Below are 72,089 nucleotides of genomic sequence, written 5' to 3'. Positions count from 1 at the left end.
GAAGTTGTAAAGCTGCATGAAACCACTATTCTGTTTACTGGGAGAAGTTAAAAATGATTGATTAGGGACAGCTTGTGCATTGATTTTTCCATGCACTAAGTGTGCAATAAATTAAGGATTTTGCCATTCTAATGAATAAATATCACCACTTGCAGACCAAAACATATACCCTGACAAAATGGTTATGCAACGAATCCCTGCCTGTTTTTTTTTGATGAATGATGAATTAATTTCTTGCATTTTTCCCCCCCAAAGAGTGCTGGTAAATCAATAACGTTCTTGCAACTTTTCTTCCACTCTAAGCATCAGTCTCCACTGCCACTGCGATCCATGACCGCCTTTCCAGAAAATCTGAATAACGGAACTCATTCATGATCATCATCATCATTGTTGATTAATAATTATAATTGCTTCATGTACGTATCTGTGGTTGTTCATGATTAACATGTTCTAGAAGAGAAGATGAATACTAAGATATACTGTCATACAAGTACAATAGGAGTTTACTCAATTTAAAGTTGTTGGCCTTATAGACACAGAATATAAAATATTCCCCATTTGAGTGAAATGAAAGTCAGTGGAAGGCATAACTGAAAGAGTTGAGAGTTAAGTGAAGGGGTGTATGGGGTTGACAATGGTCAAATTTTGAAACAGATGACCACCGAGAAGAAGCACTTCTTTTTTGTTCAGACCCAACTGTGGTAACATGCCACATAGACTCATTTAAAGCTTGGAAAGAAATAAAGAAAAAATGTATTTTTTAACTGCAAGAAAATAAAAACATTCCAGTTTCTACCCCATGTAATGGACTTCCACAAAGACAAGTGATTCAAAATTATGCAGAATTCCCAAAGTGCATATTTGTCAAATTGCCTGTATAGGGTCTGAGAGCTCTGTCTATATAAGCACTGTTTCTAGCCTTCATGACCTCCATAAAGCCCTCATTTGTTAAGCCCCACATATAACCAGAAATTGGTGCACAGTAAAATGCATTTTGTTCATCCATCTGTTCTTCTGTCCTCTTTGACATTTCCTGCACAATTTGCTGCCTTCTCCTACTCTTCCTTTTGCAGAGTCCTTATTTATATTTTCATTCATGAGAAATGCTGAGAGAATATTGCTCAGTTCTCCCCATGGCTCAATCATGTTTTCTGAAATGAAGGGGTGTAGTGTACTGGAGGATTTAAAGTGATTTAAGTCTGTGTGATCGAAGTGATGTACTAATTATTCTTTTAAAGGTTTTTAAAAGCATATGAAGAACAATGGATCAAACAAAAATTGTATCTAGGATAAGGTACTGCGGTGACTCAATATAAGCAAGTCTTCAGGACCTAATGATATTTGAAAATTCAGTAAAGTAAAGGGTAGCAACCATTGATTGGATATTGTTAATATATTGTAGTGTTCATCAAAAAAAGGATGAAAACACTAAACCAAGTAATTATAGACCAGTAAGTCTTACTTCTATTATGTGTAAATGTATAGAAATAGTACAGAAATTAACTAAAGAATCCTCTGTATAAAATTCTACAAGATTAAGTCCACATGGATTTAGAAAAGATTAACTTTGAGTAATCATAATTAATCAAATTGGTGGTAGTCAGGCAAAGTAGTGTATAAACCATGACCATACATACATAATACTAATGCGCAGTGCAGGATATATTCCTATGTGTAATTCAGAGTTTGTTTTTCCTAATGACTTTCAGTAAACAAATGATATAGCTACAGTAGGACGATGAGTATCCCCAAGCTGTGATTGACAGACCTCACAGAAATGACAAAAGGAGCCGTTTGCTGAAAAAAAAAAAGAAATTTTGTTCTAGGCACTGTACTTGGCTGTGCAGGCTTCTGACCCGCAACCATCATTAAACACAAATTAGCATCTAAATGAAACTTGCAACGAATCCCGTTTTAAGTGTGGGGAGTGTTTTCCATAATTAGGGAGCTGCTCTTAGAAGGAGACGCTTTTCTTGTGCCTTTGGAAGGGGATTTTACTTTCTGCATCCCTCTAAAAAACAGCTTGCGATGCTTGAGAACGAGCTGGGGGCGGGGTGGAGAACTCAAGAAGGTGGCTCACGAAGAGTATCGTTGTACTTGACAGCCATTCTCCATCACTTACACAGCTGCTTCGTTTAATGCGAGATACAGGATTCACAAAATCATAATGTATCATTTTGCCATTTGGTTGAAGCGCAGGTTTTTGTTTTCTTTGGTGACAATTTATAGCACGAAGGGGTGCCTGGTATCGGATTTGCGAGTACTGTGGTCTTTCAGTTTCTGTTCCTTTGAATGAGAAGGTATTTTGTAATTGGCAGCTTCAGAGATGAACTGACTTTTTACAGTTGTCAGACTTGTTATCTTTTTGACACCAGGAGAGGATTTTTATCCAGTTAATCCCATGGACCAGTTAAAGAACTGGGCTTAATGGGGGCAAAAAAACTCCATAGATGTTCTTTCAGGAACTGAGATTGACGTTCCTGAAATAAACCGTCCTAAAATAACCCAATCTATTATCCAAGACAAAGACAACTTCGAAAAGATTCGCTTTTCGAGGGCTTTAGAAAAAACGGAAGGAAACTGATGGAATCAACCAAGCCTTCTCCGCTTGTAGGCTCGCTGCAAAAAACAGAATTTGCCGACAAAATGGAAATGAAATGGTAATATGGACTAACACAGATTACCTTTCAAGAAGCCCCTTGATGAGGATCTTGGCTCAGAAAGCTAAGGACAGTCGGAAGAGTGTTACTGCCAAAATGGATCAGGTTAGAATTTTCTTCTGATCTCATATGCTTAAGGACACCAGGCATGACTTTGGAGCTTTAACGTAATGTGGAAAATGTTAGACCAGACCTGTATCCTGCATCAGCTTGCTGTGCTCTGAATTTGCTAAAAAGACGATGCCGTTACATTAAACCAGAAGAATTAGCCAGAGAGCCAGTGATAGAAAATAACCATTTCATGACTTAAAAACAAATTAAGCTGTAACTCTTAGATTTTTTGTTACAAAAATCAGTTCTGACCCTGTGTAGTTCTTAAGACATTACACAGTGCAATTTGTAATTCAATTGTTTCATTTGACCAATTATAGAGCATGGTTATAAAGTTTTTCATATATGAAGTTATATTGGAAATCCAAATTCTAATCCAAGATATGTACAGTAATATAGCTGTCATAACTGTTTCATTACTTTATGCATTTATACATTCAAATTGTTTCACAGTCTCTGGAGCATGTCAGGAGAAATTGAATGAATTTGCAGAGTTGCTCTGCATAGATCCTCTGCGGGGCAGTTTTGCTCAGAACACCCATCATTCTGGTGTTCCCACATGCAAGAAAACACATGGACCCTGATCAGGTGACAGGGGTGACCAATCCACCATGGATTTTGCAGAACTATCAAGTTTCTCATAGGACTCTGTTGGTGCACTGCAGACCTTAAAGGGAAGGTGTATTTGCATATCAGCATTCACACTATACGATGCATCAAATAGCAGTTAAAACTTTATTTATATACCTTTCATAATGACACTTTAAGTCATAAAGTGAGTTTCTCACTGTCAAGACACAAAATTCTTTAAATACACCAATTTATGTAAATGATGCTCTGTGGTATTAACCCAATGACATTTATAGCTTCACATCAGTTGTTTAGTTTCCTACCTTTTAAAGGCTTAAAAGTCAAATAGTTTTCATTTTACGTTATATAATTGTGAATGTACTGGAGTAATTGAACAAGATCCACAGAGTAAAACTTTTCTTCAAAGTTAATTGCTGTTTAACTTAATTAATCATATGTAACAAAGCAATAATTGCTAAACGTTGGATAATTTAATAGCATTGGACATGTAATTAAAAGAAGAATACCTAATGTCTAATTTCTGCTTAATTGGTTACTACAGTAGGTGATTAACAGGCTTTCGGGCAGTGGAGAAAATTGACTTTAAATTCATTGTAGGCAAACACTAAGCAGCTCTTTAAAGTAATTTGTATTCCATCTGTCTTCTTCAGTGAGGGAGAAAAAGAAGTTATTCAGTCCAATACAATATTTCAGATGTGCAAAATGGCACCAAAGTAGTTTTTAAGCCAAGGAATATTTCTCAAATTGCCTCTATAATCTACAACTATTGGGGATGCAACCCATATTGTGATGTCATTTCAAATTTTTGCCAAAAAGATATAATTAACTAATTAATGGGAAGATTGCACCACAAGAAGTATAAGAAAATCTTCCAAAGAGAGAATTGGTTTTATAAAACACTGAAAACCAATAGTCCTGTTTGTGACTTTTCTCAATTGTCTTGTACAATATGTTGTATGGTTGCTGATCAAAATTCTTATTTTGAAAATTGTTTTGCTCCCACTGTTTTGATCAGCACTAAAGGCCTATGTACTCGCCACTTGAAAAGAAACTAGGAGATTTTGTAGTGTTGCTCATTTTAAAAAAATATTAGTTGCAAACAACAGGAGAATGGTAGTAAACGGGAGAATAATTGCATTATTCTTCAGAACCATTACAAATGGCTCTGTGGGGCGATGCAGTGGCTCTGCAGCTCAGGATCTGCGCCTGTGGCTGGAAGGTTGCAGGTTCAAATCCTGAGGCTGGCAGAGGAATCCTACTCCATTGGGCCCCTGAGCAAGGCCCTTAACCCCAACTGCTCCAGGGGCACCATATAAATGGCTGACGCTGCGCTCTGACCCCAAGCTTCTCTCCCTGTCTGTGTGTCTCATGGAAGTAAGAAAAAAGACAAATTCCTAATACAAGGAATTGTATAGGGCCAATAAAGTGATCTCTCTCTCTCTCTCTCTCTCTCTCTTAATGAGAAGAGGCCATTCAGACCATGTAGTCCATTGTGGTAGTTAGTGGCTTGTAGACCAAAGCTCTCATCCAGTCATGTCATGAAAGATGCCAGAATATCAGATTCAACAGAACGGCTCCGGATAAAGAAGTGCCTCCTGGTGTTCGTTTTAAATCCACTTCCACAAAGCCCTTTGGTTCATATTTCACTGTTGATTCTGAAGAAGTCCACTGGGTTGCCTTTGAGGATTTTGACTACTTGTATCAGCTCCCCTGTAATGTGGTGACTAGAAATTGTAATGTAATTCTATGTGAAGCCTTATGAGTGCATCTTTCAATTTTAAAATAGCATCTCAAGGTCATTGCTTTTAAATATATATATGTCCTTGCTTTTTTTCCCCTTTTTTTAATTGCTCCTCCAATCTGTCTAGAAGATGTAAATGATCTGTCAAGTTGAACCCCTAAGTCCTCTTCATAAATAGTCCCTTCTGGCTCTGTGCTTTGTGCTTTGTGTTGATTGTTTGTCTTACCTAAAAAAAGCCCGATGTCTTGGAGTTTCACACATTTTTTAATCAGGCAGAAACTGCTCGGACACTTAATAATGATGAGTAATTTCACTCTTCTAGAAACGCAGGCAACTTTGTTGTTGGAGATGGGGCTGGACGCCAGTCCTGCAGGGCCAGAACGTTTCTATATTTTCTTCATTCTTCTAGAACGCTTAAGCTCATTATTTGCTTAGGTGCACAAACTGAAGCCTTTCCTTGCTCTTAAGAAGCTGGGCATTTAAATAAACCTATGAACCTTCTGGACAGCAGCCATTGAAGACGGGTTTGGGGTTCCTCTGCATTAGAGCAACGGATCGATTAGACAGTACCCTCTGCTGGTTACAAGATATCATGCAGACGAATTGGTCTGGCGTGCTTGTTAGCAGCTGGTTGCTTGCAAGTTCAAGGCCTGGGTGTAGAATTATTTGATCTTTCCTGGAACTTGAAGACCACACACCACCCCTCCTGTATCTGGCATGTGATTGGCCAGTTATTGTGACACAACAAAGGCTTTCCTGATCAGTGTTTTGTCGGGACAGCCTGTTCGACCCATGCCACATGAAAGTAAGAACAAGGCAGTAGGTAAATATGAGTAAAAAATATATCTATTGCAGCTGTTTGTGCTGTAGGCTGTTGGACTGTTTGCTGTGATGAAACAAAACAGAAGTGCCGGATGTTTATAAAGCTGTAGTGCTGTTCAGCAACTGTATCATGAAAACTGTGAAGTGCTGAAATTTGGCGCACAAAGCTCATTTAGAAGATGACATGGAAAATGATAATGTCTGGAGGGCTCTAGCATCAGTGGTGAAGCCATTGCTACCGTAATATTTTTAATCCATTACAGACATTTTCCCAAATAACCTGATGCACTGTAAATAAGCATTCCTAAACCTTACCCTAAAACGCTACAGCCTCTGCTTTGACAAACGTTATGACTTATTATGAATATACTGTATACTGTGTGGACTGTGGGGAAGCAGTAGGAAAGGCAAACAACATGTTAAGATCTATAAAATTAGAAAATGTAAAGAAAAAATGATATTTTTCTTGAGCTCTTACTAATACTGTATATACTTTTTAACACCATATGACGAATAAAGATATCCCTTTCTTTGGAATCAGTCCAGAGAAGAGCAGTCACATACATCCCAGGGCTTACAGGAATCTCCTACACTGACTAAAAGATAAATTTTTTGGTCTTGAATGGAGAATGAGCAGACCCATTCCAAGTATTCGAACTCCCCTGACTTATGATAACTGTATAAGACAGCATGACCGAGGGCTTCTCCATAAGCCAGAGGCTCCAGGAGAGCAGGAGTGTCTCTGCCAGCCTTCTGCTTTGTGTTTCAGATGTGCCCTATTGCTGCAGGGAAACCTGCACCCATCTTCAAATTAGTACTGATTCCGCATAATTGCCTTTTAACAAACCTTACTCGTTTCTGTCATAATAAACAACACGAGGAATCAGGATTGGGTTGTCATAATGATTTCATTTAATGGGTTCATCTGAAACTTTTTTCTTCTGTTCGGGTTGAAAATACATCTGCAAACAATTCTGTCTAAGTAGCGCTAATTTAAATTGCATGGACGTTTTTATTACATTTATTGCACAAATAAATAGTGCTCCTGGTTCAGATAGGCAGTGTTTACACTGAAGTGCATTACGCTGTAAAAATGCTTTGTGTTCTACATGGCATGTGGGATGGAGACGCTTGCCGTGGAAAAAGAAAACGCGCAGAATTCGCTGAGCTGGTCATTCAGGAGAATTCAAGGTTCCACTTGCTTCATGTCTAATGACCTTCACAGCAGTAACCCAAAATCTTTAATTTCCAGTATGAGGCACGCTTGTTTTAATTAAAGTTTTGTGCAACACACCCTTCTCCCTCCAAGTAATAAACATTATAAAAACACTTTCACTGAGAAATGTGAGCTGGTCTCAGAGCGCAGTTTTGTTTTGTCTGGGCAGGAAATGTTGATTAAGAAATAATATATTAAGAAAAATATCCTACTGTATATTAAAAGAAACGCAGGGATCCTGAAAATACAAGTTTCTGCAGGCAAGGTTGAACGACACAGAAGAAGATCTTTGCTGACATTACTGGATGGTGTGCTCTCTAATCTGAAGTTTACAAGACACCAAACCTTTGAAAGCCATTGAGACTGTTGTTCCGTAGCATCTTCCTCAAAGTTATAGCGCTGAAAATAATAGCTGGGTTTATACGGATATTGTGTTATCATTCACCTGAAAAGCTGAAATTAAAAAAACTGAGAGCATTGTGAAAGTGGGGAAAAAAATTACTCTAAACTGCACTTAAGACATTTGTTTGTCTTTTTTTGAGGTCGGTATTTAAGTAATGCAGTTTTGGGGAAGAGCATGAAGATGCTCAATGAAATTTTGGAGTGTATTTTGGGCAGATCAATAAATAAATCTGGTTTAAAAAACACAAAAAATGGAATCTTAATGGTGTTGTTGTCTCTCTTCTTTATTCTCTTTATTCTCTTCTTTATTTTCCTCTGTGAAGTACCTAGAAAAATATCCTCTTTCAAACACAAAATTACTAGGTTTTCAGATGTTATATTAAGAAAAAAACAAAACCCTTGTGCAAGCAAGTCTAATTTTGTGGGCTTTAATAAAAATCCTAAAAACAACCTCACAAGCAGTAGGTCTACAGTACACCCTAGGCTTTTTTCACTTACAATTTTACCTTTGTTTGTGGTTCCAGTCTAGAGTACCACTGTTGTGCTTTACAGCTTTTTACAAAGCTTTCACCCTTGATTCATGGATTAAACATCTCTTGTAAATGAAGCTAGTAGAAATATCTTACCCCCTTTGATCTTGAAGGACCTAGTTTCGAAGCCAGAAAGAAACATTGTGTCACAGACAAGGCTTGTGTAACATTTAAGAGCCCTTGATCAACCGTCTGGGTTGGTCTGTTTTATATGGTGTAATGAGCTGGACCAAGTGAGTCAACAGAAAGGTGCTATAAAACATTGTATCAAAGCAGGCAAGCAGCGTCTTTCTTAAATACATTGCAGGCATCGTGCTCAAGGCCAAACATGATAATTTCATGACAAAAAGATCATTTCTGTTCATCGGAAAATGGTCATTCTGCCATTTGGTTCTGTTTCTCTTACTAAGATCCAGCCCCAATACCACCATGGAAAGGAATAATTTAAACAATTTTAAAATGGAAAATAAGACATTACCTACTGGTACTGGTACAATTTTAGGAGAGAGCAAAAATCCACAGGTCAAGAAAAAAACATGTCCACACAAGTATACAGTGTGTCCCAACATTGAGTAGAACTCAGGACCATAGAGTTGTAAAACAGTAGAGCTAACTAGGAGAGGAGAACAGAGTGATGAAGCCAATTTATAGAATTAGACCATTCACTAATACTTTCTAATACGTACAATTTTCAACTGAATTATGGATTGAGATTGGTACTGTTCAGGGCCTGTTCTTGTCTCAATGCAATAAGGGTTTTGTCTGATTCTCTTTTTTATTGTATATTGCTTGCTGAAGATAAAATGATCCAAGGATAACATCGCTACATGTCCAGTTTCAGGTTTTTAGATGCAGTCTTCCAGGAAAACTAAAACTGCACATCCAGTCTTAATATACATGACATAGTAGCTCATGATGTGTACTCAGGTTATGATAAGCAACTGAGCACAAACAGGTAGCAAGCTGAAGAATTATGCTTTTGGAATCTGTATGCATAGAACCACCACTATTTTTTCACTTAAAGCAATTGGAAATTCAGGGAAACATCCTCCTACTGTACTTTTGGGCCCTTGGGGAATTAATTATAGCTAGTTTCTTAGCTCTGTCAATACTTCACATGTAGTAACAGTAATCATATATAATTATACGTACCTACTGCTCAGAATGATTATCATGTTAACTGAGTTGTTTTAAAAATACAATTTTTGACAGAAAATCATACTAGTTAAATGTGTTTTCTTGGCCAGCCAACACAGCAGACTTTGAACAAAGCACCTTGTTAACATAAACTAGCACTTTAAATAGTGTCACGGTCACTGAACTGTTGCTGAAATGAATAAATTGATAATTAGTTGATGAATTTTGATTCACATCAAAAGCTTCTCTGCACTAATTTTAATCTATTCTACACATGGGTTATTGGACATCTTAAATGATTAACCTAAAGTGTGCATCGTTGCACACAGACCTTTGCTTTTAAGAAGGAGTATCAGGATTACTGAAGGATGCTGAAGTGAATTGGGCTTTAAAGGTAGCGGATCATAGCTCCAGGTCAACTACTGCCTCTTAGCTCCAGTTTACGGGTTAAATCTGGCCTGTCTTTGTGGAGTTTGCAAGTAAGTGTCAAGGACATGCTGGCTAGGTTTGACTAGACGCTCTAAACTGTATCTCTGCAGTGTTTAAGAAAGAGGAAGGTGGTGAGTGTCCCTTCCTCATTGCCCAAGCATTGCCTTGGAACCTAATTCCCCTGTTTGGAAGGTACAGGCACCGCTCAGCCATGCTTTCTTATACAGGTCATTTTAGAGTCAAGCTGAAGCCTTTGGTACATTTGGTACGGACACGGTCTGAATAACTGTTAAATTTTCCACAGTCATTTCACAGAAACCTTTCCTCCATGGAGACATAACTTTTTGTGATGCAGCATTTTCAAGGTTCACTTCCTATGTAACCTTCCTGTAAGTCTCCTCCTCTTTCTCCCCAGGGCGGTTTTTAAAGCTTTTTGATCGGCCAAAAGCTTTTCTGAAAGCGGCTGTGAAATCGAAAAGGTACAAATTTCACAAGATAAAACAAAACTGAGATTATTTTCCCCCACAACAACATAGTTTGTGGCTTTTTGCCGAATTTGATTTGGCAGTAGAAAATGTGGTTTTCTTTTTCATAACTTTGAAATTCAGATATTTTTGTACTGCAGTGCTTAGTGTAAAACTACATACCACAGACATCAAGAATAGTCTGCATGCGGAGTATGGAAATATCCACAAGTGGTAGAAATATCAATGTGAATTATAGCATTTTACAGCAGGAAGAAAATGTGTGTGCAGACAGAATCATTGCTTTGAAGCTTAATTCTGCTTGCAAAGACCCCTCGAAGAAGCATTAATTAGATTTACAAGCATGATCGCCTCTAGTAATTATGAGATGTTTTTCATTATTCTTAAGAACAGTTACAAATGAGTGGAGTCCGTTAGGCTCATCAAGCCAATTTGGTAGAAGCTAACTGATCCCAGGATCCAACCATTTCTTGAAAGAGTTTTTTTTTCCAGATTTTGATATACAGCTGAAAACCATGCAGATGATCAGCTCTAACTTTGAATGCACACTGTCATCTATGTCATCCAATATGGTGGACTTACCTTCATATTCAAAAGACCTTTAGATATCATGTTCTTTGAAAACCACACTGCTGATTGAAATTAAACTTGGCAGTTTGTATTAACTTCTAATTGTGCTTCAGACTTACAAGTGGATATACTTTGTGTCCACACCAAGTCAGCACATTTTCTGTCAATAAAAGACCTTTAACTGTTCAAGTTCCAACTTTTGTTAGCTTAATTCCAATGAGAATTGAACTGTGACAGTATCTGGATCCTGTGGTTCGCTGATCACCATTTTGTTCAAATTACCATCAGGTTGCTTCCATTTACTCTTTAACCAGTTAAACCAAAACTTAACACAGTAGGTGTCATCCCTGTGAAAGTACAATTACAATATCATATAAACGGTGTTTAAGATGACCACCTCACCAGCACTGTATTTTGAACATTTCAGCTGTTTGTGACTAAATGCTGTGAAACCAATACAGTCTACAGAATTCGCTGGTATTATTCAGGGCACATGGTAACTGACACATGCTAATAATATTGCAGCTGTGTCAACTCGTTTTAACTCTATACATGGCAGGTATAATAATGGGGACAATTTAAACAATGACTATTGTCAGTGTGATACTGATTACTATAAGCACAGTTTTTTCCATTAAGTATTTTGTTGCCCTTTGATATTATTACTGAATAGGAACTTAATAAATTAAAAAATAGAAAACATCTCCCCCCTGATTCACATTTTGGAAACCGGTAGCTGTCTGTTTAAACAAAGCATCATTGATCGCTATTTTTTTTTATTTGGCTAATATTAGCCAAAGTAGCAGCATCACGGTTACAAGCTGATACAGTAGGCAGTGTAAAGTTTCAGTTCGTGTCCTAGGCATTAAGGTGATTTTTTGTTTATATTATAGTATATGTTGTTATATATAGCATACAGTATATATAGTATATAATGTATATATTACTAATCAGTAACCATTTGATCTCATTTTCTTATTGTTCTGTGGAAAAAAATCCTGAAATAATTTGGGAACACGCTCTTAGAAGTTTTTGTTGGCAGATTCTTTCCCCACCCATTTCACGTAGATCAACAAAAGATTTTTTAAAAGATTTTTCAAGAATATTTTGAACTAGTATCTGGCCATCTAATGCAGAAAAGGAAACAAACCTGCTAATAAGAGTTGTGCAATAACTTAACCAGAAACCTAGACTTAATTGTACCTGAGCTCTTCCTGACTGAATTGAGTCAATTATTAACAGGGCTCAGGGCTTATACAGTACATTCACAATGCAGTTAGTCTGATGAACCATATTCACAAACTGCACTCAATGCATTTGTTGGACAGAATTCCATTCTTGGAAAAGAAAATCAGACCTGGGTCTGCTCTAGGGTCTCTTTCCAGTGGGTAGTCCCTGGTACACCTCCAGCAGGAGGTGCTTGGGGATATCCTTTACCAAATGCCCGAGCCACCTCACTTAACTCCTCTCGATCCGGAGGAGCAGCGACTCTACTCTGAGGTCCTCTCAGCTGCTGAGCTCCTCGCCCTGTCATGCCCAGCCACCCTGCGGAGAAACCTTCTTTCCCTCGCTTACACTCACAATCTTATTCTTTTCAGTCACTTCCCAAAGCTCGTGACCGTAGGTAAGGATAGCGTTGGAGATCAACCGGGAAACCAAGAACTTCATCCCAAAACTTAGCTCCTACTGTACTTTGCCACCTCAGTCCGGTCCAGGGTGGCACCGTGTGGTACGGAGCGCTACACTGTGACCTCATGTGCGCACTGGAGAGGTCCACAGCTGAGTGTGACGCAGTCAAGATGAACATCAGCACCTCCAAATCATGGTTCCCTCCCGGAAAAGGGTGGCTGGCTCCCTCCAGGCAGGGGCAGAACGGCTAGCCCAAATGGAGGGGCTTAAGAACTCTGCCTCAGGGTCATGTTCATGGAGGCCTGTTTTCCTTCTGCCCTAACAAGATATTAATGTATATTGGCTGTTATATTTAAGGAATGCCAAGATGAGATGTTATTGTGAAGCCTAAAATACATTACTGAACTTATTCTACTTAATTATTAAGGAAAGGATGAGAACATTTGAAATAAATGCCACCTGTGATACAACCTGGCACAGTTATACTTTGCCCTCTGATTTTATTTCCTGTTGTTAAGTTTGAGTCTCAGAAATCGTAAGCCTTTTGGTCATACCTTTACCGCATATCATTTCTATTTATTGGTTCCAATGTCCAAATGTCTACGATATCTCTCTCCTCCTATACACACCTGTTATACATGTGAATAAACTTTGGAATCAGTCTTGGCAGTGCCCTGTCCAATAGGATAAAAACTGTGCAGCCACAGGAAATCTTGGATCAGCCCCAGTGCTGCACAGTACACCATTTACAGGGCGTGCCTTCATGTACATGGATTTCAATAATTACAAATTACGAGTTATGGGGGTAGGGGTAGTGTACTGTATAAAAGGTAAGAGTGAAATATAATAACCCTCCAAAGCCATTTTAATATACCAGATAACTTGCTCCATATTGGTGAAAAGGGCAGCAAACCTTAATCACAAAAAATTACAAACTCGGCCCAAACACACAAACCACTTCCAGGTTATTTACAAAGAAAGTGGTCCCTAAGCTCTGAGAGCTGCCACAGTCCCAAACTCTCCTCGCTCGCTCCCCTCGGGGCTGGACCAGGGTTCCTGCCACTGGCACAAGCACGGCAGCTCAGGGAGGAAACATTGGTTTCTAAACAAACAAAAGCCTCTTCTGGGGAATTCCCAGATCTGCATCCCAGAAATGTGTGCTCTTCTGGATGGGTACTAAAAAGGAAATAAGTCTTTGCTAAGCTATAAAAATAGACACTGCCCCCTTGCCCTTCAATTAAGTCTGGTCTGGTCTGTCCTGTGATTGGGAGTACCTGCACTATTCCAGTGCCCAAAGAGCAGGCCCACGTGCTGGTGCTTTGGATTCACGGGCAGGTGGATACTCTCACCAGGCTGATTTCCCTTATCACTCAGCAAACCAGTAATTTATCTGCTACAGTGACCTTCACAACGCTTTGCCACAGAACACTTTACAGATGAGTATTGCAGTTAACAATGCAATAACCGTCTTGCCTGTCCATTAAGAGGAGCTGGTGGTGGAGCTTAGGGTGTTTAACCTGGAACTTAAGGTGCAGCAGTCAGTCTTGTCTTAGTCTTTGTATTGTATGGATCCTCTTTCGAGTGCTGTAACTCATCACGGTTTATAGTAGATTGATACTTCGCTCTTAAAAAACCTTTAGTGAGAAAATTCCCTTTCCTAAAAACTGCAGTTCTATCTTTTCTTCTTTTTTAAGTACACTTCCCACGCCACTCTGTAATGTAGACTTGCATACAGTACAGTCTGTTTTTCATGATGTCTGTGACCAGTCCCTGGACAAACTTACAGATGGTTTAGGCCCGTACCAGCACGCTCTGTTGAACACAGTATTGTTTAGGAATGTAATGGTCTGCATTCGTTTCCGTTACTGGAGGATCAATGTGTAGTCCCTAGCTGTTCCATATAACAATCTACAGTAATAGTGTTCATAAAAAAATAGGTGATTTCATCAGCTCGATTCCACCATCCGAGCCTGTCACCGCTATCAGATGCAAATGATTCCGATAATGTGACTGCTATACCATCTAAAACAAAACAGATTGCTTGTTAAGAGTGTCCAAGAGCTTGAATCTGTCAAGCACTTCCCAACAGGGAAAGAATAATTAAAAAAATAGCCCAATTTGTCCCAGGTAAAAAAAAACGATTCTCTGCAGGGCATCAGAGAAATATCTTTGCCACTTGTGAAAAATGAGCCATCCGGGTGTATATGAGTAAGTGTCAGGATGTATTTCATCAATAACGAGTGTCACTGTTTCGTTTGCAGCCATGTTCTCTCATTTGCATTTAAAACCCACTGGAATTGCTGTGGCAATTTCGAGGCTCATTGAGTACAGACATTTTTCTGGGAGAGCTGAGAAGCCTGAAGTAGAGCCTTGTGACGTGTTTCCAGGTCTGGCTCACGCACGCATTTTCTTGATCATGGCTGTTTCTGGGAAGAGTCGGCCGCACTCCAGCAGGCAAAAGTCTTGCAAAAGAGGAGAATCTGCAGCTGACTTCTGTGTTGCAGTCTTTCCTTCATTTGCAGTACATTTTTTGGCCCGTGGTTGGTGAAGAGAGATGAGACAGGCATTCTGAGATTCCCAGATGTCAGTAGACCAGGTGTAGCTCTTGTGTAGCCCTCCCTGAAGCTCCCAGTTGTCTGCCCTTTTCCACTGAAGAAACATGGTGAACTGAGCCACAGTAACCACACTGCGACCACCGGTGACTTTCCAGAGAGCAGCAGATTGGCCTCGTTCACAGCATTCACGGCTCTTCTTTTGTTTTTTTCCAGCAGGAGTTTTCTGTGTCCTTGGCCTGCACTCTCACATTTACATTGTCGGTTATTATTCTGTCATCTTCTCTTCTCCATTCTTACTCTGTTGCCATTCATCAGAAGAGAAGAAGCCTGGGCCTATTTGTAAGGTCGTCGGCCTTCGGTGTAGTGCTTAAAAACAAAATGACACTTAACACCTACTGACATTTCAAAGACCAAGAATAGTTGTTATGTTCTGCTATATAGTTGAAGGCTTTTGATTTCGTAATTTAGTTTAATTTTTTTATTTTTATTTTATCTGGCACTTAAAGCCACCACAGACAGCTGGTCTAGGGCTCGTCAATGTGCCATAGCTGTCATTTGGTCTCAGGTTCGTTCAGGCTGTCCAAGAAGTCAAAAGAACCTGTGACTTACTGTATGTGACAGAATATATGCAGAATATAACGCTTGACTGTGAATAATTAAAAGTGTTTCTGTTTAATGATCATAGATTTGAGGCAGCAGCCTCTGGCCTGTGCCTTTGCAAAGTAGAGTCTAATGTCAGTCTGGTCACTTTTAATAACTTCATTCACTGCTAAGTCTGTCACCGGTGGTCCATTTATCCCTCTAAAATCCTGCGCTGTTTATTGCCAGACCTGAGTGATTATTTTATTCACGACCTGCAAAAGGACTTTCAATTCCAGGCTTTGTAAAATAATATTGGTTTGGGATTCCAGAAGAGTTCCAGAAAGGTGTGGCTCAGCCCTGCAGGACACAGTTCCCACAAAGCTCGGTGTTCTGGGGGCCCTATTGGTGTCTATTTGAGTTTCCCTGCATCACTCAGTAACCTTTCCTCATCGTTGATCCGCAGGCTGTCTGTGTGTCCGTGGGTACCTGAATCTGAGACCCCAGGGCCAAATGCCTGTGATGGAAGAAGCTGATGTAAATGAGAGGTAAGGGCAGTCTAAGTCAATAAAACAATGTCCTTCTCTCTTGCAATTCCTTGTCTCCGTCTTTTAGATGTTAAATTTATTCTCCTCAACTAGTGCTTTGAATTTGATGTGGAGTTTTTTTCAGAAAGTGAAGACATTCATTCAGATTTCTTTTTGCAACACATCAGTGAACTGATAAAAGTTTTTTTTTTTTTAATGTTTTGTATTTCATCACCGGGGAAGCTGATTCCTGGAAATGGTCCTGCTTATACACTTGAAGCATAAATCTTTACTGAATGCCTGAATGAAAATGAATCATTTCATCTTGGCTGCTAATTCACACGGCTGTTCACTGTGGCTGACTGAGCTTGCTATGTGGTTTCCATGCTCTGCTCGTGCGTCTCCTGGTTTGTCATATTCTCCTGTGAAAAGGCACCCTCTAATATTGAAGGGCAGACACCTGTCTGCACTGGAAAATTAAAACCAGCCCCCCCCCCACTCCAGTTCCAGGTCATGGATACACTCTCCTCCTACGACTGGCAATCGGAAAGGCCAACGTTTTCTGCGAACGTGCTCCTCATCTTTCAGCGAAGTGTAAATGACAAGCTGTCCTGTGACACAACACCATGATCCGACGCCTTGACAGACTGACGATTCTGCTCCGTTAAGTGACAGATGAAAGATAGGCAGTTGCAGAGTAAAGGCATGTCGGCTTCCGAGAACATTAACGACAAAGCAGCCTGAATTTCACAGCTTCTAGCTCGGTCTGAAAATTGCCCCCCACTATTTTCTAGCTCTGCTATTCCATCTCTGCTGTCTCTTGCACCTCATGTGCGCTTGTAGGGTTACTTTCATAAGGTGGCACTCCCATCTTGCTCCAGATCAATAAACAGTCCCGTACTTGCAAAACCGCCCTGTTAAATCTGGGGATGTTGTGGGGATGCAAGGAGTCACAGCGTAGTCCAGCGAAGGTTTGAGACGAGTTTAATTGTGACGAAAACAGACATTTCTGGAGAACACGGATGGAGACACACACCACAGTGCCCTGAATTACAACAGTGTTACAGAGGGTTTTACACTCCAAGTCCATCCATAGTAGCGGTCACTCAAACACCCACTCATAGTAATAACACTGGGTGACCATTACCAAAATGCTTCCACTTATGACCCAGTGGCTGTTCCTGATGGTGTTATCCCAGCCTTTCAGCTATTTCTGAGATGTCACATACAGTATAACAGCAGATGTCTCTTTAAAATTCACTCAAGCTAGGTCAGGAGTAATGACCCCCAGGCCCGAGTCAGTCACTGTCATGAATACCATCAAAGCATTTTGTTTTCTCAGATTTCATTTGTCATCTGGGTTAGATCCTCTCCATCACATGCTTTTATTGTCTTACTAATTTATTTGGCCGATGCTTTCAGGCAAAGCGAATTACTTTTAAACAGCTGGGCATTTTACTAGGGCAGTCTCAGTGAAGTGCCACATTCAGAAGTACAACAGCAGCTGCCCACCTGGGATATGAACCCACGACCTTACAGCTCCAAGCCCAGAGCTACTTCACACTGCTGCCTCTGCAGATGTGCATCTTCTAGAGGCTGTCGCACAGCTAACACTGGCAAATACAGTCAAAAAAAAGAAACTTAAAAAGAGGCCGACTAAAATGTGTTTTCCGCAGGAAGTGTTTTGCGACTTAAGAAAGAGAAAGGAAGTTAGCATTCAGTGGAATAGAATGATCGCAAATCATAAGAAAATTATAACTGGGAGCATTAAATATGATCAGGGTGGAAGGAGGCGGCAAGAACAACATCCGCAGAAGCACATACAGGTAGTTATTAATTCGGAAGAAACAGATTAAAAAGGAAATGCAATTTTCCTGACTTATCCCCGGTTGCGGTAATTTAGCCTGCTGGGAGAGTTGTGAATACCAGAACACCTGTTTCTGCATTGAATCGCAGGTGTTGAATCAGTTTGTGATTCCTACCCTGGCAAGCGATCGGATCCTGTCATCTGCAAGCAGAGCACGATTTAGCAATGATGCTGGATTCCCCCAATGGCGCGGAACCAGCAGACTTACTGTCCCTCTTTTTGCCGCTGTTGCTGCAAAGGGGATTCTCTTCCGAAAGCAGATCGGTGCAGCATTATTGGCAAGGGGGCGATGGAGAAGGAAATGCTGCCAATGTACTGTAGATGAGCTGACCCCATCCGCTTGTGAGCTGTTTGCTGTTGAGCGTACCAAGATCTAGAGAGTAAGGCACCAGCAGGTTTAAGGGATAAGAACGAAGACAAAAAGAAGTGAAAAGAATGTCTTAGGGAGTATATTACCACAGTTTGCTAGAAACACTTTGAATATACACTGTCCTAGTTCTTTACATGAAGGGTTGTGAGGTGTATGGAACAAGCTACCCAGCCATGATGTTAAAGCAGAAACAAGAAATAGCTGGATAAGGTCCTTGGGTCAAATATCTACAAACCAACCAAATTGTCTAGATGGACCAAAGGTCTATTGTTTGGTAACTTTTCTAATGAACATTAGGTGTGTTTGCTGTATTGATATAGAATGCAGCTTGGTATTTCCTCATTAATCTCTTCTGAAGCGCAGCTCTCACTTCATACTTTTGTTTAGTTTGGATTAGAACTTGCCATAATTAAGGTTTTTGAAAACATTTAAACTATTTTAATCAAAGCAGGTGAAAAACATTACTCTCCGAACTGAAAAACATTCGCTGCCTGTTACCAATGCTTTTCAGCCTGTGTGGCGAGTCTGTTCACTGTTTTCTTATCCTAACATTATCACAGACACATTAGATGTTGTGCGATGATTGTTTTCTCTTAACTGACCTGGACAGACCCTGATGCACGGGCATGGGGTTTAAATCACTCTCATTTGGAGTTGACATAATGAGCACCAATTAGCCTTTAATGGCTGCCCTTACTGGAAAAAACTGCCCCCCATATTCATTGTTTTCTGTGTGTATGCGACTATCAATTACTTCTTACATTATTCTCTGAAGTCTCTGATCATCTGGCAAGCTTGTATAAAAGGCAAATGTGTTTTGGGTGTTTCATCTCTTGCAGTGCTCATGGATGGTTTAGCTTACAATGACAGTAATTAAAATTATTTTACCATTTCAAAAGATAACATTCTAAATACCAAAACTGGTTTACCTTCTGATATAGGTTGTTGCTTTATGGAGAAAATTGAAGCCATTAATTCAAGACAAAATAATAATTCAGCAGATAGGCAAGCTCATTTGACTATATTTTGAAGCTCTTAACAGTGCTCCTTGATGAATCTATAAATGCCAGAACACTTCAGCAGGTGGTTGCAAGTTAATGCTCTAAGTTTTCAGCAAATTAGTCAAAATCCTGTTTGATGAAGCATGAAGCTGTTGACCACGATAGCAGATTATCTCATCTTGCAGCACAGTCTGTTCATACTGTCTCTCTCTAAACAGGTTTGTCATGTTCTGACCCAGGCCAGGAATGGCCTGCTGGGATTGCAAACAGCCTCTTTGAGGGGAGTTTCTGAAATCCCCGCAGCTCGTAAACACGATTCCTAGAAAGACCCCGTGCCTCTCCTAAGCGTGTTTCAAATCTCTGTGAAAAAAGTTCCCAAAATAACTTCTGGTTTCCTGCCGGGTTTAACACAGCTGCAAGGATGCAACACAGTGACAGTTGGTGAGGGGGAAAAGGCTGGTAGCTCTAGAGGAATTTTGAATGTCACCCCCTTGAGCAGATTTTTCACTAGAATGTATCAGCTGAAGTGGAGAAGACGAGGTTAAAAGCATCTTAACTGCAAGATGCGATTCCGTGCCCTTGTTTGCGTTGTCAGTCTGCACACTTTACGGTTATCCATCATCAGTAAACTGAGGAAGCCTTTGCTGGCAGTCAGAAACACAGAAGCTACCATTCTCCGCCCCTTGGTGGACAAAATGTTAGGATCCCCTCTCCCACCACTGAACGAGGTGTTGGAAGTCCGTGAACAGCAGGAATGTCCCTGCTTGTCACGAGATCTTGACATTTTTCATGGGGGTGGTTCCCGCACACCACCACTGCTTCCCCCAGTTTGCAGTATTGTTGAGGTCCGGCGATCTCTCTGGCCAGCGAAGCTGACAGAAGCCTGGCCTGCTGTCCCACTGTCCGACTCTGGGAGGGGAGAGGGAGGGTTTTCTGAGTCCAGCATTTGTACTGCAGCTGATTGTTTACATCAGCGGTTCTCACTCCTCATACTGGTGACCCCTCCCCCCACCTGCTGGTTCTCATTCCCTCCCTCCTTCATTAGACCATCAATCAGTCACAAGTTTGGGATTTTATTTCATTTACAAAATACCATGTTCAAGAGGAGGGAACAAAGAGTTCAAATAACAATATCTATTAATTATTATTATTATTATTATTAAGACAATGAAGGGTTTGATTGTGTAACTGAGGGCTCAGCTGGAATACAACCCAACAGGTGTGGGGGTCACCAGGATTGGGAACCACTGGTTCACATGTTTTCACCTTCACATTGAATAACAATGGGGATACAATTCAGCAAACGCATTTTAATGCCCACAGTTGAACAGCAAATTGAATATCTAATCGAATTAAATGCATGACTGGGTAGACAGCGACAGCAATATGTATGATCCAAAATAAACAAGGTTTAATTCTCCTTAATTTTGTCGCTGCACATAGCTTGTTTATTATCAAGCAAATAAGCTACAGCTGTATGTGTCTGTAAAAGGCACAGAAACATTTCTCTTTTCTGTTGTGTGAAGATCTTTTCCAATTAGTAGTGATTGTTTATCTTCATAAACGGTTACAGAGTATCCCATCTTCTTACTTAGAAGTTTGTTAACAGGTTTTACAGGTTTTAATCTAAAGATGTTTATACTTGGAAATCTCTTTAAGCTACTGGCAGCCCACCACTACCAACTGCTACTGATGAAATCCATATGAATGTTTCTCCACCTAAACATTTGCAACTTATTTCTTAATAAAAGTACTGGAGTAGAGTTTTAAATTCCATTGTTGTTCAAAGGATTACTCTGTCATAAAATCAGAAATGCCAAATGATTTTGTTTTGTTTTTGTATGTTCAACACTGTACTTCTGTGTTTAACATTAGCTGGTTATTCAAAGCTTACTATAGTTGGAAAAGGCTTGTTAATGTGGAATCATATTGCTCCTGTATTGCTCCTATATTGTTTTCCAAACATTGGAAAATTGGAAGCTTTAATGAATCATTTCTATTTATCTCAGTATCGGATATTACTTGAACAAAGGGAGGATCGAAAAGAGATCATAAACCATTCTATATACCATTGGCATTTGCTATACATAAATCAAGTGTTTCTCATTATAATATTTCTCCTAAAAAATGCATGGTAGTTTCACTCACTACATGAAAAAGGAAGAGTTTCTGCATTCAGTCTGTACTGTTTATAGGTTAAAGTATTTGCCTCAACTTAGCTTTATTCTGTACTGCGAAATTATGTAGTATATTGTATACAGTAAATTAAACCTCCATTATTTAAAAGACCCAGGTTATAAATAACAATTTGTAATCTGAATTATTAAATACAGAGACTTGAGTGGAACAAGGTTAGAAATGAATCAAAAGGATTATATATTTCCTTTGTCACCCTCAGTAATTCAGAAAGACAGTGTGCTCATTTTCAAACAAGCTGCTGGTTCATGGAATGCAATGATAATAAAAACTTTGTATATTTCGGGGAACCTTCATTGTTTGTTTCTATTCTAGGGGTATTACCTCATAGCAGGACTGGTAGTTTGATATACAGTAAGGTGTGCACTTGTGTCTTGTGCCTTAAGACCCAGCTGGCAGAAGGCCAGGCATGAAGTTTGAATCTGAGTTTTCCTTCCCCTGTTTCACAAGAGCCTAAATAGACTAGCGCACTGTCATTGTAAATCATAAAGAGGATAAGCATGTCTTTGGAGTTTTTCTGGTCCTACATGTGTGAGATTAGTAGTGTCGCTTGTGTCGCAATCTGTTGGTGGATCTGCTCTTTTCTCAGAAGCTCTTCTAGCTGTCAGCGACTGAACTGGAAATCGTCACCAGTGTCACAGAGCAACAGCAGGCTGACAGATTTGAAGAGTCGGATGGTAAAACCGTCCTTCCTCCAAAGCCTGCAACCTGCTATCTCACCTCAGTCACCTCTGGAGCGAAAAAAAATTAAAACTGTGCCTTTTCTTTTGTCTTTAATTGCACATCGATTTTTCTGAGGGCTTCGTAGGCGCTGGATTCTAAATGAATGACAAGTTCAAGTTAAGATAATCTCAGAAGGTAGAAGCCATTGCTCTGTTATTCCTTTCCGGCCCTGTCTCTCTGCTCTGCTTCCATCATCCAGCACAAATGGCGAAAAAGATTAAACCCAGAAACACGAAAATGACGCAGACGCAGAAGGAGGACAAAAGGAATCTGAAGGCCCATTTTAAAGAGGTGCAGTCGAATGAGGCACTAAATATAAGGTGCTATTTCATATTGTGTCATGCTTTTTTGGAAATCTCCAAAAATACACCATGTGACTGATTATAAGGTAAGAATGACTCCTGAATCGAGGCGGTTTGGATTTAGTTTAGGCTTGAATGACCTGCAGGTGTGTTAGAAGTAAAATGTTAACTTCTGGCAAGGCTTCTGTAAGTGTGAAACATGCAACGCATTAGACATTAACTGTCCTTTGACAATCTGTTGGGTAGATTATGAATTGATCTCTTTGAGAGGAGGAAAGTCGTTGAATTCTTGCTTTGCAATTTTTACCTGCAAATGTTTCAAAGGTAGGGGGTACAAAAACAATATGGAAAGCAGAAAACATGCTTTTTGATAAGTGCTGGTCAATTTTATTCTGAAGCACGTGAAAGAAAATCAAAAGCATAGCATCTCATATATTTTTGAAGACCGTTCTAGGACTAATAGTAATAAATAATGTATCTGTACCATCTTGATTATTTACTCCACCAACAGGGAGAAAGAAGAAAGACTTAATGAATAGTTGTTGTTTCCTTTCATACAAACAAGATTGTGGCAATGGGTGGTTGAATGACTACTACATCAGAGCCAAAAATAAACTTACCAGAAACCCTTTTAAAGTCTCTACATCCTGAAACCTAAAAGATATCTCTAAGAAATGAAGTCTTCTATTGCTTGAAGAAGAATGGCCTTATAAGAGAGGGATAACTGTAGATTAAATAAAAAAGTGCAAAGTACCAAGAACTCCCACCTAACAGCTTCCAGGAAAAACAGAACTATGAGGAATCGAGGGAGATTAGGATAATGCTTATGCTGCTTGGAGTCATAAACCGAAGAGGCTCATGTCTCCTGATGGCACCGTGTTTAGACTCATGTTAAGTAAGCAGCCGCGCAAGGTTTGGTGCAAAGAGCAATTCCAAGGCATGTATTCAGGAGTCTGCAATTCATTAACGAAACCAGGAACTTCTGGCCTTGCCAGGCCACAGCAGTATGTCTCATGGACTTTGTGAAAGGTGTGCGTCTAGGGGCTCTGGTGTTAAACCCTTCTGCAGGAGAGAAGCTTGTTCACTGAGTCACATTACACACTGACCTAACTGCTCTGAAGTAACACAGGGAAACATTGATCAGAGGCACCTAAAAATATGCATTTGTAACCTGTCCTGTGGAAGCAATGATGTATGTTTTACATAAGAGGCCATTAAGCTCAAGTACGGTTGTTCTCTTTGATTCTATCCTGCTTGTGGCGTCACTCAAGAGAACCTCACAGCTTATTGGAAGGAGGGGCAATGGTATTAAAATAACAGTGTGTGTGGTGGAGCTGGAGCTGGAGGTGTTCATGAATGGCTGTGATTGAACTCCAGAGGGGCAGAGCTGCACTGGTTGCATGTGTGATTGGACCTGTGTTACGGAGGCTAAATTGAAGCATTTTCTTCTGCCTCGCATACATGTTTCCACATTACCCTGCTGATTTCACAAGAAAGTTTAGTCTTCTAATGTGTCAGTTGTCGATGGGTGTAGGAAAGAAGCTGGTTGGTACTTACTGACTAAAAACTGCAAGCCTATTTTCTCTGGTGGACAAACACTAATCAAATTGTGCAACTTGTTATCACCCCCTGTACACCTAGAGGGCGCTCTACTTCTGTCCTGCTCCTAGTTCCCTGTGATTATTCATGTCTTTCTGGTGTGTCTTGTTGTGGAGCCTATTTACTTCCTGTGTCTGCTCTGCTCCTGGCTCAGCATTGAGGGTACGGATGTCGTGAGACCAGCCTAGCACCAGGCCGCCCCACGTCCGCATAGCTTTCTATATCATCTGACCCCCTGAGCCTGGGCTAACCTCTGTGTTGCCCCTTTTACTGCTACACATAGGGTCTCTACTGCTCCCCTAGTCATTCTACGGCTTGCCCTTCTGACATCCGTGACACTTGTTTGTTTACTCTGGAAAGGGCAATCTGTCCACCTTTCATTCTCCATGAATACTAAAGTTAGAAAATGGAGGGTACAGGCCTCCTGAAGTTCCTTAAAGCTTGACTAACTGTGACCCTATTTTTATATTTGGCTGTTAGAAAGAATCAGCATTGACGAGTGCATTTCAAAACCGCAATGAAAGTAAAATGTACACAGTAACTAGTAAAACCTCCAATTTACATCACAAAATAGACGACATTCAGAACAAAACATCTGGTTATGTGATGTGGCCTTATAACATTGTAAGCAACTTAGATTGTAAATAAATCTCTTTTAATCAAATAGAAATATTGCTCTCAACTCCCAGATGGCATTGCCAAAAAATACTACTTACTTGTTCACTCTGCATGCAGATCATGTCGGAACTTTTCTGCGGTGAAATGTCTTCTGCACAACCTGTACTTTCCCACTGGGACATCACATTACCTTAGTCATTATGGTGACTAGTGAGCAGGAAGGGCCGCTTCACATCGTAGTTCGTGGGAACTTGAATGCAAGTTTGCAATAGCATGGTGATTTACAGTAATTTCACAAAGTTTAGGATTTTGTGCTGAGTTTGAAATTTGTTTAAAAAAAATCCAAAATGTCAATGAATTTATTTTGTTACAAAGATTTAATAAACAGTCTGAGAAATTGGGCAGTTCCCCTTTACAGAAAATCTATGAAACGTTGGATAAATACGCCATTTCCTGGCAATGTCATTGGTAATCAACAAAATAGAGGGAACCTGAACAAACACTGTATGAGAAGCACCATGCATTGCAACAAGGATCAGAGTGAGATTGTGTTTGAGAGAGCATCAGAAACTGCGAAAACCACAAAGCCTGGGAGATGGCTCATTTTCATGGCGACTTTCTGCAAAATAAATGAATCAATTAAGCCAAATCCATGAACTGTGCTACTCTCAGCTGAGATGGAGGCACACAGATGTCTTATACAGATATCCGTGGAATACTTGAAGGTGATTTCAGAGAATAAAGGCACTGAAAATCATATACCCTACCCATGTGCCATTGTAACTCTTGAAGACTGGCAGGCTCACAGTCAGAAAGCCAACAGGGCTTTTTCAAGTGTTAATTAATATAACTGGAGCCTCTCCTGGAAGCTTTTCTCAAGTGAACAATGGTCCTTATGCGAGAACAATGCAGAATCACAATGCCTGTATTTTTGTACTTTTCCAGTTGACAATGTGTATATCATTCCATGGGCACCTGTTATTTGATTGTTCTGTTTCAAGGACAGGACAGGTTTTATTATGCTCGTGTAATCCCAAAGGCTGAGATGATAAATATGTAAATGTTTTTAATGCATTTATTTGGTGAAGAAATTGAGCTAAAATTTATGGTACATACTGTATCTTACTTTCACAGCACATCATTTCAAATGTTCACATTAAGTTTGCCTCAATTTCTACATCCTATACATTTTTCTTTGCACAAAGCTTCTTCCTTTCTCCCCCAAATTGAACAATCCTGCCTAACACCATCCTAAGTCTCTGTGAAAACTGTACGGATGACTAAATTAAATTAATGCATATCATTTTATGCATTTAAATGTGTTCTGTCATGATGTGGGGTGGTTTGCTGGAGATTCTGCCTGCCTTACAGTCACAGGGAGAATTTCAATATATGTGTATGCATTTTCCAGTCTTTTTATCAGGGATCTCTCTCTTGTTTGCTTGTATTCTTAATTGGAAGAATTCTGACTATAGCACCGATGTGGCAGGCATGGCTGCTATTGATCGCCTGGCCTCAGCGCCTCATTAGAATGAGCTGTGCCACTGTGCCATTAGAGAGCTCATTCAACAGATAGATAAGGGTGAGGAGTACAAAGTGTTCTGTTTGTCCGTGTTCTTCGTGTTTATGGAAAAATATGGAATTGACAATTATTCTTCTACTTATACCCCGTACCACCCCCCCCCCTCCCACCTCCCCTCTGCATTATTTCTCCATTTCCTAGTTTGACTCCTTCCCGATTGTCTTTTTCCTTTTTGACACTCTGGGTTATATGCAGAGATTATACAATATGCTCTGAAAATATGCAGCGCCGCTGTCCTGCAACGTGGCCCCTCAGGCACATGGTACCACTTCCACACAGGCAGCAGCAGCAAATGGAGTCATTCCCATATTCCACTGTCATTACAAACTACAGTAGGATCCAGGGGTACCTCTTAGTGGCAGAAGCAGTAAAGATGCTCAACCTGAGTACAGTTTAAGACCTGTTGCCCTGATCCTGGTCAGTCACCTGCTGGTTTTCATTGCAGCTGAGCTCTTTACTTAAATTAAATTAAATTACTCCTTAACAAAACCAACAAACTGCTCGATGAGATCCTTTGGATCATATTTTTTTCTATTCAAAGCCTGAAGAGTTTAATCTACTGAAGATATGCCATAGTTAAAAGGCAACCTCCTATACGTTTAGAAACTGAAACCAGTGGAGAGCAAATTAAACCTCTTATTAGGCATATTAATGTTTCGGTTACAGATCTGAGTGTCCAGGTGGAGCAGGCACTAGCAGATGTCTACAGTTAGTCCCCAGAACCAGGACTGGGAGCCTCTACTTTAAGGCACACAACCCTGTTATGTGCACGCCCAACTCTGATCCACAGTGCTGCTGGGTGGCTGGGTCTTTCATTGACAGCCGCCTGCAAGACACACGTGAGGGACAGGTCACTTCCTGTCCGGAGCCTGTGTGGAGCCTGCAGAGCAATGAACACAGGCATACCCAGCAAACCCAGGGAAGACCTTCTTCTCAGCACAGGAGCTGTGGTGGTGGTGAGGCAGGGCGGTGGACAGCTCTTCATTCCAAATTTCAGGAAATGAGAACCGTGTATTAATGAATTTTAATGCACATATTGTTTGCATCCCCTATGCATCCAATATATGTATTAAATCTATCTCATTGGACACTACCTGGCTGAATCCTGGGCCCATCAGACTGCTTGACCTGTCAGTGTCCCTGGCTTGAGGGACAGGCTCCTTGGGGAATGCACTATTATGTTGTTAGACTCTGTCTCATTTGCTCAGCGGTAATTTGATTGAGAATTCATGGTCTCTGTGCTTGTTTGCATGAACGTAACAAATTTTAGGGATCCTGCGGTGCGTTAAATGTGTGGCTGATTAGCTGATGGCTGAGCCTGTCTGGGATTACTAAAGAATCAAGCAATTGTTTCTTCTTCTTTTCAACCTCCAAGGCCCTGGGCTTTAATTTTGCGCCTTTTTTGACTATTCCCGTCTGCTGCCAGTTTAAAAATCTAGGGAGCAATGACAAGTAGAGTTATTAAGTTGTTCTTATGCATTTATCATCCAAACTTAAACTTTATTCCATCCTCAAGAGATTGCTGTGTGTCTCACAGACAGCCTGAACTTTACTCACCTTTTGTGTTCTCAGTTCAGATTCAAGCAGCCACAGATGCTGGTGTTGTTCGAGTCCCCCTTGATATTTTTGGTTTTGCTGTTAGTTGACAATCTTCCCCTCGATGGGAGCTCGATAGGAGTGTTCCACATGCCTCCAGTTACAATCTGCCCAGCTTTCCGGTTAAAGAACTGGAAACGGTCCATGGCACTGTCTCTGCGGAGGCCGATTAATTACGTCTCTGCAGTCTGCAGGCTATCACACTCCTGCGATCACAGGATGAGGTGAGGCAGATAAAGGTGATCGGAGAGATAGTTTGTTCCCAGTTTCTATCTGCAGTCCTCTGCTACCTGATTAGAGGAATGATGCAATTCACAATCTGTAATCGGATTGCATTAGGACAGACATCAATACTCGCTGTCACGTTCAGATGTCTGTTATCCAGAACTGTAGCATGGTGGCTGTGGAGGTCCTCTTAGAAGCTACTACTTTTGTTAATTAGTGGCTCAATGGGAGCCACAGGTGTTGTTAATTTTAATGATCATGCCCATTGATTTTTCTGATACAAAATGAAGTATTTATTGCAAGCAAGGATCACACAGAAATGTGAAGAACCTGTGTCTGTACTTCTATAATTAAGACAAGGAGGAAAGTATCTTACTTGTTCAAAGTAGAAGAAGCCTTGTTGAAAGGGTAATGAGGATGTGTACAGTGATGTCACACTTAAATTTCTTTCTGTTTTGTCACACTTGAGTGATTGGAAGGAAGTGGTATATTGAGATGACAGTAATGGACACAGGAAGGGGGAATTCTCACAGGACTGGTGTTCCATTCACACATACATCTCCAGTATCACACACAGTCAAATTAAATTACTGTTTGTCATTAAATCAGGTTCTTTTGGGAAGGTTCAATTGGGTTTAAGAGACATGATTCACGTTCTTGTTCTTCACAATCTTCTTGTGCAGTAGGTCACTGCACGGTGATCACTGGCAAAAACTGGCCCCTGCATGCAACTCTTTGGATGTAAGCCATCATGCCATCACAGGGTTCCATAGAAAGAAAGTGCAGAAAGGCTTTTGAAATATCATCCATGTCAGGTTTTCTTCTGCCCCTGAAACTCTACCCGAACAACTACAGTACCTGTTAGAACAGAAAATCAGGTAACCGGTAATAGGAAGAGAGCATTCCTGTCAGGATCCAAGTCTCAGAAGACTTTGAGGAGTTTGTACTCTACTAGCATAACAAATTATAGCTGAATAGAGGGGTGAATGGGAAGATAAATAAAAAGGTACCTTATCTGTGTTGAAATCTAACATCTAAGTAATTTAGCAACTGACCTCAGTTTCTGTCCCTCTCCTTCCATCTGGTATTGTGATGGTCAATGACCTTGCCTTTCCCACTTCCTCTGTGCATACAATCTATGTATTAAATCTATCTGATCAATGCTATGTACAGTATATGGGAGGGGAGAAGTCTTTAAACTACTGTACTGTACATAATCTGGATTTGTATGGTAAATAAATTAGCAAACAGGCTTGCTGGTGTTCAAATTGTTGTATGCCATGTTCATAAATCAAAGTCTTCTTCCATCTCAATACCACACTTTTGAGCGGTTCTGTAGATTAGTTTGCTTTTTCCTTCCTTAGAATAGTCACAAAGCTCACTGACCTAAATAGAGACTTGACTGCAGATCATAATTCAGAATTAAACTGTAAAAAATGTGTTAATGGACTGAGCAATGAGAAGAAAGAATTAGGGCAACAAGCCATTGGGGATTGTGTGGGACATGTGTGGCCTGCTGTTGGATTAATAAAGGAAAAGCTCATAAATGTTGAATTTCATTCATGGCAAAGTGCATTGTCTGACAGACCTCCATTCACAGATGAAAAGGAGAGAATGATTCCCCTTGAGATTTCAGAATCTTTTGAATTTTCAAACTAGTGTCTCCTGGAATCTGTGCAAAATCTAATTCATATCCTCACCTCGATAAGTTATGTGTGAGGTTTTTGAATGATATCAGAGGATTGTTTTATTGATTTAGATAAGAAAACCATCCTTCTGCTGACAAAAAGGAGTCTTTCACGCATGTTCTCTTCAGAAAGACTGGGAACAACACAGTTTCAAAATGGAAATCTGAATGTTGGCAATAACAAGAATGGTATTCCTTTCTTTAGCCAACGAAAGCAACCAAATATAGAGGCATAGAGTAAAATTCACACTGCAATGGACTGACTCAAAGCACAAATGGGTAAGAAAGAGCATCAAAAATGTTACAAATGAGAGGAGACCTTCTGGCCCACCCAGCTAATCAGTGTTAAGAGAAAGGATTAGACTGTCAGGGAGGACTTGTGGAAGACGGGAAAGTGAAATTAAGTGGTCAACTGGTCACTTCATCCAGCAGAGGGCTCAAAAGGGCTACTGCTGAAGACATGGTGATTGTTGAGTTAAAATAATTAAGAACTATAGATTAACATTTCTAAATTCATAAAATGGAAGGATACCAGTGTGAGCTCTGAGCAGATGTATATTAAGTTTCTACCTGTTAGAAAGCTTGGTTTCCAAGCCAGCTTCAGCTCAGCTCTGACCTCATTTGTAACTTGTTGCTAAACAGGGACCAATAGTATAGTAACTTATGAGTTAGCTTTCCTGCTATCACTGCTGAATTGCAACAGCTTAAAATAACCATTTAGTGCGATAAGGAGGTCCACCAACAAAATTAAGGGGCTAAGCATGTTTTAAGAATGTTTTGAACTGTAGATTTGGAATTGCTAAAGGCACTGTATTTTTGTTGTACCCACCCAATCTAGAAAAGTCAGCTATGCATTTTTCACGTCAAGATGTACAGCAAGAATCCCCTCAAGTACACCCACCCAGGAGAGAACGAGGACGACTGCTTGATTCAGCTGTTTGGATCCGCCACCTTTGAGCCACTCGGTTTTTAACATCACAGATCCAGCCCTATTTAAGCTCCTCTTTACTGTAGGCCTCAGCCATTCTCTGCATGAGTTCAGTTTTCATTCTGAGAAAGCTAAGTGCAAAAACATCGCAAATAATACTTAAATACTGTGCAAGTGTCTTTTGGTATCTGCATCCTCCTAATACACACCAAAGAACAGTTCCATTGCACTGCACTCTGGTCTTGTGAAGCATCTACATTGTTTTCCTTTAACAGTAGTTAAGGGAAGTCTTAGGTGCATCAATATCTCCACCATCCAGTGCCACCATCCTTAGTTCTCCATTTGTGAAACTCAGCATAGGAAAGAGGACCAAGTCACGGATCACTGGAAAACTTCTTCCAGCAATGGATCAGTAGACCACAGAGTTCTTAATGGTATCCAGAAAGCCAGTCAAATAACAAAGAATGGTGGATCTTAGTCCCATTTCTGTAGTACCCCAGAAAAAACAGCAAGCAAGATCAATTACAGACACCATTTAGCACTGGCAATTAAGGGCCCAGTTGGAAAATTAACCATTAATTAATTATTATTTAATTAATTAAATTAATAGGACCAAGAACCACTGGCACAGAAAACTGAGCAACAGTGCTCTATAGCAGCATGTCATTACTCTCTCCATGAAAATGTAAAAGAGATGAGTGGACAAATCAGAAACCCAAATTTGGGTGATGTAATAAAAATAGTTGATAATTACAGTGAGAAACATTGTGTATTGCACAGTGATGCAGCCTGCAGCTCTTGACCTGCAATCTTAAGAGTTCAAGATTCCATGGTTAGGCAAGGAAAGGCAGCTACAGTATAACGTTTGCTTTCATTTTCTGCAGTACTCTGACCGCACTCTTGACTGGGTCACTGCAAACACCAGACAGCTGTTGCCGTAAAAGAGCAGAGCGTTCGTCAAGCTGGGTTTAACGTTGGTTGAAGAAACCTGCCGGCTTCCAGATTTTAAAGAAACCTTTTGATTACTGTGCAACAAGAATAATATCTTCAAACTCTGCACCTGGCAACAAATCAGACTGGCAGGCTTATTAGATTTGCAAATATTCTGCAGTAGTGATTACAAAGCCAGTGACTGTCTGCTGAAAGGCTGGTAGTTTGTGTAATTGCTTTACAAGGCATTTAGAATATGCGGTAAGTGGAATGAAAATATACACGTATTACCAGAGCAAACCCTACTCCAGCCCATAAAAAGCCCTTCACGTTAATCACTGTCACAAAGAACTTAGAATCACTAATATTCTTGGGCACTGAGCAGAAGTCCCTGTCTGAGCTGTTTTTGTTAGAGTGGTGCTCATGAAACTCAAGCTCAAGTAACAGCGATAGGAAGATGTCTTCCATTTGAATAGCAATGTGATTTATTTTGGGTTTTACAAACTGTAAGCTGTTGTGCTTAAGCCAATCCCAGCGGCAGTTTATTTCTTACATGCTCCTGCATTTTGAATGTATTTGCACTGACATGCACAGAGAATTAAAGTGAGATTTTAAAATACCTAATGCGTATTTTTTTTGTTTCATCAGAACCATTGGTCCCAGGATTCCTCACTTAAAATAACTTTCTCGGTTCATACAGGAAGATGGGGGAGTAGTGCTGGGGCTGTTTCGGAATGTTTTCGCTAAGCCCTGACCCTCCGTTCCATTTTTAGCGCTGTAGAGATAGAGCTAAAAATGACAAGGATAGAAACTACCACACTCGCTCAATTTCGAAACCTTTTCCTTCCACATTTGTATCTGGCTTACGAATGTACCACAGCACCCAAAAAGCTACAGAGAACTGTCATGAGGCAGAATGAATGCTGCCTGTCTGAATGGATTGTTCTGAGTTATCAGTCACACAAAATGGGTTTTGTATTTAACATGACATTATTGTGATTTGCTTGTTGCTTGATTTCTCTGTCCATTTTTTTAATGCAATGTGTAACTACCCCCCATCCCCAACCAATGCACTGTACAGCATAGTGGCTCAGTCTCTGCATTTATAACTGGTGGTTGTTTGGGCTGGAGTCTCTGCTGCAGACTCTGCTGTCGTACAGTACCTTGAGTGCGGTTCTTTACCCCAGTTGCTCCAGTCCACCCGGCTGTGTTCAGTAAGTGAACACAGCATTGCTGGGGGATCTCCTGTGATGGACCAGCAGCCCGTCCAGTTGGCCAGCCATAGAAACCAGAGCTCTGGCCCCATGAGCTGGTGATATAAAATTATCTAACGACTGTAATCGTAACATCTAATAAGAGGAAACGTTGGTGAGGCAAGTTTTTTTTCCTTGGTGAAACACTTGTTTTGGAATTTTATCTGCAGTTAATTTTCAAATAGAAAAATAAAGGCGCGATGTTCCTTCTGAACACTGTGTTGTTTCCGAAAGCTGCCCCCGTGTTTTCGGGCTCGTACTGTGCAGTGGGGTTGTAGTGTTGCACTCCGACAACAGCAATACCCCCTCTGTAGCCTGAAGTGCTCAGATCCCCGATGTTAAGCAAGGCTGGCCCTGGTCTGTACTGGGATGGGTGACTTTCATGTTGCTGCAGTAAGGGGTTTGGGCAAATCCGTAGTAGGGCTCTTCTCTCTGGACAGGATTTTCCAAACCAAAGCCAGAACATGGTGGCCAGCATGGGAGATGGCTAAATTATACTATTTCGGCTTCCTAAACCTCCCTCTCAGTTCAAGCGGTGTAGTAATTTCTCCCCCTTCCATCTGATAAATCGTGTAGTGAGGCTACTGGTACTGTGTGGCTGCAGATGGGTGCATTTCAGTGGCAGGTGAAGTACAATAAGACATACTGTACAATATATGTGGAGCCCTTTGTCAATCACTGGGATGAAGAGTACTATAGAAATGTAGGCTATTATAACTATTATTACTAACTAATAGGGATCCTTGTGGTATTGGTATTCTTTAATTCTAGAACAATGAAGTCAAAACTATTCCTGGATTATTTTGTGTGAAGCCGGTTTCAAAGTAAAGCAAAGCAGAAATAACATCCTGTGTATCTAGCAATGGTTAAGTGCCTTAAGGAGACGATAACATCCCATGATGCTATGCTGTATTATTGTTTGCTGCAAGAAAATAAAATTAGAAAATTTCCAAACAAGTACAGTACTAGCCATTAGGCCCTCCGGTCCCATTCAGTAATGTGTGAAAAAATAAGGCAAGAAGTGATGAAGAAGATGAAAATGACGGGGTTTTAACAAAATGAAAAGGTTTTAACAAAAGAAAATCAAATTGTAGCTTCACAGGCAAAATATCTACACAAATGCTACACAATATTCTTTTTGTGATTAAAATACTTAACAGGATTTGTCCAACATTGAAGGTGGAAATCGAAAACAAACATGACTCTATTTTTATATGTACAGATAGTGATGGAAAACCTGCAGTTCTGATTCACTGTGATTCATACCTTAAGAAACTGTTGTCATGTAACATGTAAACAATGGTATCAAAGTAATGTGGAGAATCATGGAAATTCAGACAAACATCTGAAGGCAAAGCAGTGCATTTCAGAGTCACTAAGCTAAAGAGCTTTTAAAAGTTAATTCTCAACATGTACAGTATGTGCAATGAAGTAGCACAGTCAGAGTTTTCTCCCTTGCCTACACAACTAAATTATGGAGTCTGGGCTGGTCTCACAGGAGGCTCTGCCAGAGATCTTGAATTGTATCCTGGGTACTGAAGATGACCCAGTGACCCAGTGATTCCTCTTCCATGCATTGTAGCTGAATTATATTCTTGAATAACCCAGCAGTTTTTACACTGCAGGGATCTGCGGTGATTTTCAGGCCTGAGATTCTTGGAAAGTTGGTTTGGAAGAATGTTTTAAATTGAACTTATAGCAAAGAGTTTTTTTTATTGTTTGCTGTGTAGGCCACAACATACAGATTATCAGGTAAGCATCTGCAGTGTAATTAAAAAATCTATAAAAGGGGACGTACTGCATAAGAGTAAGTGTAATTTTGTAACACTTCCACAACTTAACTTTACTTAAACATTCGTTGGAAACTGTTCTGTCCATTTCAGGTTTTTTTTTACTTCAGACTCTGACAGTACAAAGGCAAACTCCTTTTTTCTCCTCTTTTTTTCTCATTTACAAAAGGCTAAGTTTACTTTTCTGAGGACTACAAATCCATTAATGAGTTGTTTGTTCACAGGCTGATCACAAACGCCCTGGTCAACCCTACAGATATCTGTGTTTGTTATTCACATGCCCAAAGTCTTCCCTGTACATAATGAATTGGATTGCCATTAATGTGTCACTGAGTCATAATTAATTATTACTATGTACCGTCATTAATTAAGAATGTGATGGATTGAGCTGTATATCCTAATCTCCTCTGCACCTACTGTAGGCAGCTCCAGCAGTAAAGGTGCCCATTGGACTCCATAGTCTAGGCATCATAGAACAAAGTCTTGGGCTTTGCTGTTAACTGATTGTAATTGGCAACTGCTTTGCTTGGGTGGCACAGACTCCCCTGGGACCCTAAATCCCTAGGGCATGCCAGATACCTGTTAACCAGAAAGGGTATTAGTGATACTGCATCTGACTTCTCTCTAATTGTCTTACTGGTGCCTTGGGCTTTCTGAATGACTACGAGCTGAGTGATCTGGCAAGGGCCTGCCTGGCAGTGCTGATGTCCTTGCATCTTTGTGTCTTCTGTTCAAGAGCAGGGGCTGGTGAGGAGAGCAAAGTCTGTAAAGTCCTGCCAGACCAGATAATTGGAGCGATAAAAAGTTTTTTTAAAATACCATTTTGATAAATACAATCAAAAACTGTACGTGTTCAAACACAAATTGTCCTGGAGCATAAAAAAATCAGGAGCAGAGTTGAAAAGGCAAAATTATGGAAATTGATAGGCTATTTAAAGCATATTAGCAACATTTGAATTCCAAAATGTGCCCTTTTAATTAGATGTGGCCAATAGATAATGAAATAAGTTACACCTATGGAGTGCACACTGTAATTAATGTCTTGATTTTTAATTATCTTCTTAATCATTCTCTAATGAGACATTGTCTAGAGTATACAGACATTTTGTAAAACCTAGTCCTCTCTGTACTAAGGTAAAGAGTGATATACAGCACTGCAACATTTTAACTACAGTACATGTGAAAATACTTTGCATCAGAATATTGGACGACTGAGGAAATAATGTGGATTCCTTTTGGACAGCAGCAGAGCACCAATGCAAAATGCTGCTTTTGAATAAAATTGCACTCAGCTGTTACTCTCTGCCCAATCCACTACCACACTCTGTTCTTAGCCCAGAGTACTATAAATATAATGGACCATAAACAGCTGCTTTCTGCGCCATGCAACAGCTCTAAAATTTATTTGCATTTTCCCAGTCACCCTGGCCTCATTAAATTGCAGGGAGCTACTTAATGTTAAGCTTATCCGCACTGCTGTTCCATATAGAGATTTATTAATGAACGCTGACTCTCTTCAGATCCTTCGCCCCAAACATCAACAAAGGCCCCTTAAACACTTCAGTCTTCACTGTCGCAGACAGCTTCTCCCCCCTTCCCATCCCCCTGGAATCCCTCAAGCCCCTGGAATCTAAATGTTTACTTAAGTATCCCATTATGGTCTCAACGGCATCTCTTTATTTAGTTGAAGGCATGTGTCTGTCCAGTATATAGCAGCTTGGAATGAAACCGTCCCTTTAAGACTGATCGCTTGTGATGAGCACGAAGCTCCTGCCACATTAAAACGAGCAGCCTTGGTCCCAGAGGACATGTGAGTGGGTGGGGGACCAGGCCAAGCTCGAAGTGTGGCGTGCTTGCCCTTCGTACAGGGCCTGATGCAGACGACTGTGCTCCTGTCTGTGAGGATGGGCAGCTCAGACTGGTGAAAATGCACAGCATACGACAAAACCTTCTGGGTCCCACTGTCTCCTGCACACATCCCACATTTCAAGAAAAACCTACAGTAGATTCACTCTGACATTCCTTCCGCAGTGAACTTGCTCCTGGGAAATCCTTTTTCACGCGCCTCTCTGTCTCTCTCTCTCCCCTCCTACTCTCCTCATCGGCGTTCCCTGTGGGCAGTACCCCGGAGGCGACGCCCCACGCCCTCTCCAGTTACAGCGTGGTGGAGCGGATCGTTCTGATCACCTTCCTGTCGCTGGTGATGCTCATGACCGTGCTGGGGAACCTGCTGGTCATGGTGGCTGTCTGCAAGGACCGGCAGCTCAGGTCAGTGGAACCTCCCGGGGCACTTTGCCATGCGGAAACTTCCAAAGACAGCCGGACGTTGCCTTTGCTTTTGTGCGGCAGGTTACGAGGCTTACAGAATCTGTTGAACAAAACCTAATACGCAGGTAAAAAGTGCAGTTTCAATAAGTGAAAATCTCAAGGATGGAGGTACAGTATGGGAATCGATTACACAGGAGAATTACACAATACAGTCAGTCCTTTAAAATAAGGATAAGGATTAATTCTGGTAAAGTTGTACTTTTGCTTTTGCATTTAGTGATCACGTGCTTTGTTCTCTTCCTGTTTTATTTGAGTGTGTTTCCATTGAGAATTAGCATGGTGTTCCAAAGATGATGACAGTCTTAACAGGGCTTCCTGTTACAAAGTTTTACAATTTGAAATCAATGGTACTGTAATTTGCTGTTACAGCATAGTATAAGCCAGTCAGACCATGCTAACCCATAGACAGGAAAGGTGATGGCCTCTTTGAGCTGTAAGAAAAAAATACTGTAAACACATGAACAAGTTCTTAATTACACAGTAAAATTTCAGAAAGAAATGCCAATACTGGGGTATAATAAATAGGCTTCAAAATACAGTAGTTAAAACTGTTGCAAAATACCATACAGGATGCTCGGAGCAGCCTCAATTTTAATATCAGTCATTTTTAATGAGTCAGGACGTTTTTACAGTCTATTTCAGCATTTTATTGAGAGCCTGCCAGAAGGCTTTCAAAATAGCTTTCCTTCCGTTTTCCCCTTTTTCATTCATCTTTTCAGTGTTTTCTTCACTGAACAGATACAAAAAGTCTTTTCTCGTGCATTCGGTCTTTTATGTGTATCACGAGAATGCACTTCAGTTTTACTACTCTTGACAGGCAGAGATATTGAGTACAAGAAAGATGCATCACAGCACAGCCTCTGTGAGCTGTTTCATTCAGAATTTTTTTTTTAATCCGTTAACTTTCTACTCTAGGCACCAGGAGTTCAAATTGTAGAGTCATGGCAGCTTGCAAAACAGGAACACCAGAGCACTCTAATTCAGATGAATAGCCCCAATTAAAAAAGCTCTGAATCTTATCTGTCTCTTGCAGACTGTTAAAAAAGGCTTCATAGAAATAATGGATTATTTCTTTCCTCTTGTTCCCTAGACCCACATACACACACAGTCCCGGTGCGCTGAGGTCATTGCTGTTAAATCTTTTTTTTTCTTGAAACACTGAAGGCCTATCCCAAGTCCCCCACTTGTCTTTTGTGTATATTCTGTTTGGCCTTGCCGCTTTCAAGGCAGGAGGTTGTTTATTCTGCAAATGTTTTCTTTTGTTATTTGCATTTTTAATTGAGGTTGTCAATTAGAAGAGACCCAAGGAACCACCGCGTTTTGCCTCCACATGCTGCGTATAATTTGACATGGAATGGAGTATATTTTAGAAGTAAGAAAAAGGAGAAATGAAGTCAAATATAATTTCATTTTATTTGCTATAGTGCTCCTCTCAACACGTTACCACACAGCACTTTACAGAAATTAACAATAATAATATTATAATAGTCGACCACATGGGCACAGAGGTGAGAAAAACTAAAACCTGCAGAGAGAGTAACAAAACTGTTGTTTGTGTGGTGCCTTTGTGTAGTTAACATGCACAGGTGTACAGGTGCCTGCAGGGCACGCATAAGGAGACTGGATATTATGTGCCACAGAAAATAAGTCAGTTCAGCAACAGAAACCTCTGGGGGTCCTAGGCCCAACAATTGGTCCCCTCTCTCCAGACAGTGGGCTTGAGGTACATAAATTAGATCAGATCATGAACAGTCTGTGCAAAGTCCTGCCATTCTGGGTCTGTTGTCTGGGTAGCTAAGGTCTCCCAGGTCTTGAGTTCCAGGTTTTGATGTATACACATGCATTGCAGAGAACACACAGGTATGTTTTTTTTTGTGGCAGGACATTTTTCTATTTTATTAAAATGACTTCAAAGACGCTCAAATATAAACAGTATTCACTCAGCCTGAGACAAAATAGCTAATCCCTCACTCTGGATGTCATGCGGTATTTCTCTTTAATGTTGGATACTAGACTATATCATGTGACAGGGCAGTTGTTCCTTAACATGCAGTACAGAGAGTCAGACTGGATACTGTCAATAGCACCTTAAATACGTGGTTCACACAGTGGCCCAAAGTTCCTGTGTTCTGGTTCCTGCAGACTACTGGGTTTCATTATGGAGTGTCTCAATTCCTTTTTTTAATAAAGTAATCTGCGATTAAAAGTTAATGTTAAAACATTTTTAATTCAATTAAGATTGATAATTAAGATACTTTTTTTTCTTTTTGATGATTCTTTGGATGATTTTTATTTGTAGCTACTTAATGGAAAGTCTTTTAGACGCATTGATTGAGCATCCACTGGTCTGTTGAGTCTCAAGCAGAGACCAGAAATCACATCAATAAATAACACCAGCCTGTTGGCCGGAAGCCTGGAGTTACTGAAACACTTACTCAGCCTGTTGGATGTTTGCAGTGCAGCTTTTCAAAGATGTGCACTCCTGTTCTCTAACTCTGTCCAAATCAAACTCCAACTCCAAATCAAAAGGCATCTTCTTTTCCAAAACTGGCTCAATGAGGGATAGATGTTTTACTTCCTCTTGTTCTCAGATACAGCTGAGTCTGACCAAACGTACTGCTTTCAACCAGCAGAATTAGAAAGGAGACTGCATACTGTTGACCACGCTGGTTTCTGCGAGACACAAATGTGTTTGGATCAGTGGAAACGTGGATGCCGTGAAGAAAATACAGCAAAATAATTTTGTGGAGGCCATCTCAGGACAGCAGATCAATAAATGATGAATATGATACATGTACTGTATATTGTCTGTACTGACACCACAAGTGCAGTGATGGAAAATGGGATCAATAGCATCACAAGCTGTAAGTCACTGCAGTCTCACAGTAGCACACAGGGTAATGATTAGTCTTCAGGTAGAAATTTAGACTCAAAATCCCGCTGCCTCAGTGGGCAACTTCAATCCTCTGTTCGTGTGCTTGGCTTGTTTTTCAGGAAAATCAAGACGAACTATTTCATCGTGTCACTGGCGTTTGCAGACCTGCTGGTTTCGGTGCTGGTGATGCCGTTTGGTGCCATTGAGCTGATCCACCAGAACTGGATCTACGGGGAGACGTTCTGTCTGGTGCGGACCTCTCTGGATGTTCTGCTGACCACCGCCTCCATCCTGCACCTGTGCTGCATCTCCCTGGACAGGTCAGGACCTGGAGCTGTGTGGGATCTGGGGTAGAATAGAGGAGTGTATTGCCATATACACATGTACATTGGATGTCTTATTCGCGTTGATCTCTCAGGACAGAGAACAGTACAGCAGATGTCACAGTATGACTGACAACACCACACAATGTAGACAGTTTACATTACAAAGTGGTACATAATACATAGCAACAACCAGAGCAATAAACATGTGGTAGTGAAAAGAAATTGGTAGTCCGAGTCAAACATGCAGAGTGCAGAGCTGCATTGAGTTGTGAGGCATTGCACAGTTAGCTGTTAAGGATGTGCAGTGCTGTGGGGTAGAAAGGTACCTGACTACTCTACAGTGTGTCAGTTACAGTACATCAGTGATCAGCATAGACTGAAACAAGCCTCGCCGAAACACTGTGTGTGCAGGGGGAGCTCATTCTTTAGAATGAGGAGGAGGAGACTGGGTCATTATGAGCTGATGCGTGTAGAATAGGATACTAACGACCTCAATTTCCCTTCGGGATCAATAAAGTCTTATTTTATCTTAATAACTATCACATATTCCCACATATTTCTGCAACTGGCTGCTGTTTTTATTCTTTTCACTGTTGGAATCCTGACACGAATTGCAACTTGCATTGCAACCTGCACAATAGTGTGGTCATGAGGCCTGCTGCCTGCACGACATCACTTGTTTCAAAGACATGTTGCTCTTTAGTGACACCAGGGTTTGCAGAAGAGTCATTTTCCTGTAGCCCACGAAACACTTCTGATAAGACAGAAGACACCAAGGATACACGCCTGCACGGCATGTAAGCTGGCTACACTGAGAGTCCGTGTCGTACTCCATAAGTGTAAAGGATTTCAGGATGGGACCAATGGCAATTACAGCTATGCAACTTACACAGCTGTAGCAATACTTGTTGATTTACTGTATACTGTTTTTATGATTAGCCAATTAACATACCAGTATGTCTTTTGACTGTGGGAAGACACCAGAGCACTGAAGGAAACCCACGCAAAACAGTAGCATTAGTATCTAGTAAACCAGAGCCGTGCTGGCAGTTGTGTGATTATGCAGTATTAAGATAATGCTTTGGTTAATTTGCAGGTATTAAATATTTCTGACTGTGTTCTAGACATTATGTCGTGCCCTATATCCCACACTCCTCAAGTTCAGGATATTGGTTCTTTTAGTAAACATTCTTTTTGCAGGATGCTAAATGGAGTTTAAAACTGAGGTCTGAGGTTTAAGTTTTCTTTCTGTGTTTCTGAATTTTCTTCATGAACACCACGAGAATGCTGGCTTGGAGATTTATACAGTGACAGTATGTTGAATTTAAATGTAATTATTTGGCGTCTCCTTTAGGGCACATAGGATTTCACAAATCACTGAGCTTCAGTATCAGACTCTAACCATTCTGCTATTTGGAAAAGTTACAGATTATTTATAATGCTATTTCTCTTTATTAACAGAATAATATGACCTACTTTATTTTGCTGCAAATGAATCCTGAAACAGTTATTCAAACGTCTGCTGTTAAACTGAATAATTTACCATTCATAACTTTAAAAATGTATAACATTTTAAAAAGGTTTGGCTTTTTGACTGTTTGAAACCCTAAGATCCTTCGGGGCATTAACGGAGACTTTCTGAGGTTTCAGCCTAGGTTATGTATACTTACACAGCTTCAGCTCTATATTTTATCCTTTTGTGTTCATACATATTTTGTTTTTAGAAAGATGAAGCTCTGCACAATGGAATTCTTTGGAGATTAGTTTTTGGGTTTTAATAGAAATGATATGCTTTACCAAAATGCCTGTTTAAAGATAACTTAAAATTTTAAGTTCTTAAAACTTCTAAGTTCCAGAAGAGATCCTTCTTACTTATTTATATCATTATTACTTTTGTTTCTGACATGGTGATATACAGTAATTTAGAATCCTTGCAAGAAAAAAAGTTTCCCAAAATAGAACTGACAGCTCTTCACGTGACCAGGTCACAAACATTAATGGAGTCTCTTGCTTTGACCAGGTATTCAATATGACCCAGGCGCACATATGTTGACCAAGAGGGTTGTTTCAAGAGATAATTGTTTTAGCTCTTCATGCATAGCAATTATAAAGTAGCGATTGTGTTCAACACAAGAAGTGCATCACACTTACAGTAATTTAGTATGTATTTCAGTGTCGGAACTGCTGAACATTATGGGGGTCTTATCAGTCACGTATAATCAGGGCTTGCAGTATGGTAATTACTTATTACAACCTCCAACCCTCATTAATTCCGCTGCTAAGGTACTGAATTCTTAAGTGTCTTGCAGTTTTTTTTAGTTTTTTACCCAGCTGATGAGCAGGGGTGGATAATTAGCATATCTTAGAGGAGGGTTACATCTTCATTCGCTTTATAGCATTGTTTGGCTACAGACAGCAAAGGGTATTATTTCTGCAGATTCTTTTCAGCCATTAAGAAAAAAATCTGTAAAACACAGGAGAGCACTTTGCATTGAACCTACAAATCAAATTCTTCATTGTTGAGTCATCGTTTCTTTCCTGTTTCTCAATTTCCAATCTGCTTGTATTTTATGCAGCTCAGAAATATACTGTATATGGGAATCAGTTTATGCAGCCATGTTTGAGATGAATACTTTCTTGACTTGTTAGTCATAGTATATTAATCACTGTATGTTCAGTATTTCATGACAAAAGTCTCACAGACTTTCTAGAATCTAAAAGATGCTAGACTCGAGGAATCAAATTCAATTGTTGGAGTCAAACTTTAAGGTTCTCAATAGGCCAGAGTATTCAAGACTACTAACTGGACAAATCGAATGTGTCAATGCTTTCCTCATACTGTACTGGATGACACCTTCTCAAATTGATAAAAGCAATTCAGCTGAAACAATTCTTAGAGAAGTAGTGCTATTTCCAAATAATTAGTTATGCAATTGAGCCCTTAATCTGGAATGAAACTTTAAAAGGTCCTTGATGCCTGGAGACTGACTGAACAGCTGTGACAATCAAAAGTGGAAAAAACACTTTTTAATTAAATGTTGGCACAGAACAATCAAGGTTTTCTTCTTAACGTGCAAATCTACAGTATGACTCAGTGACAGGAGACAATACTTGGTCTAAGTAGTTCCTGCTATTTCGTTTCTATGTTGTTGTGAACCTACAGTACGCTGCACCCTTCCAGGTTCAATTCCACATGGCTTCAAAAATATAAGTCTTTTAAGAGTACCAACCTTTATCAGTGCTTCATAATGAACTGCAGATGTGTTTGGTTTATGCTTAGTGTTTTACAGCAGTTGTCTAATGTCTTTGTTGACGCTGGTGGCTTTGGTATGACAGGTTTTCTTGCAGCTTTGAGCAAGATTCAGATGTACAGAAACATGGCAGTGCTGTTTGATCCTTTGAAGAGCAGAACTGCATAATGTGTCGGCAGGACATTTGTCGACAGACATGAAGGTCACACGCGAGACCCAGCCTCTTACTTGAACTCTTGAATCTGTGCACAGCTCTGCAGAGTTTTGGTCGTTTTGCTTTATGTGGCTGAAAGAACAATCACCTGTGGGTAGAAAAGGTGATTATAGCCGTGTTTATAATGATGTTTTAAATCAGAAAGACAGATGACCTGTGGAGTACCACAGGCGAAAATAATGCATCAAAACAGTGTGATTTACAGAATACACTGAGGAGGATCACAAGCATTTCTAGATTTCTTGTTAAAACAGAAAAAAAATAAAGTGAAGCCACCTCATTAATGTTTATATGTTTGTAAGCTGTCCTACATATATGGAAAAACATGTATCAGGTGTGTTTGGAATGCCAGGGTCATGCTTCAGAGAGTTACTGGATTGTTAAGCAGAGAGCTGGGTATGACCAAGCATCCTGAAATTCCCTTCAACGAGGAAGGCACTGGAGAAGAAACTAATTTAGGATGGAAAATTCTCACGCAGTTCTTCGGCGCACTACACAATTATGTACCACAATGAGTTTTTTTCTTATGACTTGTCACTGGACAGCCCCTGCCATCCACTGTTTCACCACTCCCTCCAGCCTTCGTGCAGTCTTCACTCCCTGAGCGGCTGGCTGGAGAGGAAGGCAGTGACAAGGCGGAAATATTGTCTGGGGCTCTGGGTTCGTTTGGAGCTCTGCAGTCCTTTAAATCCCCCTGCGCTTAAAAGCACATCTCAATTAACATGGACTTGAAAGACCACAAACTGCTTTTGAAAATGACGAGTTTAAACAGCATCCGTTCCCTTGCCTCCCCAGCAGTGTTTCTTAAAACTTTAAAATCCTCCACGAAGAGGGGACACGCTACACTGCTTATGGCTTTTATCTTAGAATAGCAATTATTAATAATAGTGACACTTTGTCTTGTGTTAGAGAGGCGCATGGGCTGGCTTCCTTTCAGCAGAGCAAAGGACCAAACGCAATGAGGTTTCAAAGGATTTTGAAGAACAAAAGAACTGAAATCCAAGACCTGCACACTCCTAATGGTTTCCATCGTCCTGTGCTTTCAATCAATGGAGATGATTGCTTGATGGAAACAGGCGGCAGTGCTGGGAGTCTCATTCATCATAGTCCTTTATTCTTTACTATCTTCAGAGTCACTAGTCATTTTTTTTCCCTTCTTCGTATCTCGGACGATTGGGAATGACCAGGTTTTTAATTGGCTTGGCCCACCACACCAGCACTGGAGGAGCAAAGAGAGCATGCTTGAGTCCACTGAGATCAAGCACGGCCAGGCCATCTGCTCATGGCACTTACTGTCTATCAGAGCCAAGGCTCAGGAGGGGGACACCATTTGAGCGAATGCAATCACAATCACAAGTGCCAGGCAGGTTCTCAGGGGTGCCGCTGCACTGCTATCCAAGAAGGCTCTTGGCAAATTCAAACCTGTTAACCCTTGGCAGTGCTCAGCCAGCAGTGACTTAGGACTTACACTAGGCAACCTGGTGCTCACAAGCATGGCAGTGGTCAAGTTCAATCCAGTGCTCTCTGCATGACAGGACCCAACCTGCACCCCAATCTTATGGGTTTTTTTTTAAAAATCTTATTTGTCAAGGTTTGTAGGGCTTTTTATTTGGGGGGGAGTGGTGAAGGGTGGTAGTGCACAGTTTGGATGAAATCAAAACTTTTTTCCATTCACATACAAAACCCAGAGCTTCAGTGCCGGTTTCAGTCTGATAGAAGGAAGAAGCAACATGAACCAGTAACCTATTAATCCCATGTCCTGTAATCTGCATTTCACAGGTATGTGGGTTTTGATTGAATTCAGGCCAAAGAAGGTTGAGGTTAAGAGGTCATTTGGTGTCCTGTGTACATTTTAATTTCCGTTTTTTTATTGGAAAATCTGTACGTTTTCACACACTTTGGCCTCTACCAGCCATGCCGTAAGAGAATGAGCACTGAGAGTCTACCACAAAGCCCTTGCATCCATGATATTTCATGAATTGGTCCACAACTTGTGGGTGAGGGGAGTTTTCGTTAATCACAGCCCCCCGTTGTGCAGCACTGCGGCAGTATTCCCGAGGGTGTTGTGTTAACCAGAGCAGGGGCTCTGGCAGCACAGTATACAGTACGTGGACCTCAGTGGGGGCGGAGGGCAACAGCACATTGAGTTGCAGCTGGAGAACAGTGGGACATGAATAATTTATTGCTCCCACTCCCGATCACATACAAGACCATATGCAATTTCTTGTATTAGGAATTTGTCTTTTCGCATACCCCAGCTTGCTCTCCATGAGACACACAGACAGGGAGAGAAGCTTGGGGTCAGAGCGCAGGGTCAGACATTTATACGGCACCCCTGGAGCAGCTGGGGTTAAGGGCCTTGCTCAGGAGCCCAACAGAGTAGGATTCCTTGAACCGGCAACCTTCCAGCCCCAGGCGCAGATCCTTAGCCACAGTGCCACCGCTCCGCCCCACACCCTCTCCCACCGTTGTGCAGAACAACCCTCCAGAGCAAATGGTCTGTCCTTTGTGTCTTTGAGCAACAGCTTTTCTTGTTCAAACAGCATTAAATCAGAATTTTCCGGTGGCTGTTGCTGTCATGATCCGTACGCTGCCATATTCATTTGTTCACTCGAGATGACTTCATGTTCGTCTGAAGCGAAGACATTACTCCTCTCTCCTACAATACGTATTTTACAGTTATTATTCGTAGATCAGATTTTGGTTATAATATGAAGTAGGATATATATACAGTATATACAAATCTTGGACATATTCAGTGTTATAATATTATTGTTTTATTATGTTGTAGGCGGTATTAGAGTAATTACTGGAATCTGTTAACCTAGCCCTATCCTGCCTGTACAAAAGGTTTATTAAAACAAGATAAAGCTGACTGGTATTAACAGCTCCTGCAACAAATTTCCTCCTACAAAGTGTTAAGGGTAGACATTAGAAGGACAAAACCCCTAAAGTGTGAAACAAACCTTTGTCACGTATCACATGAGTCTGTCTGTCCTGCAGGGCAGTCCCAACTTTGAACTGCTTATGTGATCGTCGCGGTTCCGCGCGGTGTCGTGCCCCCCGCCACCCGTTCCGTTCCGCAGCACCTGGGGCGCGAACCCGGGTCTCCGGCGTAACGCAACAGGGAACCAGCCGGGTGAGCTAAAGGAGACCTCCCCCAGCCCAGGCGGCTGAGGACCCTGCTACGCGCAGGGAGGGCGCTGACGTCACCACACTAGCTCCGCTACACTTAGCTCAATAAAGGATAAAACCTCACAAGAGTCCTGCTCTTCTGATGAATAATTTCCCACAACAATTAGAAGGCCTGTGACAACACGAGAACCGAAAATGATCAGTACTGTGGCAGAGAAGGGATAGATCATGAACACATTCATTGATTTTTGTCAGCCTTCACTTCAGCATTGTAGAATGAGCCTGTTATTTTTTCCTGTTTAAATAATACTTATTTTATTAAGTATGATCAAAATGCACGCTACTGTACTGTATGGACGAGTCCAGGTGTCGCCAAATTTTGAATCGATTTCCAGATTTGGAGCTCACGATAAGGAGCACTTTCTTATCTTTGATTTAAAGGTCAGTTCTGTGCTGGAAGCCTGCAGCCTGACACATCTGGACAGCTAAAAGAGATGCTGCAGCTTAGTCTGAAAATGCCAGGTGACTGGGGCCAGATTGAGCTCCAAGATAAAGTTGAATTGCACTTGCGTTCTGTTACCTATCTATGACAGTTTTATATGTGTGGGATTGGGGGGTCTCTAATTACAGTGTGTTTCTTATTTCCCGCTTTGTTTGTAGTCATCACTGATTAATTAGCTCTGCACACTAATGCATCCTTTCATTACCGTAATAGGAGAAGTAAAAACTGCATTACCGATAAGCCATTATGAAAATTTATCAGAGTTCCTTTTCTTCAAACTGTACTTATTACCTAGTGCCTTTTCATCAGGTACATGTGAAGTAACTGGCTGGTCTTTACAGCTTCTTCCCATAACCACATAAGGCCATTAATCAATGGAAAGTTAAATAAGAGGAACTTGCCTCGGAGGGTAGCAGATTTGGATATTACACATGAAAAAGTGCTGCCAAGTTTGATATCTTGGTGTGTATTAACCGAGATTAAACTCAGGTTTTACGGGGAACAGCAGCTTGTTACGAAGTGAGTTGTAAATCAAAGTGAAGCCGGGGTTAAGATAAAGGGATTCTCTGTGCCTGGGAGCTGGAGCTAAAGCGATCTTGAAGTCCCGTTATGAATGGGTTGGTGGGCAGACCCTTGTGTGGCAAGACTGCTGCTCTTCTAGGAATTTGGCAGGAGAGAAGCAGAGACAGAGGAGCTTGAGGGAAAAGACCCATTCACATTGTGTAGCAGACAGTGAGTGGATCTGGATGAATGGCCTTCAGAGAGATAGGAATGCATTTAAGGAAGAGATCATACCTCAGCCCTTGGGAGTCCTGGCTGTGCAGCAGGAATCTGAGTGAGAGCTCATTTCCTTAAAGACCATTACGAGGTTATTTACTAGCACTCAGCTAGTACTGTGTAGTGCAGGTCACCATCACTATTCATCTTTGCATCTCATTTTGAAGTGTTTTTTAAAATGAGAAAAGCACTGTAAATGTAAGTGGTTTCAGTGAACTTTTTTGCTTTTAAAAGATGAATAAATTCTTCCAAGATTAATAAATGTAATAAAGTCTATATAAATAAGTGTGTATTTGTAATACATGGTATAACATGATGTTAAACTATTATTATACATTTACAGTATATAATTATACTCCATTATATACTATAGTAGTTACTGTATTATATACATTTAAACATTTAAAACACCACTTTTCTGTTTCCAGTAGTTTGCAGGTTATGTTTTCAAGCTATTGTGAGGGGAAAGTCTATGTTTAACTTCTCTTTTCCATACAGTATCACTGCCTTGTCCGATGGAGATGTTTAAACCTTCACATTCTAAGTAAAATGTGGCTCACTGGAATTTCGACTAATCCAGTCAAGTAAACCAGAATAATTTCTAAAAAAAAGGAAGGCCATTGTATCGATTGAGGGACTTGCTATGCAGTGTGCATTGTCTGCTGGCAGAGAACTCTTTGTTGTGTATTTTTTTGTATGCCAGACAGAGAGGTCTGGAGGAGAAATGTGAGGCAATTCTAGTCTCTCAACAGGAGGTGTAGTGACCTGCAGGTACTCTGAACAGCTGTGTCCTGTTCACACTGAGATCCCTAAACACAGTGGAAACCCACAGCAGAGCCCTTGGCTTGCCGGAGAAACAGAATTTTCTATAAGTGCACTTCTTAATGGATGTTAAATATTTTTAAGCATTCTGGGAGTGTGGTGACTGGAAATGACTTTGTTCCTTTACCTCTAGAATCTTCCCGTCTTCGTCTTGTACAGCCCATGGCTGCCATAACTCATTTGCTCTGTTTTGAGATCTTATGGCATGAAGGACCTATTTTGAGGGTGATGGAGGACATTAATAATATAAATATTTTACTATCTGATTACCCTTAAAGGGATTGCATGTCAGGGAAAGTAATCCTAAATGATCTAAATCTCCAGAGCTTGCGTATGTAAGCGTTGGACCCAGCTGTCTGAAATAATTCATTCGACCTGGGGGTGAAGGTGAAGACCCTCTTCTGACACTCTTGAGGCAGAAATGAGCCGTTTCAGAAGGCGCCAGCAGCACAGTGCTGGGCCAGAGAGTGTGTGACGTTTCGAAGAGTAATGGGTCTCTCACTGGCACTGCAAGCCTGCAGATGTCCCCTTGCCCATGTCCTAAGGATTGGCTGTATTCTTTGAGCCTCGTGGGTGACCCTCTAGTGCCGTTTTATTTAAACATTATTAAATATCAGATAAGCTGAAACAGGATCTATACTGGAACAAAACAATGGAACGCATCATAAATAACTAGTGTGTGCCTTCACTGAACCATTCAGAGCTGAAGATACAGTAAGCCATTGATCAAAACGCAGATTTAAAAAAAACATTTCTTAAAATAAATACATTACTGAATAACATTATTTTTGTAAACAATACTTTTGTTTACCACAATATAGATGGTTTTACTCAGTCATTGTGTTTTGAGAATCATGAAAGAAAAAGTCTGATGTAGCATTATAGGAAATGTTCACATACTGTAAATTACCTTGCTAAGGCAAAAGCTGTTTTAATAATCAAATAAAAGTATATCAAAAGAACATTCCCTCTGGCAGAATAGAAGGTGGACTTTGATCTTCTGGTGGCGAACAAAAAGAAAAACAAAGTTGCTTTTAAAAAAAAAACGTACTGAGAATCATCGGGCCGGACAGCTTAATATTAATACAAGCTCATTCAAAATAGTAAAATAGAAAAACATCAAGGTTATGTTGATTAAGACACTTGGACAGAACATAGAAAAAGAGGTCTGGAGCTAATTCTCATTATCCACTAGACAACAAAACGTCTCGCCATATATATCTGACAGGAAAAATAGGTCTTATTTCCAGAACTGGCCTGTGTGTCGTATCCGGTCCAGCAGAAAATAGTGAATCTTTGTTCCCAACCTTGGAAAAAGGGGAGAGTTGATTAATACATTTTGGAAGGGAAACCTGAGAAATAAACCCAAGAGAAGATGTCAAACTCAACAGGAACAAACAAAAATAAAAAAAAAAACGAGGTGCTTCATATTTAGGGACATTCATCTATCCATTTTCAAACTGCTTCTTCCAACACAGGCACTCAGGGGAGCTAGAGCCTAACCCGGCAAAAAAGTGCCCTGGACAGGACGCCTCTCCATCGCAGGGCACACAGACAGTACAGGCCCTTTAGGGACCTACATTTCAATCATTAAATCAGAATGATGAATGTATGATTCAAACGCCTTTCAAAAGCAACAGATAGCACACTGCAAAATGACAGGTTAACACAAGCTAGCACAAGGCGTTTGTATACTGTATCAGATGCTAGCAGTGCTGTCTTGCCTTGAATCATGTCTGTCTACATAATAAGAAAATGATGTCCTGACTCATAACTGAACTGATTAATTTTGATTAAATATAACACTGCTTTGTGGGTGGTTTAGCGTAGTGAGTACTGTAAGTCTCTGGACCTGTACGTTGCGGGTTTGAGATCCTGCTACAGACACTTCTGTTGCACTTGGAGTGAGAGGTTTCACCCATGTGGTCCGTCAACACTGTGGAAGCCAGGATAAGCTCTGGCCCAGTGAGTCAGTGTGCCTCGAATGTGAAGCAGTGGTCACTTCCTGGACTCATAACTGAAAGGTAGTGCTGTTGTACCCTTGAGCAAAATAGTTCACACAAATTGCTCCAGTAGAATACCCAGCTGAATAAATGTTGCAAATGTACTGTAAGTCTCTTTGGTTAAAGCTGACAGACAAATTAATAACAAACAGCTAAAATGTACCATGTCGAATAGAATTTTTGACCTGAATGAGTTTAGATCAATACTAAAATTATCATCAATATACCTGAAGTGTGTGTGTGTCTGTTTCTTGAGTGATTAATAGTGTTCATTTTTCAATAACATGACTTATTAAAAAACTTTGTTTAAGCCTCAAACTTTAGGGCTTTTTCATTTTTTTTACCAGCTGGTGAAGCAGCTATCTGTAGGTGACATTTTCAAGCGATTTCACCCAGCTGCCCCAATAATGACTCCTTTTTTGTGTTGCTTAAACTTTACACAGAAGAGAGATTGCAGAAATATGTCAGCCCACCTCAGGTGCTTTCTGAACTGCTCTATGTCATCTCATCTCTCTTTGTTGCCTCACAGTTACTGTTCTATGGGTAAAGCAAAGGAGCAATTAAAAATGTCTAACAATATCAATTGAAAATTGATCAATATCAATGCATGAGATAAACAATGCAGTTCAATGGCAATATTGTCTGAATTGAAGTCTTTCCACAATACTAACTTGCAGTGTTGTTCTCTCAGTGCTAATAATCCAGCTGTTTGCAACACACAAAACAGCTAATTCCATTTTAACAATCATTATTTTCTGTAAAATTGTGCAGGCGTTCTGAATCCCAGACATTAATCATACTGTCCACTTTTTTTTCTGTATTTCCTCTTTCTTGTTGATTTTAACTTATTTGATTCATAGTACTTCTTGTTAGCACTGGCAATAATGGAGACCGTCACAGCTGGAGAGCTGTTGACTTGAACAGTAAAGTTCATTTTCACATCTATGTCCAGTTGCCATGGCCTTGTTGCCAAGGAGACACGTCACATAAGTCCTTAGCATGAAGTCACAGTAGTTTTACTGCAGAGTGTTTTTGGTTCTTGATTGAAGAATTTCAGAAAGGTAGAGAAGTCAGAGGGTTAAAATGGACTATGTGGTACAAATGAATGACTTGTGTGAGTAACAGTAATGGAGAATTGTAATACCCCAAGCAGCAGGAACAAGTGTTCTTGGGAATCAAATACATTAGTCAGAGAACCAAGGCCAGAAAAGCTGGAAAATCACTGAACATGCCTGAAATGTAGCCTTACTTGTTTATACGCTGCTGAAAACGTGCCTTCTGTAGCTGTCTCCTCTCCAACACGTGAAAACATTGGGTTTGAAGACGATCCTATTTTGGCAGTGATCTGTCTCGTTGAAGCCTGGAGAGTGAGAACCAGTTGGGCTGTCTGCAGTAAGCAAACCAGTGTGTGTTCCATGTCCCTGTTGTCCTGAGAGTCTTTTTAGCACCACACTGACGTCCTGGAAGTGGCAGGTGTGGACACCAGAGATCCTCAGCTAGATCAGAGTGGGGACGTCAGTACTGCCTAGTGGTAGCCTGCTTAGATTGTGGGGTCACTGCTGCAGTGGGGAACAGTATTCCACCACAGCAGTGACCCCACTTTGATCCTGCGGCAATGCTGGCACTGGGACACTGTTGCATTTCCACAGTGAGGCCACACTCAGTTCGACATGATCCTGCTCAGACTGTGACAGCTGTTGAAGTTATTAGTTCACTTACAGTATCATCCTAATATGATTCTGTTCATGAAATACTGTTTATATATGGGCTGCAGAGAATAAAAACATGTTCTCTGCCCCACCTGTACGCCCTGGGAGCCCAAGCCAGCAGGTCTAATATCAACACTGAATGACGGAGGGGGGCACATAGCAGGCTGTGCAGTGCCTGCGATTCACTAGGGTCTGACTAAAGCACACAGCAGCAGTCCCTGCTGCACTGATGTCTGACCTCTGTATTCTCAACTGGAGGCACAGAAGTGGCCTGAGCCAAGGCGAAGAATGCCAATCACAGTGAAGGAGGTGTTACGGGGGGTTTAACGCTGGAGGACAGCACGAGAGGCTCCCACTGATGCAGTCTGGAGGAGGGGAGCTGCTGAAAGCAGGAGGTCAAGCCAATCTGAAGCTGGGAAGTGATATAAACTGAGGGACGTTGATGTTATGGATGGGGTCCTTCAAGCTGTACACAGCCCTGGAGACAGGAGACAGGAGAGTAACACAGCAGCAGTAGAAATATTGCTTTTAAGTAACAGAATGCTCTCCGCAGCTCGGGAAAGGCTGGACAGGGTATGGATGATAATGAGGAGTCTGGGAGCCGCTTACCAGCAGGGGTCCCAGTTAATAATATTCTGCGAGGCGAATGAGAGACGTAGGGCGGTAAAGAGACCAGGTGGAAGTGCCTATGGAGGGAAACGAAAAAAAGGGCTGGAGCCGGATTTGGAATGCAAACAGGCACCATGTTGGAACTTGGGAAACTGCTGAGTGGAACTGCTCTTGTCCAGCTGGGTGGTAGACTGTTCCATTCTATTCTACGATGAGATGAATTAAAAACCCAACATCTGACTAGTGGATAAACTTTTCAAGGTGTTTTCAATGCCTCTCAGGTTATAATACTGTTATTCACAATCCCTTCCCAGAACTGTAACAGGCCGGAAGACTGTAATCCTTTTTGCTTTTCTATGTTACCAAACAGTCCTATATTCTATATTGAAATAAAAACACACCCACTTCTCCCTAAAAATGTTTAAAGAAATATTGTGCAGCTGTCCAGTTTCCTCAGTTTGCTTCCCATTTGAGTGTAAATTTTCAACCTCTCCATGGGCACCAGTATGATTCACAGGGCCAAGCTATTTGATGCTATTGCATGCTCAGTTTTGTGCTCAGCATTTTGTCACTGCTGTATTAACTCTGTTAAGTTTGAACACAGGAGGGCTCTGTCATTATTAGGTGGTGGAATGTGGTTATCCTTTCCATGCAACCCATCACAGGTACTGTCATTATACAATGGGAATTAGATGACTGCTGCTGTTCCTCGAAATTTTGCACATTCCCTCTCAGAGCTCTGCAGAAGAAATGTGCAAACGTATGCGAGATACAGGGGGATCTCCTCTTGGTCCCAAAAGAACCTGTGTCTGAAGTGCTAACGGGCTCCATTTCTCTATTCCCAGGTACTATGCTATCTGCTGCCAGCCACTTGTCTACAGGAACAAAATGACACCTATGAGAGTGGCTCTCATGCTGGGGGGATGCTGGGTAATCCCGACCTTCATTTCCTTCCTTCCCATAATGCAAGGCTGGAACAGCATTGGAATCAATGACTTGGTGAGTGGAGGATCCCTTTCCTCATCCCCCTGCTTTTTCCCTTGGCTTTTCTTTCCACAACCGAGACTTAATCTGTCTCCCTCGGCTCGGTGCTCCTACAGGGAGGAGAAAGGCACTATGCATTGTTTGAGAAAAGCAAAATGTGAGTTCTTCTAATATTTCATTTAAATTCTTCAAACTAAAGGCAAGAGTGCTGTCAGCAGAGGTGTCACGCCGCCGTACCTGTTGAGCTCAGCAGAATTAAAGAAGGGAAGTCTTTGGCATTCCTCATCCGTGTGATCCATCCTGAAAACTTTCCTTTCCAAAATAGAGCTGGATTAACTCTACATGTCCGCCTGTTAGTGACATGTTTATGAAGGCAGGGTTCAGAATTCCTAGGGAAAGTGTAAAAACTCTAAATTGTCCCATTCTTCTGATATTTGTTCTGTCCTGATTATTTATACATTTAGAAGTCCTTAAAAGTAGTTGTGCAGCATGTACCGTACCATCACACTGGTAAAAAAAGAAAAGTATTTAAATACATCTGAAGGTCATTTACAGAAAATCTCTCCTCTTTTCCCTGCAGTTGTTAAAAAAGCATTAGAACATGAGTAAGACTTCACTGTAAAGAGACGTATGCTCATGTCCATGGTTGCTGTCAGACCCTCTTCTTATTTCCCTGTATTTTAAAAACAAGCAACATGCTGCTTACCGTTTTGTCCTCTTATAATTTGACATTTATTTGTGAAATGCATTTTCCACATTCAGTAAACACAGAGTAATAAAATAACAGGAGAACAATTTCTAAAGATTGCTTTTTTAATAGCTTCAGTTTCAAAACACGTGACCTCAGTTTGGAGCTTAGCACTACATCTTCCCAGCCGGATGATGCCTCAGCAAACCAGTTCTTTAGCATTAACGTATTTTGTATATGACACTTCCTATTTTGAACTAAAAAAAAACGGGTTTGTAACAAGAGCCTCCTCCTGCTGTATTGATATTGCTACTGCATTTCCCTTATACCAGGTTGTGACAAGTAGAAGCTGTTGGCATTCTGAGAAATGAAAGCATATCCCAGTCTTTCTTTTCTCCAAAGCCTGGAATGGGTGGCTTTGTGGTGTTCACACACAGGGCACAAAGGCTGAATTTGATGTCATCTGTGAACAGAAAACTCATTCTTGTTTATTCAACACAATCTTCTGCATTCATTCATCATTTGAGAGTGAGATCAATATGAATCGAAGTATGAGGCGCTTGAAATCATCATTCAAAATGTTCAAGGTGCCCTGTGAGTGTGTCAGAACAATCCTTCGTCTCCTTTAGTATGGCACCTTTGCTCATTATCTGTGATTCCAATCGTCGATTTCTTTGTCAAGAAAACAATGCAAAACAACTCAAAACAACAATAAACAACAATTATTAAGCTGAATTATTTACTATAAGGTTTTAGGGATTAGAGCTATTGTATCTGCTTTGGGTTTGAGATTTAAATTGTCCTGCCTCTACCTTACAAGATTGATGCTATTAAAACATTTGTACAGGTAGTTCTGGAGTGTAATGTGCTGCAAATCCTGCCCTGATTTTGAGCCTTCAGATGTACAGTATGAAGACCCAAGCGTGATGCTTTGCCATCCTTAAATCCTTCCTTTCATTCTGCTAGCTAACTAGGGATATACTACATTTGAGATTACAGTGCAAGAGAAGTCAAAGTCATGAATTGCAATATAAGAGCGCAGTCTGTTCTTGCTTTTGAATGTGCTGTAGCTAAGGGACACCAAGGCTATACTCCTCTAAACCATGTTTTATTCTGCCAGGCATTTAATTACATGCTTCAGTAGCAGGTCCAACGAAATAGCCCTTACAACAATGGCAGCTACCATGTCATTACCTAGCAGATTGCAAATACAAAAGATTCCACAGGACAATCAGGGGTACTGCTCTCAACTCATTTCTCAAACGTTTGCCTGTAAAAGACACCTAAACACCAGGCAGAGAGTAAGGCAGCTCTCCTCTTTAAGGCACCGAGTGATCCTGTGACTCCTGCCATCACATCACTAAGTAATCAGGAGAAACAGTGTCTGCTCAGTGTTTTTTTTTTGACAGGTCCAGCTTGAGTTTAACTTCCAATACGTTTTGGTCAAGTTTTTAAATGACTCGATTTATCATTGCAGTTAATATTTTACTCAGATTATGACATCAGAATAAAACTGTGGCTGTTCTGTAGATAATCGTTTTTGTTTGCATTGTAGCTCAGTTATAAAGAGCCTCTGTTTGCAAGACCAGCTATGCAGAGAAATCACTGGTTTGACTTTTGGGTATTCCACACACCAGCTGTGCCAGGGATGTCCTAAAATACAATGCAGAACTGTCTGAACACTTCTAGCGCTGTGTTAGTTTGAAATCACAGAGGGCTTCCAGCTGCCACACAACAATCACACATGCTGCGTGCGAGATTTGAGACACGCAAGGACCTGTGTCAGTGCTCCTTGCTTGTTGTTTAACTCTGCTGACTACCAAAGAGGCAGAGGATACTGGGGTACATGTGTGCCATCTGCACCTCTCCCCAGGCATAATGTGAGACTTGCTTGAGATTTAACTGTGCACCCAGCTGATGAACAATGTATTGAACTGAAAAAATAATCTTTTATTCAACCAGACAGGCCAGTTAAAGGGAAATGCATTTAATACTCATTTTATTTGGCTTTATTTCATTAGTTTTTTTTTATCCCACATAACTTACTGTACATTTGCACCAATTTATAAAGCTGGATATTTTTCATGAAGCACTGTTCTTCATTGTACAACAGAAGTGTCTTTTTAATAAAACGTCTACATCTTAAATTGTAGGAAGGCAGTGAGAACTTCTATAAATTATTCAAATAAAGTAGCTTAAAACAACAAAATATTTGACGGATACACAGAGAGGATGAATCAGATAATATAGATCACTATGATGAGTGCGACAGGTGGCACTAAGATTCAACCTTGTGATTTTTTAGACATCAGGCTTCCAGAAGAAAAGATCTAGAGGCCATTCTATAAAAAACATCACTCTCTTCCAAGATGATGAGTATGGATGTAGGGAACAGTGTATGCCCAGTGTTCTCCAGGCTTTTAAACACAAGATCCCTTCTTGAATTTGAGTACAGACCATGATATACCCACCCAAAAATATAGAATAGACAGGATAGTCAAGTTATACTTTAATATATCAGTCAGACGAGACCCCTGTGCTGAGAGGCCTGGGCTGAAGTTTGCGATTGCTCATCAATGTGCAGCCCATCCCGTAGGTACCTGCCATACGTGTGACTTGATTAACTTCATTTGGGAAAACCACCTCTGAGATGTACTGTATATGTAGCAACGGTACTGTACGCCTTCACTTTAAAAGTACAGGATAATAAAACGCAGGAGCTTTTTCTGTGCTTACAGGTCCCCAGAAACCTCTGTCCCTTGATTTGTGTTTCACTTTAGTATGATTTTATCATTTTCCTGTCAGCTCCACTGCTGTTTGAATTTGGTGGCCAGCCCACTAATGTCTACTTAAAGGAATGGGTTGGAGGATTAGAGACAAACACGATTTTGTTTGATCTAACGGTGTTTGTTGGATCACAACTAATTACTGACATCATCTGTTGATTCATCCACATTTGCACAGAAATTTGACATCCCTTCATCCCACCTCGAAAAAGAGACAGAACCAGGGTGACTTCTACTCTGAGACTTCAGCCATTCTAAAAGAGAGTTTTAATAAGCAGTCAGCAGAGGGGATATTAGATGCGAAGCAAGTTTTAGAAAAGAATGATGGTTCAATGCCATCGTCACCAGTCAATTTTACAAACTCAGCTCTTACTGCTAATTCCGTAATTGACTACATCAGAAACTTTAGGGCTTGCATCGAACTGAACTGGATCAGCGTTATTAAGCTATCAAACACAGCCAGCAGAATGAAATGTTCATTCAATGAATAAACCATCTATTTTGTAATCTGTCATAGGGAAGTAATAGAAACTGGTAAATGACAGGGTAATGATTTGTTCCTCATAAATTCAACTGACATCTATAATGTCTTTAGGTTAAGAAGCTGGAAAACCGATGGCTGTCATAACTCATTTTAGAACTTTTGTTCATTTATTTCTTACTTTTTGTTAGAGTTTTTGCTTAATTAAAGCCGACAACACAGGGCTTATCCAATGGCCAAAACCAATTTGTGAGTGCCTGTTACAAACAGTACTGACAAATCTTTAAAAATATCTAAGTACGTGCGACAGATTAGTTAAGAGAAATTCAGCTCCAGTTTATTAAAGCTAGATCAAGTAGAAAAGCCAGTTCATTAAAATTCTTCAGACGTTTTTTTAGATGAAATCGGAGGGGGGTGACTCTTTTTCACGCTGCTTCTAATACATGCTAACAAACGAGGATCACTAAGATCCTCACAAAACACAGTACTGGTACTTGTCAGGAATGTTTGTGAGCATGATGTCAAGCAAGCCTGAATTATCTGGTGACTAAGTCAGTTCTAGTAGGTGTGGTTACAGCATTTAGACAATGTCAGAAGGTTTTATCATATCCCAGTTTAATTCTCACAGCAAAATGAACACAGAGCTCAAATAAGAAATAACAGGTTCAATAAAGCTAAGCAGCAGCAGGAGAAGAAGGAGGTCTATAGGAGGTCTGTAGTCTTCACACTTAATTTTGCAGAGATGGATTTTTAGTTTAGGAAATCACAATGTTTGGAGATTGATTTGGATATAATGAGAGCATTTTAAATGATCTTCTATACTGAAAATGATTTTTTAATCAAGGATTCTAGTATATAACACATTCAGAGAAGAGCTTGAAGTCTTAGGTGGATTGAGTTTTGAGAAGCAGGCTGCCTGCTAAGATGGAGAGATCCAGAGTTTTATCATCGTAAAAAACATTATACACTCCTGAGAAGATGTATGTGAACCCCATTTATGAACATGGAAATTTCACCTTTATGCTGATAGCCTTATCATGATAGCCTCCCAGAATCAAAGCCACTTTTATTTATAGTTAATCATTCCATGCCTCTTGAAACAAAACGATGTATGAATTAAACAAACAATAAGTAATTAAGGTACATAGAATGTGAAAAAGCTCAATTAGCTCAATTAAGGGAATAATCAGAATCAGCTGTTTAAATAATTAGTTAGATCTTTGTGTCTGGGTTTTGCAAGGTCCACCGAATGTGAGAAACGTTGCGAGTTTGGTCTTTACCCAGCAGGTGTGTGGAAACAAGGCATTCCACAATCTGAGGAGCTCTCTGAAGACTCGCAGCAAAAGAGTTATTGATGCTCATCAGTGGGATCATCTGAGAATCTGGGGCTCCACCAATCCACTGTCAGGTAGTGTACAGATGGAGAAAATTTAAGAGCACAAGCACTCCACCAGGATTGGTTGTCCTACCAAAATCTCCTTGAGTTACAAAAACCCCAGAGACACAGGGGGGTGACTTTCCCTGTCAAAATCTCCTGCTTGTAACCAACATAGAAATCAGTGGGAGGGCAGAAGAAATTATCGGTCAAAATCAATTATAAGGTCCAAATGAATAAATTCTGGAGTAAATGTGGGTAACCATAGATATAGTAACCTGGTGAAACTTCAATTTGCTATCACTTGGCCATGTCAAATGGGAATATTCTGCATACTGCTCAGTCTTAACTTCAGACCAACAAAGACTGCAAAAACGTACCGTTTCTTACTCAGCGGAACCAGAAGGAAAATCTGGAACTGTTCTTCAGAGCAAGACTTGCAAAAGCCAGTCGCTGGCGCACCCGGATATGTCCGGTAAAGTTGAACAAAAAAGTGAAAGCAAAAAAAGTAAAACCTTTCAAAAAGCTCGAAAAAAAGAAATAGAGCAAACATACAGTAAGAGGACAGTTCATACCTACAGTAAGGTAACACCACTGTGGAAGACAAATGAAAAAGTTTACAATTGAAAATGGCCAATTGGCCTGTCTTAGCAATACTAAAACTAGAAGGTATGAAAAATCATAATGGGCAATTCCAGAGTTTAATAAATCACCAATTTCTCCATTACAAAACCAAATGTACACTTCTGCATTTTCTCATAATGGTATGCTCATTTTGCCTGCTTCAAACAAGAGCCACAGTGCACTTTGTAGGGAGCAGTAGTGAGGTGACTGAAATTGGAAAGAAAAAAGTGAAATTATGCAGCTTTCTTTTACAATCCTTTTTTGCAGCCCAGAAGGCACTAGCAGCCTCATGATGGACAAGCTCAAGAGACCATTAACAGAGCTATGAAAGGAAATATTAACATGGCAGGGATTGTGATTCTGAATGTATTCACAGTTATCTTGGGGAAATCCAGGGGCTGGTGTGCCTTAAAATTGTGTGTGTCACAAAACAGCATATTAAATGCTCACGCTACCGAATGTTTGTATTCACAAAGTTGCAAAGTTACATCGCCATTCACTAATGCATTGAGATTTAAAGGTCTTTTATCATCTATTAAAGACTTGACAAGAAAACAATATGCCCTTTCTTCAGTAGGAGGTTGATTTTCAGGGCTCTGATGTTAAGATTTCAAGAATGAGGTCTATTTTTAGTCTCCGTCACTGCTGGCATCTCAAAAGCCTGCGGATCTCTGCCTTGTAAAGAACGCAGGCGTAAACACCAAGACTTTAAGCTCTTAAAAGGGGTGATAAAATGGGATGCAAAGGCAGATGTGTGGCTAAGCACCGGAGCAAACGAAATCCTTTATGAATGTTGAAATCCATGGTAATATTACCAGGCCTCCTCCTTCCTCTTCCTCTTCCTTTCTCCTGACTCTTCTTTTGCTTCCATGCTTTATTTTTTACCCTTGCATGAATTTCCCCTTAGCAAAGCATCACTCCTGTCTTGGTAACGCATGTCCCCTCCCCTCCCCACCATAGATAGAGCAGCGGAAGTTCAGCGGGGAGGCCAACGCCACGCTGTGCGTCTTCATGGTCAACAAGCCCTACGCCCTCACCTGCTCCGTGGTGGCCTTCTACATCCCCCTGGGACTCATGGTGCTGGCCTACCAGCGGATCTACGTCACGGCACGGGAGCACGCCCGGCAGATCGGCATGCTGCAGCGGGCCGGGGGCGCCAACAGCGGCACTTCGGACAGCGCCGACCACCAGCGTAACCACCGCATGCGCACGGAGACCAAGGCGGCCAAGACTCTGTGCATCATCATGGGCTGCTTCTGCCTCTGCTGGGCCCCCTTCTTCATCACCAATGTGGTGGACCCTTTCATTGACTACACGGTCCCGGAGAAGCTCTGGACCGCCTGCTTGTGGCTGGGCTACATCAACTCCATGCTCAACCCCTTCCTCTATGCCTTCCTGAACAAGTCCTTCCGCCGTGCCTTCCTCATCATCCTGTGCTGCGGGCAGGAGCGCTACCGCCGGCCGTCCATCCTCGGTCCCAGCGCCCCCTGTACCTCCACCCAGATCAACGGTTCCACACATGTGCTGAGGTAGGTAGATCCCCAAAACCAGTGCCGGGTCGGGTCCGCCTGCACGGACAACACAGCTGTCCCACAGCTGATCTGCAGCCGAAGGTGTATCACTCTCCCCGTTCCTCATCAGTCTGGCCTCCCGCCTTCAAAGCTTGGGGGAACTTGCCTTCTCCCGGACAGGGGCCTGTATCTGGGCCTCCTGGATCTCCATTGAGCAGCAGCAGTTTCATACTGTGTGTTGCTCATTTGAGCACATGGCCGAGAGAAGGGAATGTAGCGAACTGGTGGGCAGCACTACACGAAGCTGGGAGAGGCGTTGCGCCGGGCTAGTGTGCGCTGTAAGCAAATTGAGTCGCACGGCAGATCTATCCAATTTGAGTCTAATAACAACAGACACGCATCAAATTGTCAGTTTCAGCTCTAAAAGCATGTTAGGTGCTCCTGCACACTGCTGCTTCTGGACCCAAGGGTATTGTTTCACAGCTGCAGATGGAACCCTGATACGTCTCCCCGCTCATTAGCCCTGCTGTATATAGATGCCCAGTGATGCTTCAGAGAGGTTTGCAGAGATCTGTGGCAGTGGCACGAGGAGCAGTCCAGGGGTTCCAAGCACAGCTGTGTGTCTTTGATCAGCATTGAGGCTTCAGTTCACATTTCACTTCCATTCCAGTTCACCTTCTGCTACAGTCAGTTTCCACTAGTGCTACTGTCAGAATTTACTGTGCAGATCTCAGTAGTGTGAAAGAAAAGATGTCTTGATGTCTTGTCAGGGTGCTACAGGCACACTGTCTTTCATTCTAATAGATGGGATTCCGTGCCAGTAAGCTGCACGGAGAGAGATATTTCATGTTTCATTTTCAGAGCCAATATTTTAAAGTTTGTGTCACTATGTTTCAGCTATCCGTAAATATATGACTATTTTCAACTACTATTTATACTCCTGAAACACAAGGAAGCCTGAAATAACTCTTCCTTTTACAGTTTTGCTATTAGAAAAAAATGCACTCCTTTTTGGGAAAAATGGTGTCGTTGTTTATAATGGTCTTATAAGACATTTGTTGGCTTTCATGAATCACGTATTTTTACAGCTTACAGGTCACGTGCGTCCCATATACAGTATGTTGCTACGTTTCCTTACAATTATCCAAATGCATTAACATTCTCTCACAAAATAAAAATAACCACAACACCTCAACATGTGTTAGTAATCGTCCACCATTTCCTGTCAGCTTTGACCGGATCTAAAAGACCTTGTTTCTCGGTTCACTGGTCTTCGAAATTCATTCGCCCTGGTATGTACTGTATCGCCGCCTTTCCCAAATGACTAAATCATAGGACATGTTTGTCTCGTCTGCCTTTCAACCTTGACTTCTGGGAAATAGATCTTGTTGAAATGTCATGCTTTTTTTATCTGTTGCTTAACCGCAGGTGATGTAGTCGGGATTCATAAGTTGGTCTCGCTTTGACTTCCAAGTAAAACCAACATTCTCATTGGCCGCCGTCCGGCCAGGTGTGAGGCTGTTAAAAGAGCTTTACTTTTAAAGCAGTCCGCATGGACTTAAAACTGTTAAGGAGCTTGAATACCATGCATCTGATAGATAGTGCTGCAATAACCCAATTTCTGCTGGCAAATAAATACAATCGATTTCCTTCAGTATATCAGAACACTGTTATTTCTCTTTAACTTATTTTCCCAGGCATTCCAGACTGTATATCCCGGCCTTATAAGCCCTTAATAACGCAGTTCCGCAGTTTTTCCCAGCTAGAGGTCGCAGACGTAGTTTTCGCACTTCTGTCTCGGTACAGTACACCTCTATACAGTAACACCTACATTAATCCCCTGGCAACAAAGCTCATTTGCCATAAAAAGAAAAAATATAGAACTGTAAAAAAAAAATCAGAAGGAAAATATCCGTTATTCAGATCCGTAAAATAAAAGCTTTCTTTACTATCATCATCAAGAAGATGTCGCTCGTCTTTCCAATATCCCCGGCTGTACAGTGCTCGGCCTCCGATTCTCAGCAATCATAAATGCAAACAATGTGCCAAAACCGTGCGGACTCTTAAAGCGCAAAGGCTTTCAGTACTGACCGTTTCAAGACAGTTTAGACCATAGCCTGTTTCAAAGGCTTTCATGCTTTCAAAATAAAGAACTACTTCATTGTATCAAGGGACAACCTGGTTTATAAATTATACCTGATATGTACTTTGACTTATCTAAATTTCACTTGGTTTTTGTTTGAGTATTTTATTTTATCACCAGTAAAGGAAGGCACAAAGCACACATATGGCAATATGAAAAAGATCATTTAGGATTTGTCTCTAGCTTTTCATTTTCTAATTAATTTTCCAGGCATTCGTCCATATGTTCCTTTATCGAGAGTGCAGGTCAGCTTGTTTAAATCCAAGGAGTCATTGTTTATTTTTCCTAGTACTTTTGAACTAAACATAGAAACTAAACATTAAACCTGTATGAATAATTCATGTATAATGCAAAATGCACATTGCACAAAACAGAAAAGAAATTGTGAAACCAAAGTGTAGCAGCCCAAATAAAAACCATACATATTTCTCTGCCTTAATAACCCACATCAATTATTTGCAAATGTGTTTTTAGAGGCATTAACATTGCTATAGATATTAATAATTTCCCAAATAATACTTCAATAAACCCGCTATCTCTCCTTGACTACCAGTGGAGTTTAATATTAAGGAAGTCATTACAAGTCATCGTATTTCAGATGATTAAAAAAACACTTCATTTTGACGTGATCCGTCATCACAGAATGCCAGAACTTGTAATCTCTGAATTTCCATAAATTCATTTTATTTCACCATTTGAATTTGACCTCTTGCGAGAAAATTAATTTTAAGCTTTTTTCCCCCAGTGAGCAGTTTGCATTTTCTCTCATTTTGAAGCAGGAGTTTGAAAATGCTCTGCACTGAGCTTTACCGTTAATTCTAGTATTTGCCGGAACCTTTTTCCTGGGGTGTTCAGAATTAATTTTATTGAAAGGGACATTGCCAGTTATTGTAAATGTTTTTACCCTCCCCTTTTTTACCTGGGCTATTGTCTTCAGTCTTTGGCGGAAGAAAGTCTTCTGTCCAAAATTATTTCAAACCATAGAAAATACATGTTCGCTGTGGTGACATAAACCTATGAGAAACATTGGCTTGTGCCAATTAAAAACTTTCCTTTTCATGAAAATTTCCGAACAAAGTTGAGAATGGCATGGAAGAGAAAGTACTTTGCTAATGAAGAAGTTAAAGCTGCATGCTGTGTGTGAGCACAGAGAGAGCTGCAACAGTATCAGGAGAAATATTCTGTTAAACTGCTAAGCTAATTAAGAGCTGACTGCCTAGATATACTGTATTGTATCAGTTTTGTTGCCTTAGTCCCAAATGAAGTGGGATAATCATTAGTAAATCTTATGCTTAACACCCTTAATTTACTTACAATGAAAACAAAAACCCATCTATATTTAATAGACGAAGGATTTATTTTCTGAATTATTCATGAAGGCAATGGGCCTACATTCTATAATCATTTTGTGCATTTATGCATGGATTAGTGGTGACATTTAGCTGCATTCCCCGAAGAAAAGCTGGGTACATCATTTACACGTCGAAGCAGAGTCTAAATAAAAATAAACCCGCGATATCCCCTTGCACTGACAGTCTTTCGAAGCCCAGGCTTTGTGCATTGGCTGTTTCAAGACAGTTTAAACCAACTGTCTGTCCTACATGCTTTCAGCAGACAGACTGTGATGCGAAGAGAAAACTAGGCAAGGGAAAATGAAGGACTGCATTCACAATGTGCAGTCATTAACAAAAACGCTGTGGCTTGTTTTGTCAAGAGAAAATCATCTTTATAAATGACAGAAAAGCAAATTATTTAGTACGACCGATCCGAATGTCGCTCATTTTATATTTGAGTACTTTACTGTGCAAGGAGAATTAATTTGCATGTAATCTCATTATCTCATAGTAGAGGTAGCAGTCCTCCCCGTTGAGCAACATTTCCAAACCACTGTAGCGACTGAGAGAGTGTGCCCTGTCTTTTGGATGAGATGTTATACCACCAACCTGACTATGTGGCCCTGCATGTAGGAGTATGGGCTGTTAACCCCAGTGATCTGGCTAAATTCCGCTCTGGCTTCTCAAAGGAGAACTGACCAGTGGATGTGAACCAGTGGACCAGTGGAAAGTGAATGGCACCTGCCCCTTACCCAAGAGAGAATGCAGCAGAACAAGCAGTGGACTGGAGAGCCTAGGCAGGTCTCTTCTTAAAAGTAGGAATTACCCCGTTAGTGACTGCAGTTCAGACTCTGACTCCTGTAATAACTCCCACATGTAAGAGCAGACGTCTGTAAGCCATCCTAGAGCTCAGAAAAGGAGCAGCAATAACTGACAAGAAGTCTGGAGCCAGCAAACATGCCCTTGCAGGGGTCAAGCTCACATTTGCCACCGCAGGATTCAGAATGGAGAGACAGTACTACGGCCTGCTGTCTCCTGAGTTTTGCAGGAAGGCTGGGAGGCTAACTGTAAGAGGGAAGCCACATGGCCAAACATGTAGCCAACCTTGTGCTAGGTCACTGATGCTCGGTGCTCCATCTCCTTCAACGAGCCAGAACCAAAGGGTTAAGTGAGTAGATTCTAGCAGGAGAACGAGATCTGCAGGTGAGAGGTCCACCCCCTGAGAACGGAGACACCCATCCAAGATGGGTAGGAGTCTTGTTGAGGGCTCCTGGCCAAGGTGCTGCCCAGAGGGATGTGAGGCGAGGTTGTGCACACGGAAGGAACTTAGAAGAAGCCTCTGCCCACTCTTGCAATTTCCAACCACAGCCACAGGGCCACAGAGTGTAGGTCGATCCAGGAAGGGGGCAAGAGCCAGCTTACCTGCATGAGAAAAAAAAGAGGCACTGGAAGCATGCCAGCCCTACATCTCCCCAACAGTAAGGGGTGGCGAAATGGTACAGTACGATGCTTCCGATCACCCATACCATGGGTGGTGCTGGTATAAATGCTCAGTCCTGCACCCTGGGGACAGCGATCTCTCATTAGTTGGCGACAGCTCTTCAAAATGAAAAAGGGCTGGCTGAATTTGTCGCTGGGTTAATGTTAGCGCATTTTATTATGCATTAGTGTGCACAATATGCTTAATACCATCGCCACCAGGCAACAACAGACACTTCAGTGTTGACCTCTGGCATAACTCTTAAAAATTATTTAAAAAAACACTTAAGATAATTCCAGGACCTCCACTCATGGATTATCTGTGGTGTTCCGTTTCTTCGCTTGACACATATTGTACATCAAATGTAAGGTGCTTATTAAAGCGCTAATCTTCAGACCTTTCCGAAACCAAAGTGGTTTTATATTTTAATACTAATGAAAAGGCCCAGCCTGTGATGTTCGGGCTGGGGTTCAAAGGGCAAGCTAAAAAGCCACTAACCATTAAGAAGCTGGCCATCTAAACGAGATATTAGCCTTCGGTAATGCTCGTTTCTGGAGATAAGCATGGCTCCGTAAGCCAGCTGGAATTGTAATAGGTTTTTTTTATTATTGAAAACGAATAGGACACGTTCACAAACATGGTCCAGTTGCTCATCATAGCATGGAAATCCTGCTCCAACTTGTCTAATAACTAAATTCTTACTCAAAGCTGTGATCTGCCCAAGCGTGCAATCGAAGAGAAAGCAGAGGTCTCTGCCTGTGAAGCTAGGAACCCCTCTTTACTGATTTTGTATTCCACATACAAATGACTAGTAGTGATCCAAGTGTCACATCAGCATTCATATGCAGTTCCTAAAGACTTTGACGATAAGACAGTCATGGCCCGGACAGTCAGAGATGTCTTTTTCAATACCGGAATGAAGAATTTTTGAGCTCTCATGTCGGTTGTCAACTCTCCACTCTGCGTATTGACATCTGTGGCAGGAAGGTAACTCCTCCAACGTAGCCTGGCATGCTTTGTAGTTTCCTGTCAGACTGACGGGCACCTCTTTGTCGCTGGGGCACATCACTTAACCAGAGGGCACCAGCGTTCTAAGGGTGATGAGAGGAACAAAAGCTGAACCTTTCCAAAAACAGAAGACCCAAATCCACAATGCGTTTCAGAATTCCTAACAGAAGAATCTAGCAAGGCGCTTGTAAACTCCAGGCATTTTGAATTTTTTTGTGGGTGTGGGAAAGGGAACGTTTTTGCCACTTGTCATGAACAATTCTGCGCAGATTTACCTGAGCATGGTTTGTTCTGAGCACCTCAGTGCTTTAAAGGGGGGAAACATACCTGTTTGTTTCTTGCTTTAGTTTCAAGATTCAGGGAGTTTTCGACTCGCAGTGCAAAATGAAGGGACACAGCAGTCTAAATTCTTGGCATTGATCAGTGTTTGTGGAACTAATGTATTAGAGTGTTTTTCATGTCTGACAAATACTGGAAAATGATTTTGCAGACTTTCTTCAGGCTTGTTTTTTTTTTTCTTTCAGCATGGCCTTTTTGCCAGAATTTGGGGAATTACGTCCCAGGAGGAGAAATGGAAGTGAATATATAGATAGTAAGACAGATGTGGGCATCAATCTAATTTCATGACTGAAAAAGGGAGGGGAACTGCCTATTGCACAGGGAGAATAAATATTATGTCGGGAGCTTAATTAAGTGGAAGGAAAAATGGCAGGTTGTTTAATATTAGAGTCACTAGGAATTATCGCTCTGAATCTTCAATCCTCCATTAACAGAGTGTCAGTAATGGCAGGTAAATTTCCAATGTAAATAAAGTGCAAAGAAATGAATTACAGATGTGCTTCATGTGTAGTCGGTGTTCATTACATTAGACCAAGGGATCAGATGAGCGGAGCTCGAAACTCAGTCAGTTTATTACCTGAATTAATCTCATTGATTATCACAGATTAGGGGTGCGTTAGGGTGTTTAATATTTATACTGGGGCACTGAACAGATTTCAGACAAGGAAAATCAGAAACAGGGGATTATTGACCAGTGGTGAATCCCGATTCTGTAGGGGTTTTTTTTATAATGGGTGAAATTTTAACCTAGATACAAGCACAGAGGAGAAGTGCCATTGTTCGGGTGAATAATCCACATCCCTCATGCAAGAGCAACACCTATTTATTAAAGGCAATAAATGTTTTTTATGAGCAGCAGTGTTGAGCTCTCCACAGATGTATAGTGCTCTTCTGTTTTGCAGTGATCACCAGCAAAAACACACTGAGACATTGTTTTCCACAATAGCCCTGTTTCTACAATTTACATACAGTAAGTATCCTTGGCATGTTTCAAACACAAGGCCAAACTACCAAATCTACCAGATTTGGGTGTGTTTGTGCTACCTCGATTACATTATCTTTGTAATCAAGGCTCCTAATACAATAAGGTTCTATACTGTGGGCACCCCTCTTTCACGTATGAATAGGCTAACACAGATTATTTTTCATATTTCCATAGCTGTGACCCGTCACATTCCAAGCAAACAAATTCCAACAGCACCACTTTCCCTATTCCATTTTGGTTGTCTCACGCATACTCTTCCGTCCCGACAGTCCAAAAATGTTTTCCATGATATCTACCCCATCCAAGACTGTTCAAGAAAGCATGGCCCCCAAGCCACTGCCCAGTCGCCACTGCTGCCAGTCTGTGACAGACTCTAACCCTCTGTCCTTCTGCTGCCAAGCACAAGCTGTTAGTGTGGCAATAAGAAATGTACCTAATAAATGGTTCTGGTAACCATGTGCCATCCTTAAAGCATCCCACGATATTTTTTGGAGAATTCCAAAACTGATCATTTTTGCAGGATCCATCACAAATGCGTTCAGATGGCTGTGTTGCCAATGTAGTAGAACTACATAGGAGTGAATTGTTTCCTCTCTTTTTTTTTTGGTGTTTTTGTTTTTTTTTCAGCACATGACCTCCTGTATGACCATAAATGGACTAGAGACACTAATACCATTATTTTGCATTGTTCTGGAATAATTTCAGCATTAATTAAGTTGAAGGAACCCTAAGTATTTTGGGGTTTTGATGCCAAGGAGATCATAAAACTCCAGAGAGAGTGAAAGACAAAGTGAAATGTCAGGGCAGACAACCTCATAGAATTAAGCAGGCGGGTATTGTTGAATCAGATAACTCCTCAGTCATAAACGCACTGATTGCAGATTCCGCCTGATGATTTGCAGGTTGAGTAAAAGACATATTGATTTTCTGTTACACATACTTGGGCTGAGGCTCTTCTGCTTCTAGTTAATTGTTCTGAAAGTTCTACAATATCAGCCTTGGGTGTTATTATTCTTTGGAATGGTTGATGGTGCTGTAAAAGCTATTTTCTCTTTTTTTATTAACTCATGACAAAGTCTAGGATTTATTGACTTAAGTGCGCTGGCGAAGGAACAAATATGAAGTTAAGTGCACAGACAAGAACAAAAACTTCTCAGCTGGGAACCAAGAGGTTTTGCTACAATATTCTGCTTTGTTTTGGGATAAACTATATCTACCCATTTAACAGAGCAAGTATCTGTGAAAAATGCCCTCAGATTGGAAAGAACCATTCATTCTGTAGATATTATATCAGCATTGTCTTCTTCCACACACCTTATTTTAACTAATTTCACTAATGAGTCTTTTGGAATGCATTTCTGGACTTACCTGTAATCCAGGGTACAGTAAGTGTATGGCCCTTTCATACCATAGCAACTAGTATGTGTGACATTCCAAGGGTATCACACTATAGTAAAAAATAAAAAAAAAGACAAGTCAGGTTTGCAAAGAGCTCAATGAAAGCATTGTGGGTTATGTTATGGGTGTTCTCAAAAGTTCAGTTTCTTTATTGCAAACATCGTCTGTGTATACTGACAGACAGAACTTCACCTTGTCCAGGGATAATTTTGGGAGACACAAAGAATTGCATTGCTTTTACCCACAATAGCTTAAGTTAATTGCTTTAGTTAAAGTGATCAGTCTGAACTGTTTAATAGAGCCTAACCACACTGTCTGTCATTATTGCTTTCCATGCTGCAAGTGGTTCTCACCTCATTTGCGTCTTAGTTTCAGCCACAAGACCACGCAATCAATTCTAGCTTTCATCAAAAGCTTTCAGGATCCAACACAACCTCTTCTCATCCAGAAGAACTGTGGGATTTTATTAAGCCCTTTGTGTTTGACGGCACCAATCATTTATTGCCTTATTGTAGAGGTTACTGGCAGGCTCAGACTGATTTTAATAATTTCTGATCAGTCCCCAGTCAGCATGCTGCAGTGGGAAGGAGGAGGAGTTTTGTTTTATGTTTAGGACTTGGCTGTTTACATTGTACCAGACAGCGAAAAGCTTTTAAATTATTGAGTTGGGGAAGCAGGTCATACCGCCTGATGGCTGATCTCCCAGGACTAGCACATGCCTTGGAAATAAGGGAAGCCTTTTCCCTTCCTGCCTTCTACCTAGGAACCAGTGTGGGGCTGGTGAAAGAAATAAATGGCGACATCCCACAGGCTTTTAAGGTTCTGTCCTCTAACTCCCTCTTCCCCATTTTGTTTCATTAAATATTGTCAATCGTTTTGTGACTGGCTTCATCAAAAAGTAGCTGGGTGAGATCCTTTGATCTGTTCATTTAAACTACTGTAGCAAGCACACGATCTCAATGTGCCTCCTCTAATTTTGAAATGTTCCTATGTTCTTGTATCAGCTACATCACTAATGTAGAATTATATATTTCTGTTTTAATGTGACCTCTGTCTTTACTCCAAAAAACGGCTAGATTGATTGCAGACCGTCCCCTGTTGTCAGAGATCGGGCTTGTGAAATTGCATTAGCTGACAGGGTTGTCCCCATTAGCAAAGCACGGTAAGCAGAGCACTGCCAGGGCCAGCTGGATTTTACACATTCAGGGTGTCCTCACCCGAGCCACATAAGAGCAGCCCCTGAGTCCTGATGAGCACAGGTAGGCTTGCAGTGACATGAGTGAGAGCTGCATGAACCCAGCAGGAAGTATTTACTCTCCATTAAGGCACTGTGGAGCCTCTATCTTGTCAAATCATGACTGACACATACAGGTGGGTGTGTTGCAGGGATGGATATTGACGTCCTCAATTTCCTGATATAATAGTTGTGCCACCAAGCTGAGATGATTAATAACTGGCAGTTCCAAAACTGGGAACTACATAATAAAAAAGCATTGCCACTGAAAGACCCCTGTAGAGCTCTTAATGTCATTTATGAGCAGATCTGTGCTGCCTGACTAAGTGCTAAACGCTTGGAATATTACTAGCGACTCTCAATAGTGATGCTAATCAATATGCCATTCTTAGAAAAGACACATTTACATATATATAAATCTTTGAGATGGTGCCCAGCACCACGATGTTTTGCAAAAGCATCACTGCATAAGAAAAACAGAGAACCGAAGGTGCAGGTATTGATTATTTCAGTTTGG

The 72,089-nt window shown here is 40.9% G+C and overlaps 1 protein-coding gene across 1 annotated transcript; it reads left to right on the top strand.

Annotated features, from left to right (window-relative positions):
* Positions 1–15,929: 15,929 nt before the first annotated feature.
* Positions 15,930–61,673, top strand: htr4 (5-hydroxytryptamine receptor 4). Its single transcript, XM_088931731.1, has 5 exons — positions 15,930–16,005; positions 36,773–36,919; positions 39,974–40,174; positions 54,048–54,201; positions 61,101–61,673. Exons 1-5 carry the CDS (start codon positions 15,971–15,973, stop codon positions 61,671–61,673), a joined length of 1,110 nt encoding a protein of 369 aa, XP_088787857.1. The 5' UTR covers positions 15,930–15,970.
* The last annotated feature ends 10,416 nt before the right edge of the window (positions 61,674–72,089 follow it).

Source organism: Atractosteus spatula, chromosome 14 (assembly GCF_055471065.1).
Source record: "Atractosteus spatula isolate fAtrSpa1 chromosome 14, fAtrSpa1.hap1, whole genome shotgun sequence".
NCBI lineage: Eukaryota > Metazoa > Chordata > Actinopteri > Semionotiformes > Lepisosteidae > Atractosteus > Atractosteus spatula.
This window is presented reverse-complemented; position numbering and strand designations above follow the sequence as displayed.

Excerpts from the sequence above, each read along its gene's own strand:
- htr4 (XM_088931731.1), top strand. The coding sequence starts at position 15,971 with ATGCCTGTGATGGAAGAAGCTGATGTAAATGAGAG. Across the intron at positions 36,920-39,973 it reads TGCAAGGACCGGCAGCTCAG|GAAAATCAAGACGAACTATT; the intron begins GTCAGTGGAACC and ends CTTGTTTTTCAG. Across the intron at positions 40,175-54,047 it reads TGCTGCATCTCCCTGGACAG|GTACTATGCTATCTGCTGCC; the intron begins GTCAGGACCTGG and ends CTCTATTCCCAG.